Source organism: Electrona antarctica (genome assembly GCF_951216825.1).
Source record: "Electrona antarctica genome assembly, chromosome: 6".
Taxonomy (NCBI): Eukaryota; Metazoa; Chordata; class Actinopteri; order Myctophiformes; family Myctophidae; genus Electrona; species Electrona antarctica.
In genome coordinates, this window is record NC_136811.1 from 1,172,300 (window position 1) to 1,244,388 (window position 72,089).

At 43.5% G+C, this 72,089-nt stretch overlaps 3 protein-coding genes and 1 long non-coding RNA gene across 6 annotated transcripts in view; 2 read left to right on the forward strand and 2 right to left on the reverse strand.

Annotated features, from left to right (window-relative positions):
- rnf115a (ring finger protein 115a) overlaps positions 1–238 on the forward strand; it is a 20,431-nt gene extending 20,193 nt beyond the window's left edge. The window contains exon 9 of the mRNA XM_079503262.1: positions 1–238. This exon is cut by the window's left edge and continues 1,583 nt beyond it. The gene's annotated coding sequence lies outside the window, so the exon portion shown is untranslated.
- Positions 239–11,786: 11,548 nt separating this feature from the next.
- Positions 11,787–43,249, forward strand: gba1 (glucosylceramidase beta 1). 2 transcript variants are annotated; one of them, XM_079503259.1, is made up of 13 exons: positions 11,787–11,928; positions 12,687–12,749; positions 15,326–15,517; positions 17,691–17,837; positions 19,131–19,264; positions 22,362–22,534; positions 25,557–25,646; positions 25,944–26,091; positions 34,502–34,726; positions 38,016–38,179; positions 40,800–40,916; positions 41,227–42,547; positions 43,142–43,249. In XM_079503259.1, exons 2-12 carry the CDS (start codon positions 12,695–12,697, stop codon positions 41,330–41,332), a joined length of 1,551 nt encoding a protein of 516 aa, XP_079359385.1. In that variant the 5' UTR covers positions 11,787–11,928; positions 12,687–12,694; the 3' UTR covers positions 41,333–42,547; positions 43,142–43,249. The 2 variants fall into 2 exon arrangements, with proteins under 2 accessions (XP_079359385.1, XP_079359386.1); XM_079503260.1 differs by having other exon boundaries at positions 11,802–11,933.
- Positions 43,250–50,507: 7,258 nt separating this feature from the next.
- LOC306924395 (protein NLRC3-like) lies at positions 50,508–56,523 on the reverse strand (the record flags this gene model as incomplete). Its single annotated transcript, XM_079502889.1, has 5 exons — positions 50,508–50,667; positions 50,747–50,920; positions 52,004–52,177; positions 52,984–54,766; positions 56,511–56,523. 5 exons carry the CDS (start codon positions 56,521–56,523, stop codon positions 50,508–50,510), a joined length of 2,304 nt encoding a protein of 767 aa, XP_079359015.1.
- A 324-nt stretch (positions 56,524–56,847) lies between these two features.
- LOC306924245 lies at positions 56,848–59,609 on the reverse strand. Of its 2 annotated transcripts, none has more exons than XR_013790143.1 (3): positions 59,465–59,609; positions 57,984–58,097; positions 56,848–56,955 (listed from the first exon to the last, which is right to left on the reverse strand). It is a non-coding gene; the product is annotated as an uncharacterized lncRNA (long non-coding RNA). The 2 variants fall into 2 exon arrangements; XR_013790144.1 differs by lacking the exon at positions 59,465–59,609 and adding an exon at positions 59,006–59,047.
- Between the last annotated feature and the right edge of the window lie 12,480 nt (positions 59,610–72,089).

Genomic DNA, 72,089 nt, shown 5'->3' on the forward strand with positions numbered 1-72,089 from the left:
TGAGCTTGTTGATCTGCTATTTATCAATAGCTAAATTATAACGATGTTTAAAAAACCAAAAGGGGTTCCCGCCCAAACTGGGCTAAGAGTAGCAGCGCACATGAACCACTGAAACACTCTGTCCTTTAGTGAAAAGGACCTGAAAACATTTGTTTATTGTTGTCATGAGTTGTCACCATGCGAGTTGGCTTTGTTCCGAGGCTTACAAGGTCTTTAAATAAATACTTTCTGAAACGTCTATGGGGAAAAAAATTAATTCTCTTCCGGGCCGCTTGTCGGGGGTAGGACTGCAAAGCTCTATACTTCATGGACCCCCAAATTGACACTAATTAGCCCGCAGACCCGCAAACCTATTTTATTTTTTGCGGTGTAAATTCATGCCTTACTTTGGTGTAGCCTGGCCCAGCCAGCGTGCTTTCTGGTCTAGAGGGGCGGGTAGCTTGGCCCAGCCAGCGTGCTTTCTGGTCTAGAGGGGCGGGTAGCCTGGCCTAGCCAGCGTGCTTTCTGGTCTAGAGGGGCGGGTAGCCTGGCCCAGCCAGCGTGCTTTCTGGTCTAGAGGGGCGGGTAGCCTGGCCCAGCCAGCGTGCTTTCTGGTCTAGAGGGGCGGGTAGCCTGGCCCAGCCAGCCAGCGTGCTTTCTGGTCTAGAGGGGCGGGTAGCCTGGTCCAGCCAGCGTGCTTTCTGGTCTAGAGGGGCGGGTAGCCTGGCCCAGCCAGCCAGCGTGCTTTCTGGTCTAGAGGGGCAGGTAGCCTGGCCCAGCCAGCGTGCAAATTTTCACTCCCACTCCTAGACCAAGGTTAATTAAAAGAGGTTAGGAAGCGAAGACTCCATGTTGCTCCCTGGAAGGAAAGAAACATGCACAATGGGCTATATGCAGCCAACACTTCCGCGTTCAGCTTCCTTGGTCTCAACTGCGCATGTTTCTTTCCTTCCAGGGAGCAACATGGAGTCCACCGTACAGTCTTTGCTTCCTGTCCTCTTTTAATAGTCCTTGTCCTAGACCAGGAAATGTGTCGTTCCCCCCAGGCGTTCATTTTTGAGCCAAAATGCGAACGAAAATAAAAGCCTGGGTACCGAGGCGAACGTTGACGTAAGACAGTGTCGTGCAAAGGTTCAGCTATGAGCTTGTAGATCTGCTATGTTTCAACAGCTAAAGTATAACGATGCCTAAAACACCAAAAGGGGTTCCCGCCCAAAATGGGTTAAGACCTGAGACCAGATTCTACAAGTTTTCAGGAAAAAAAAGGTTTCTGTGTCAGTGGTTTCAAAAGTAGCTAGATCTACAAGCTCATAGCGCGGCACAACGGCTGAAGTTTAAAATAGCGGTTGTAAGTGGTTAAAAGCTCTTAAGGGGACACAGACGGGTCTAAATTTAACAAGAGCTTGTGATTTAGGTAAAGACATAGGATCCATCGGAAACACAGGTCCTCGTTTACATTTTCTGAAAAGTTAACGTTTTCTTTTGGACACAAGAGCCAGGGTTCCGCGATAACGGAACCCATTCACATCACCGACACACGCTTTCCCTTCCCGTCGTTTTTTTACGTCCCTAGAACGTAGGAAGCGACACAAACACAGGCGCGTCCTTTTCTTTCAGTCATTTTGCAGTGTTTTCGTCGACTAAAACTAAGACGAAAAATGTTCGTCGACTCTACCTTTTTTCACTGACGCAAACTAAATGGAAACTAAATGAAAACTAAGCTATGATGACTAAAACTAAATGTATTGACAATTTCGTCAACAGCTAAAAACTAGACTAAAATGCTAGGAAGGGGACTAGTGGACAAGAGATCCAGTATTTAAGCAATAAGCCACGAGAGGTCTCAGGTTACCGGGTATTTTACAATGGCTGGGGGCGTAGGCAGACCCGACGCGGAGCGGAGGGTCTTCTACCCCCCCAGCCATTGTAAAATACCCGGTAAGCTGGGGCCTCGAGTGGCTTATTGCTTTTCTAAAACGGTTACAAACATATAGGAATATTAACCTAATACAACTATTAAATTCACAAAAGTAGCTACGCTTTGCGCCACCAGAGCGAGCCACATCACTTCCTTGTTTTGCTCGACAAGTAGGCTATGTGACGGGAGAATAGCGCTTGATGTCTTTACGGGGCTGCCTGGAGCCACACAATGAGCCGGGCGGTGGTTAGACGCCCGCACGGCATGGGTTTTTAAGGTAATCAAGCGCTCCCCTTCCCCAGTACAGCTACAGAGATGCGGAATCAGGTGCGAATGATATAATGTGATTGAAGGTGTGGGTTATCGGTGAAATTTACACCGGTCACGTGACGGTAACCAGCCAATCAGAATCAAGTATTGGGACTAACCGTTTTAGAAAAGTCATTTTACACTTGGTTGCATGCTGGAAATAGCAGATCTACAAGCTCACAACGCGTCACGCTGCTACGCGTTGTGCGCTTGTAGATCGGCTATTTTCAGCAAGTGTAAAATCAGTCATTACGACCACGTCAAGGCACGCCAAAATACATTTGTCGACTAGTCGACTAAAACTAGACTAACACTAAAACATTCCAGGTGACTAAAACGTGACTGAAACTAAATTAAAACTATTCAAGAGACTAATGACTGAAACTAAAATCAAAATGTGCTGCCAAAAACCACACTGTTTTGCATCGATCAAAAGTAGGACGCGACTCGCACGGCTGGGGTGTGCGCGCTTTATCCGACACACCAAAGGTCTGACGTACCGTACGCAAATCACCCGTTGCTCCCGACATGCGTTGGTCCGACACAGGGGTGGGCAACTGGCGGCCCGGGGGCCAGATGCGGCCCCCCACCTTCACTTAATGCGGCCCGCATGTTAAATATCAGAATACTGATATAGTATTGATTTCAGTGTCCAATGTAGTTATGTTAACTGTTCATAAAGTTCACTATAACTATAACTAAATGCATTTGAAATTCAATAAAGGTTACTTTTCAGGATTCCAATTAAATTATGGCAAAAAATAGCCGATCTACAAGCTCAAAACACGTCCCAGGGCGACGCGTTTTGAGCTTGTAGATCGGCTATATTTGCTACGACAGTAATATGCACTGTGGTGTGGCCCCTCTGGAGTGAGTGTGGAAATATAGTGGCCATCGTCAAAGTTGCCCACCCCTGGTCTGACATGTGTTGGTCTGACATCCCACAACTTCCCCCCCAAACCTGGGGTTAGGGTGTTTGTCTAATGACTGTCAGACTGTTAGTAATGTCAGAACTTATGCCTGTACCCCCCCCCCCCACACACACACACACACACACACCCACGCGCACACACACACACGCCGGCACACGCTTTTCTTTCCGTTGTTTTGCATCCCTATGAAACGCACGGATGTCGGGATGCAGATGAAAGCCAAGTATTTACCAAAGGAGGACGCAAATAACATAAAAGTGACGTAGGAGGACATTCTTGTAATGTAAAAAATGACGTAAGGAACATGTGAACTGAGCCCTCGAATCACGTTTTAATAAGGATGATTTGGTTTTTTTCTGATTTAAAAGGAGGATAATGCAGAGGATGTAATGAAGGGAGCGAGGCCTCAAAATGGAACCCAGCCAATTGTTTTTTTTTGTCTTATTGCTTTCTGTCTCTCTCTCTCTGATGTATATATTGTTCTGAACAGAAGGCATCCCTCTGTCATTCTATTTCTCTGATAAGGACTGTCTTTTTTTTTTTTTTTTTTTTTTTGCATTTTTAATCACTTTTTTATGTAAATACGTTACGTTCAACAAACTTCTGGTTTGGGAATTCAAAAAAACATGGAACGAATTGAGAATGGAGAAATGTGAAATCCCTTGTTATCAAACTGTATATTATATATATATAAGCAAATCTGTATGATGTATTAATAAATTGGGGAAAAAAGGAACGCCTTGTGGTTCATTGATCAGTGTTGCTTGCTCCCAACTCATTTTAAAGGTGTAGATCAGGGGTTCTCAACCCGTGGGTCGCGACCCCTCGGGGGGTCGCCAAATTATTTTAGGGGGTCCCAAAATTATTAAAAAAAAAAAAAAAAATCTACAAGCTATGAGCTTGTAGATCTGCTATTTTTAAATAGCTAAATTATAACAATGCTTAAAACACCAAAAGGGGTTCCCGCCCAAAATGGTTTAAGGTTATTGTTTATGGTTATAGCAGTCAATTTATATTGGGGGTCGGGAGGGGGCGTGGCGGGGGTCCCGAGACGTTGCCAAAGCATTTTCGGGGGTCCCCGGCCAAAAACGTTGAGAACCCCTGGTGTAGATCAGTGGTTCTCAACCTGTTTCATGTCAAGCACCCTCGATTTGACACCTGATAGCCCACGGACCCCCATTAGAAAATATATGCCAAGGACCCCCGCATAAGAGAAGTCTTTTACGTCTCTTAACAGTGATTCTCAACCACTTTATTTTCAAGTACCCCTGGGTTTGACCTGACTTAGGCTACGGTCCCCCCCATTGAATGGCATTTCTATCTCTGGGACCCCCAATGTATATTGTAAAATCAAAGTCAATTTAACTCTTGAAAGTGTACCCTAACGGGTCCATTTGGTTCCATGTGTACACTTGTCAGAGTTACAGACCCATAAGGTTCCATTTGGTTCCATGTGTACACTTGTCAGTTACAGACCCATAAGGTTCCATTTGGTTCCATGTGTACACTTGTCAGAGTTACAGACCCATAAGGTTCCATTTGGTTCCATGTGTACACTTGTCAGAGTTACAGACCCGTAAGGGTCCATTTGGTTCCATGTGTACACTTGTCAGAGTTACAGACCCATAAGGTTCCATTTGGTTCCATGTGTACACTTGTCAGTTACAGACCCATAAGGTTCCATTTGGTTCCATGTGTACACTTGTCAGAGTTACAGACCCATAAGGGTCCATTTGGTTCCATGTGTACACTTGTCAGAGTTACAGACCCATAAGGGTCCATTTGGTTCCATGTGTACACTTGTCAGAGTTACAGACCCATAAGGTTCCATTTGGTTCCTAATTATCATTTAGCCTGGGGACCCCCACTTCATTGGGGGTAAAATAACTTTATTCCAGTAATAGCAATAACTTTATTCCAGTCATTGCTGTAGTGTTTGTTCATGAAATGGTCTCTGTAGTAAAACAATAAAATTAAAAAGCTCAAGTCAGGATACCAATTTGAAACCAATCAATCAGGAGAGAGAACCCCCGCAGAGAACATTCACCAACTTCTGTGTTTTATAGTGTTCCAGCTCCAATTTGATCTTCTCAATGTTTCTTGTCTTAGAAACACTTGTTTATCCTGTATCCTTCAAGGATTGATTGATATATTGTATTAACAGATTGCAGAATTACAGTACATTTCAAGCAATGCAAACGCAATACAAAACTTAACTGTGGATGACAGCATAAAGTATATTACACTTGCTTACAACAGGGTCCACCATGTTCAATTCATAACAATTAGAGATGTACAAATATATTCTTCTATATAGTCAAAGACAGGAAATCATCATAGAGGAGGTAAAAAGGGGAAGGATATTATGACAAAAACATACAGTGAGGGGGAAAAGGGGTGGGTGGGGGATTCAGGTTTTACGGGGGCCAGTTTCGAATTGCAGCTGTCCGTAGGTGCCCTTGAGAGCGCTTTTGAAGGAGTCAAGGGATTTGCATGTCTTAATGGTAGGGCGTTCCACATTTTGGTGGCATAGGGAGCGAAATTAATTTAGTCCCTTGTTTGTGCCGAATCTGGGTTGCACATGATTTGTTGAACTCCCTCTGGTGTTGTGGGTGTGGACTTCTTTGACATTAAGGAAGTATTTAGACAGGTACATGGGTATCTTAGTGAAGTATTTAGACAGGTACATGGGTATCTTAGTGAAGTATTTAGACAGGTACATGGGTATCTTAGTGAAGTATTTAGACAGGTACATGGGTATCTTAGTGAAGTATTTAGACAGGTACATGGGTATCTTAGTGAAGTATTTAGACAGGTACATTACATTACATTACATTACAGTCATTTAGCAGACGCTTTTATCCAAAGCGACTTACAATAAGTGTATTCAACATAGGTAGGGAACAAAAACTACTAATCACCAGAAGTCTTTAGTGCATTTTCTGCAAAAACAAGCAACCAAGAGTATACCTAGCGCTAAGGTAAAAGTGCAATATATCAGCTACCTATTTCCTTAAACAGATGAGACAAAATAGCTAAATCAAATGAGCATGAGCTAAAACAATTAAGTGTATCGACTAAACAAGATCCAATAAACAATACAACAATAGAAAACAAGCGTTCGTACAACTAGTTAACAACAAGTAGGTCAGGCAGAGAGGAAGGGTAGTGTTTCCTGAAGAGGTGGGTTTTCAACCTGCGGCGAAATATGGGCAGTGACTCTGCTGTCCTAACATCAGTGGGAAGTTCATTCCACCACTGTGGGGCCAGAACAGAAAAGAGTCGTGACCGTGTGGATCGGCCAGAAGGACCCTTGAGTGACGAGGCAATCAGTCGCCCCGAGGTGGCAGACCGAAGTGGTCGGGCAGGGGTGTAGGCATCGACCATAGCCCGGAGGTAGGAAGGAGCTGTTCCTTTCACTGCCCTATAGGCTAACACCAGGGTTTTGAACTGGATGCGAGCCGCTACGGGGAGCCAGTGTAGAGAACGGAGAAGGATGGTTGTGTGGGAGAACTTGGGGCGGTTGAACACCAGACGAGCCGCAGCTTTCTGAACAAGCTCCAGAGGTCTGATGGCAGATGCCGGAGCACCAGCAAGGAGGGAGTTGCAGTAGTCCAGGCGGGAGATGACGAGAGCCTGGATGAGCACCTGGGCTGCCTTCTCCGTGAGGAAGGGGCGAATCCTCCTGATGTTGTAGAGGAGGAATCTGCAGGACCTTGTCACTGATGCGATGTTTGCCGAGAACGTCAGTTGATCGTCCAGGGTCACACCCAGATTCTTCGCAGTCCGAGTTGAGGTCACCACAGCATTATCAATGGTGATGGCCATGTCTCGGTGCGGACAGCCCTTCCCCGGGAGGAACATCAGCTCGGTCTTGTCCAGGTTGAGCTTCAGGTGGTTTGTCGACATCCACGCCGAGATGTCAGCCAGACAAGCAGCAATGCGTGCCTCCACTTGGGTATCAGAGGGGGGGAATGAGAGGATCAGCTGGGTGTCATCAGCATAGCAGTGGTAGGAAAAGCCATGGGAGTGGATGACAGCACCCAGAGATGTAGTGTAGAGAGAGAAAAGAAGAGGACCCAGAACCGAGCCTTGGGGAACCCCAGTTGTGAGCCTGTGTGGTTCTGACACAGACCCTCTCAGCATCACCTGGTAGGAGCGACCCGTCAGGTAGGATGCAAACAGGGAGAGTGCAGAGCCTGAGACACCTATCCCCTCGAGGGTGGAGAGGAGGATCAGATGGTTCACCGTGTCGAACGCTGCAGACAGGTCCAGGAGTATCAGGACGGAGGAGAGAGAGTTCGCTCTAGCGGCATGGAGCGACTCCGTCACTGCCAGCAGGGCAGTCTCTGTCGAGTGACCCACTTTGAACCCAGACTGGTTGGAGTCCAGGAGGTTGTTCTGGTGGAGATAGGAGGACAGTTGTTTAAAGACAGCACGTTCGAGAGTTTTAGATAGGAAGGATAGAAGGGAAACCGGTCTGTAGTTCTTGATCTCAGAGGGGTCAAGTGTCGGTTTCTTCAGGAGGGGGGTGACTCTGGCAGTCTTGAAAGTAGAGGGAAAGTAGCCAGATGTCAGAGAGGTGTTAATAAGGTGGGTTAAGAAGGGAAGAAGTTCAGGTGCAATAGACTGCAACAGAGTGGATGGGACCGGGTCCAGAGAGCATGAGGTGGGGCGACTAGAGGTAACAAGGAGAAGGACCTCGTTAGGGGAGAGGGGAGAGAAGTGGGATAGAGAGGGGATGGGGGGGGGGAAGAGGAGTAGATGAAGGTAGAGAGGGGGGGGGTGGCAGGCAGACGGGTGTGGGTAGTGCGCAGGGCACCAGCCGGGGGAGGAGGGAAGGAGGATCAGATATCGTTCACCTTCTTGTCAAAGAAGTTGGCGAAATCGTCAGGGAGGAGGGACGAGGAGGGAGGAGGGGGTGGTGGTTGTAGGAGAGAGGAGAACGTTTCAAAGAGTTTTTTAGGGTTGGAAGCAGAAGCCTGAATTTTAGTGCAGAAAAAAGCAGCTTTAGCAGCTGATAGAGAGGAGGAAAAAGTAGAAATGAGAGATTGGAAGGTGAGAAGGTCCTCCAGGAGGTTGCCATTTCTCCATTTGCGCTCAGCCGCTCTCAGGCTCCGTCTCTCAGTCCGCACTGAGTCCGACAACCAGGGGGCAGGTGGAGTTTGGCGTGCAGGCCTGGTGGTGAGGGGACAGAGATGGTCGAGAGAAGAGGATAGAGTAGAGAAAAGAAGATCTGTGGCGGTATCAGGGGATAGAAGAGCAAAGGATTCAGGGGCAGGGAGAGCAGGGAGAGCAGGTACATGGGTATCTTAGTGAAGTATTTAGACAGGTACATGGGTATCTTAGTGAAGTATTTAGACAGGTACATGGGTATCTTAGTGAAGTATTTAGACAGGTACATGGGTATCTTAGTGAAGTATTTAGACAGGTACATGGGTATCTTAGTGAAGTATTTAGACAGGTACATGGTACATTACACAGTAAGGTAGGCTATGTGTGCAAGGTTTTGACTCCTTCGGTTATAAGCCAGGGCTCTTCAACGCTTCTCAGGCCAAAGCAGAGGCTGCTACACCATATTGTATGACATATTGGGCTCTGTACTTGTCTGCTGTTTTTTCCCCCTCTAGAGTCTACACTACAGTCTACACACCAAAGCTCTTCGTCACTCTACAAGCTGAAATGAAATGAAATGAAATGATTACTATATTTACCCAGGGTATCTGGGCTAAGCTCAAGAACTTGTTTCCAGCCAGGCCCTGCTCATAGAACATTTCATCGTAGTGGTTCAATGCCTTGTTCAAGGGCACTTCAGCGGTGGTAATTTTAACGTGTCGGACCGCTGATTCGAACTGGCGACCTTCCGGTATCAAGACCGCTCCGCAATCCGTTCGGCTGCCGCTGCCACGCTGCTCACAGCGTATCGTCGCGCTGCAATGGGAATAGGGTTCAAGTTTAATGTGGGGGAAATAACAAATACCGTATAGGTCCTATGGACCTATGATGATTTAAAGATTTTCCGGCCTTTATAGTAACTGAGGACCCCCTAGGGGCCAGCCGGGGACCCTGTTGGAAGTCCTGTTTGGTAAACAATTTTGTAAAAACTGTAAAGTGACCTGTAACCTTGGCGTTCAACAGAGGCCTGTAACGTTATTATTCTAGTGTTGACTTGACTGTACTTATATTCATTTTAGCCTTATGTATAATTCATTGATAGACTTTATTGTATGGCAACAACAAGCTGTGTTGCACTAGGCAGTGTTGATTTTGTCGGCTAAAACTAAGACGAAAAATGTTCGTCGACTACCTTTTTTCACTGACGAAGACTAAACGGAAACTAAATGAAAACTAAGCTATGATGACTAAAACTAAGACTAAATATAGCCTACTGACAATTTCGTCAACAAATAAAAACTAGACTAAAATTTTAGGAATTAAGGGACTAGTGGACAAGAGATCCAGTAGAAGTCATTTTACACTTGGTTGCATGCTGAAAATAGCTGATCTACAAGCTCACAACGCGGTGTGAGCTTGTAGATCGGCTATTTTCAGCAAGTGTAAAAACACTCATTACGACGGCATCAAGGCCCGCCAAAATACATTTTAGTCGACCAAATCAACTGTAGATTTAGTCGACTAAAATCTTATGACATTAGTCAACTAAAACTAGACTAACACTAAAGACATTCCGGGTGACTAAAATGTGACTGAAACTAAATTAAAACTATTCAAGAAGAGACTATGACTAAAACTAAAATCAAAACTTGCTGCGAAAAACAACACTGCTTGACTGTATTAATTTTATATATAATTAATTGATAGACACGCTGTGTACGTGGCACTAGTCATTGGTTAGAACTTAGACCAGTCATTAGTCCTACAACTACAACCTATCTCAAACCCTCACCCTGGCCTAAACCTAACCAATGACTAGTCTAAACTAAGTAGCCTATGCACCCCACGCCTGTTACTTTGGGGAACTTTGCAGTACACCTATTGACACAGGCTGCCATGTACTGACATAACAAAGTGATCTATGTCTGGAATTGTGTTTTGTTTAGGTTCATTTTTGTGTTCTCTTATTTTCCACAACAACGAAATGCGTAATTTATGCTCCGTCCATTTTGGAACCCCTCAAAGGAATTGCAAACCAGGGTGGCTCAGGGGTAGAGTGTCTGGATGGTAACCGTAAGGTTGCCAGTTCGAACCCGGGCTCCCCCAGGGTTACTGTCGAAGTGTCCTTGAGAAAGACACTGAACCCCTAATTGCTCCCGATGTGCTAGTTGGTGCCTTGCATGGTTTCCGCTGCAAACAGTGTATGAATGTGTGTGTGAATGGGTGAATGTAATGCACAATCTCCGTAAAGCGCCTTGGATAAAGGCGCTATATAAATGCACCATTTACCATTTACTAATGTATTATTTGAACATCTTCAATAAAGTTGTTCATATTAAAAAAAAGGTTGCATTATGCTCTCAAAGTGGTGTGCCCCTGAGAGGTCCTTGAGGCGGGAGTTCCCGGGGGCCCCCAGCTAAATGATAGTTTGGAACCCAATGGACCCTTATGGGTGTGATGTGTGTAACTCCGAGAGTGTACACATTTAATTGGGTCCATTTGTACACTCTCAGAGTTAAATTGACATTGATTTTCCAATGTAAATTGGGGTCCCAACCCAGGCAGAGATAGAAATGCCATTGCATGGAGGTTATGTAGCCTAATGCAGGTCAAACTGGGGGTCCTTGATATTAAAATGGTTGAGAATCACTGCTAGAGCCATAATAATCTTATGGTGGGGGTCTCTGGCATATCTTTCCTGATATATTTGTCAGTTTGGGGGTCCTTCCTTGACATCATGACAAAAGTTTGAGAACCATATACTCTAAGGCAGTGGTTCCCAAAGTGGGGTCCGGGGACCCCCAGGGGTCCTTGAGGGAGTTCCAGGGGGTCCCCGGCTGAATGATAATTTTACAGTAGGAACCAAATGGACCCTTATGGGTCTGTAACTCAGAGAGTGTACACTCCCATAGTTAAAATAACATTGATTTTACAATATAAATTGGGGGTCCCAGCGATTAGAAATGCCATTAAATGGGGGGTCCGTAGACTAATGCATGTCAAACTGGTGGTTCTTGAAATTAAACGGGTTGAGCCTAGAGCCATACAAATCTTCTCTTATGGGGGTCCCTGGCATAACTTTTCAAATGGGGGTCCGCGGGGCTAATTAGTGTCAATTTCTAAAAGGAACCAGTGCATTATGTCCACAGAGCTGCTGTTCCCTTCCTTCCACCCTGGCGCCATCTGGTGGCTAACGCCGGGGCTCCACCGGGCGCGTCAGCATCGCGTCTCCGTCACCGTCAGGGAATGTTCCCTTTTTAATCAATGAAGGGTGGCTCCATGGTGGCTCCACTGCCCGCGTTGACGGAGACGCGACGCGTGCATTCAAATTGAACCGGTGCGTTTTTTGACGCGACGCGACGGAGACGCAACGCGTCCGGTGGAGCCCTGGCGTTATGACACACACACTGCGTGTTCACGTGATCTCCACCCCCCCCCCCCCCCCACGTGACCGTCATGTCCATCCAGGTCACGTGACTACAACAACAACACAGCCGGTCTCTCTTCCTCTAAAACTCAAACTCAGAGAGAACTTTACACCTCCTAAAATATGATCATATAACATTAAACTCTGCTGTTGCTGTAAAACCTGGACACAGTCATGGACAAACACACGGGCTATTGACAATGTAAAGATTTGAATCAACCTCACATGACACAACAAGCTCTAAAAAGGTAATGTTCTTCTCACCTTTATATTGTATTTTTGTGAATGCTTTGTGTCGGTCAGCGCAACAGTGATGGACCTGTGTGTGTGTGTGTGTGTGTGTGTGTGTGTACACGCGCGTGTGCGCGTGCGTGCGTGTGTCATTATAGGCTATATTAATGTGCATAATGTATTATTAATTTGCATGTGAATTCAATTCAAATGAGCTTTGTTGGCAGGAGAAAGCATACGCGGTTTACACTTATAGTTTCAAAGTGTCAAAATATAATAAAAAAAACAGTTGAAAATGGGATATACAGTAGGAGGGAGGTACAGCATAAATATGAATTATTATTAAGTTTTTAAATTGTGTACCATGTGCTTTTATTTTTTATTGTATTTTTTTTTGTTGCAAACTGTTTATAGGCAAAGTATTCATTGATTCATTCAGTCATTGTGTGTGTGTGTGTGTGTGTGTGTGTGTGTGTGTGTGTGTGTGTGTGTGTGTGTGTGTGTGTGTGTGTGTGTGTGTGGGGGGGGGGGGGGGGTAATCAATTTAAGATCAAATATCTACATATTGAATCTAGCAGCTGGGGTGCGCACCAAAGCCAGCGTAGATGTTAAAATGTCCCCAGAAGTAAATACCGCTTTAAGACCAGGAAATAAGACCAAATAGTATTAATTAATGAAAAAGATGACTATAATGTTATACATTATTACTATTAGACTTCAGAGGTAGGCTACTTTATACTACACTGTACTGATGAGTTCTTACTGCCCCCTGCAGACGAAACGATGTCATTACAAGCAGCACTTCTTTTGGTCGCTTTCACAACTGGACTGACCACAGGTAACACACTAACTCGCATGCACACACACACACACACACACACACACACACACACACACACACACACACACACACACACACACACACACACACACACACACACACACACACACACGCATTATACAATGGCATTTCTGTCTGCCCATTCAGGCTGTGGACAGTTCAGAAACCTGCCTACCAGTGACATCATCGATATGGATTCAAAGCAGATAGAAACTACAGCCTTTCTCTTTCTGGAAGCCATAGTTTAATTATTGCATTTAGAAAAGAAAAGTAATTGTGTGTGTGTGTGTGTGTGTGTGTGTGTGTGTGTGTGTGTGTGTGTGTGTGTGTGTGTGTGTGTGTGTGTGTGTGTGTGTGTGTGTGTGTGTGTGTGTGTGTATATATGAGATGAGATGGGATGAGATGAGATGAGGGGGAGAGCCGCCACGGTTGTAACACTTTGCACGTTTCACTCTTTTACTCAGAGATCCGTTCATCTACATATGTAATATTTTCAGGCAACGGACCTACACATGTCTGCTACCATAAACCACTTCAAGTTTCTCAATTGATAAAACAGGTCGGAAGTTATTAAACCGAACGTGGGCGCTCTTCCAGTGTTACATTTGCTGCGCATATCGGATTAATTGTAACGGCATGCGTGATAAATGTAACAACACAAACAAACACCATTAAACATATCGTTTTCAGCTTAAAGCAAATATTTCATTGAAGCAACTCCTTAACATTGTTTTCATACCATGGATGTTTATTGTCTCACGAGGGACAAAGTGTCTTGGGCAAAGTGCAGTAGTACATCAACGTTTTTAAAAACACACACACAGACAATACACACATTGTACAGACATTGCAGAGAGACAGACAAACCAGGCTTAAGCCACTAAAAAATACGGGGAAGCAGCTTTCTGCTTCTAGGGGCCGACGGCGTGGAACAAACTCCCACTGTACCTTCGACAGGCAGCCTCTGTAGACATTTCTTTAAAGCACAGCTCAAGACCCACTTCTACACTCTTGCTTTTAATTGATCTTTGAATTTGTTTTGTTATTCATGTCCATTACTGCTATTATTTTTTAATGTTATGCCTTGCTTTTCTTTTCTTTCTTTCTCCATTGCTCTGTAAAGCACTTTGGGCTGCATTTCATGTCACGAAAGGTGCTATACAAATAAAGTTTTATCAATATTTATTATTATCTCAATAATAGGTACAGTATACTGCAATACATGAGTAGAATGCAATTTAGCAATCAAGAGAAGTGTATGAATATAAAAATACCACAGAGAGTATTCACAAGGAATAAATATTCACAGGGTATAGTATCACAAGTGTGTCACATAATAAGAAACTGTGCAAATTAGCAATCAGAAGCATGTATGAGTATAACACAAGAATAAGAACAATAAGTAATCCACTACGAGCTATGAACTATGTGTTGGTTGTTCAGTAGAACAATTGAAGTGGGAAGGAACGAAAGTTTGAAGCGGTTGCTCTTGCAACGGCGCGCTCTGTAACGTCTACCAGAGGGTAGCGGCTCATACTCTGAAGATAGAATATGTGAAGGATCAGACAACACTCTATTTGACAGACTGATCTGATTTGGGGCAGCGGTGGCCTAAGGGTTAGAGGAGCACCCTTGTTGCCGAAAGGTTGCCGGTTCGATTCCCCGGACGGGCAGGAACAATCTGGGTGGGGAAGTGATTGTCATCACTCACCCAACACCGCTGTGTGTGTGTGTGTGTGTGTGTGTGTGTGTGTGTGTGTGTGTGTGTGTGTGTGTGTGTGTGTGTGTGTGTGTGTGTGTGTGTGTGTGTGTGTGTGTGTGTTTCTATGTGCAGGGCATTGCTGAAAATGAGAACCTGTGCTCAGCTACTTCCCTGGGTAAAAAGAAAAAAAAAAAAATCAGCACCGTTTTCTCAAAGATTGTCTGGAGAGATGGAGAAGTGTCCCAAACCAAGCAGCCATGCCATATCTAATAATGCCACCTAGCACTGCGTCATAGAACGTTGACATGACTCCCTTGCTCACACCAAAGAGCCTGAGCCTGCGGAGAAAGTCATTCCGATTCCATTTGAGCTGGTTGTTCCATTTGGATCCCCAGGTACTTGTAGGGTACAACCTGCTCAATTTGCGTGTCCCCCTCATGACCACTGGGTCATGGATGCGGACACCTTTTTGGATCGAAGATCATCTCTTTTGTTTCTGTGGTGTTTAACACAAGATGGCTATATTCACAGCACTCTTTGAAGTTATTGATCTCACTGATATAACCCACAGGGCGTTCAACACCCCGCAACAGACTGACAATTACGGTGTCATCAGAAAATGTAAAGATGTAGTTGTTTGGCTGACTACTCAAATGCAATCATTTGTGTAGGCAAGTGAAAAGAAATGGTGAACTCACCCCCCCTTGTGGCACACCTGTGCTACACAATTTAGAGCTAGAGAGTACTGAATTTACCATGACCTGTTGAGATCTGTTTGTTGACATGGAGTAGAACCATCTAATGATGAACGGATTTACTTTCGTGTGTGTGTGTGTGTGTGTATGTGCCTGCGTGCGTGCGCGTCCCTCAGGTGCCCAGCGGTGCGTGCCCGTGGACTTCGGCCATGGCTCGGTGGTGTGTGCGTGCAACGGGACGTACTGTGACAGCGTGGGCCCGGTGCGCCTGCCGCCTGCCGGCCACTTCCTGTCCTTCCTGACCAGTAAGGCTGGCCGCCGCTTGGAGGCGGAGCAACGGCCCGTCCGCAACGACACCACGGGAGACAGTGAGTCCTAAACAACAACAACAACGACTAAAATGTATTTTGGCAGGCCTCGGTGTCGTTATAATGACTGATTTTACACTTGCTGAAAATAGCCGGCTATTTTTCAAATGTAAAATGACTTATACTGGATCTTTTGTCCACTAGTCCCTTCCTAACATTTTAGTCTAGTTTTTATTTGTTGACAAAATCGACAGTATATTTAGTCATGGTTTTAGTCATCATGGCTTAGTTTTTATTTAGTTTTTATGTTTTTGTCAGTTAAAAATAGGTAGTCGACGAACATTTTGTGTCATAGTTTTAGTCGACGAAAACAACACTAGATCCTACAAATGTCTTCTAAATCCTGATCCGTTTCCTGACCGTTTCTATGTCGGCGGTGCTCAACCTTTTTCATGCCAAAGGAGCTCTAGAATAATTTATCTGTAATCGGCCGCCGACCCCCTTAAAACTTCAAACAGTTTCCGTGCTGCAGGCGTAAAGACGAGCTTTACCGTTACTCTGTCCAGCATGCCAGAGCCGTAAAGGCGAGTTTAGTTTAATCCGCGTTAATCGGGCGATTGATTCGCATCGAAGTTAGCATGTTGTAGCATTTTTAGCTAGCGCCAGGCCGCGATAACGTAAAAACGGGCAAAAATCCTGCACGCGCACAAGCCGTCTTTTTATGAATTATTATAGATTGATTTAGTTATGACAAAAAAAAACGGATGGCTCGGATAGACAGGCCCAATTCCACCACTGTGACCTGGCCGAGCTGAAAGTCGGCCAAACTCACTGTTTTGGACAGTGAGTCCAAAACAACATTATGTTTCGGTTAACCCAGAGGGTATTCAATTAGATTAGGCCCCCGGGGGGCCCACAACTACTGCACAGTGTGCGCGCGAAGCGCAGACATTTGTGGCTTCTCAAATGCATTTTGTGCTCAAACACGAAGATTTATGGCTTAAAAATAAACACAGATTCCCACGTTTCCAAATTTACCTAATGACTCTATTATAGACACTCTTCTGACTCCGTTGCCAACCTTGAAGGGTGCAATCTCATGCATCTATGATGAGATTTGTTGTTTGCGCCCGGAGTCTTTGGATTCCTTAAAAGCTCGTTGGGAGGGGGACATAGGAGAGGAGATAACTGAGGAGGTTTGGGATACAATTCTACATCGGGTACATGGGTCCTCTATTTGTGCGAGGCATGCTCTTATTCAATGTAAATTACTACACCGTGTCTACTACACCAAGGCCAGGTTTTCTAGAATTTATAATGATGTGTCTCCTGAGCGTGATAGATGTCGGCAGACCTCATCCATACGTTCTGGCTCTGCCCTTCTCTACACAAATATTGGACAGATATCTTTAATTCCTTATCAACGATAGTCGGGCAGAGAGTGGAGCCCACACCTTTGGGGGCTCTGTTTGGTGTTTTCCCCTCAGTACCGTCACTCTCTAAACCAGAGAGGGATGTTTTGGCTTTTGTCACTCTGTTAGCTAGGAGACTAATCTTGATCAACTGGAAATCGCCCCACTTCCCCTTCTCACACTCACTGGATTAGGGACACCTTGTACTGTGTAAAACTAAAACTGGAGAAGATTAGACACTCCTTAAATGGTCTTCCGGAGGATATGGGGTCCATTCCTTCAATTCATTCAGAATTTGAATCCGTCTCTGCTTGAGGATGTGTGAGGTCTGCTCGACTTTTGATATAAAAGTATCGTGTACTTATGATTGTTTATAGGATGTTGTGTACTGTTTTGTCTGTTTTTGTATGCCTTTTATTTTTCAACTTTTATTGATCCTGTTTTTTGTCTTGTTTTCTGTTGTCCTTTTTCTTTGGGGTGAAAATTCAATGTCTTTATTCTTGTACGGTATACTTGTGGGGTTTATTAAGAGAAGCTGTTAATGCCACCATTTATTATTTTTCAACTCCAGTGTTTCAATAATGCTTCTGTGAAAAAACCAATAAACAAAGTTTAAAAAAATTAAAAAATAAACACAGATAATATACACACTAGTATTGTGTGTGTGTGTGTGTGTGTGTGTGTGTGTGTGTGTGTGTGTGTGTGTGTGTGTGTGTGTGTGTGTGTGTGTGTGTGTGTGTGTGTGTGTGTGTGTGTGTGTGTGTGTGTGTGTGTGCGTGTGTGTGCGTGTGCGTGCGTGTGCGTGTGTTTGTGTGTTCCAGCGCTGAGGTTGACGATAGTGGGCTACCAGAAGTACCAGAGGGTCATGGGGTTCGGAGGGGCCATGACGGACGCGGCAGCCATCAACATCCTGTCTCTGTCCCCCGCTACGCAGACCCAGCTGCTCAAACAGTACTTCTCCTCTGAAGGTGCGTGCGTGCGTGCGTGCGTGCGTGCGTATGTGTGCGTGCGTGCGCCTGCGCATGGTGTGCGTGGTTCTAACACTGACCCCTATCATAGGATATTTTGCACTTCTGTCGTAATTGACCCATCTCTTTTTTAGGAAACTTTGCGAATAGTAGAGGTTCATGCCAAACAGGTGAGAGAGAGAAATGTATTATATCCTAATATAAGGCCAGTCCACACCAATGAGTCGCAACGCAAACCAGTTGCACTGCAACTCCTTGTGACCATTATCCCCACATCATTGCTCAGATGTGGATCTCGATTTTCCTCCACAAGAATCATTGAAATCACGATTCTCACGCGACGTTTGGCTCTGCCAGTGGGCCTAATGAGGCCAACTCCTTTCACCTGGGCCAGGCTCTGCCAGTGGGCCTAATGAGGCCAACTCCTTTCACCTGGGCCAGGCTCTGCCAGTGGGCCTAATGAGGCCAACTCCTTTCACCTGGACCAGGCTCTGCCAGTGGGCCTAATGAGGCCAACTCCTTTCACCTGGGCCAGGCTCTGCCAGTGGGCCTAATGAGGCCAACTCCTTTCACCTGGGCCAGGCTCTGCCAGTGGGCCTAATGAGGCCAACTCCTTTCACCTGGGCCAGGCTCTGCCAGTGGGCCTAATGAGGCCAGCTCCTTTCACCTGTGCAATTGCCAGCCTCTGCCTCAGCCAATTGAGGCTCAACCAATCAGGCTCTGCCAGTGGGCCGAATTGATTGCCAAGTACACTTTTCAGTTTGCAGTCTTCACACACACAGGCACATACACAGATCTCCATGTGGGACACCGGCTGACAGTTAAAACGGGTGCTATGACAACATTTATCACTAGGTTCCCAAGTTGCATCGTTCCCAAGTAGGTCGGTGGCCGACTGCGACGGGCACGTACAGGTCTAGTTTATTAAAAAAACATAAACAAAAACATAAGAGTTTCTAAAATTAATTGGACAGCCAACTAAGTGCTGCACGATTCTTCACAATATTAGATTGCATACTAGGTGTCTGAATCTAGAATTCTAGATCTCGATTTTCTTCTTCGATTAATTGTGCGGCACTAGTCTGCAACTAGTTGCAAGTTGCGACCAGTGGCATGTGGACTGGCCTTTTATTAGCTATACAGAGGGCTGCTATAGCAAATTAGAACGCACATTTGGAACACGTTTGGCCCGACAGTCATGAACACTTCATTACGCATAATGTGTCTCCTCATGACTAACAACGTTTGTGTGTGTGTGCGTGTGTGTGTGCATGCGCGTGTGCGTGTTTCCAGGTATAGGCTACAGTGTGGTTCGCGTGCCCATGGCGAGCTGTGACTTCTCCACCCGTCTCTACACCTACGCAGACACACCAGAGGACTACGACCTCCACAACTTCACACTGGCCCCCGAGGACACACACATGAAGGTTGCACACACACACGCACACACACACGCACACACACACACACACACACACACACACACACACACACACACACACACACACACACACACACACACACACACACACACACACACACACACACGGTTCCCAGTTCGAACCCTGTGGGCTCCCCCCAGAGTTACAGTAGTGTCGAAGTGTCCTTGAGCAAGACGCTGAACCCCTAATTGCTCCTGATGTGCAGGTTGGTGCCTTGCATGGTTTCCGCCGCCGTCGGTGTATGAATGTGTGTGTGAATGGGTGAATGTAATGCACAATGCACCATTCAGCATTTACCGTTCAAGGCGCTGAACTCAGGGAAATGAATTGGACACTGTGCTGTTTATCAATTATTAGACTGTTAACTGACTGCTGGTATGTGTTTTTTCCTCAAACTGCTGCAATAACATGGCCTGCGCACACTGTTCGTTTAATTTATTGTGTCGTAATCTCTTCACCAAAAAAATAGACGATCTACATTACAAGCTCACAAACGTGCCGTCCGAGCTATGTTTCACCAAATATTATTCACCCCAGACAGCATAGAGCTACAGTAGAGGGTTCATGTGGTGAATGAATACAATGAACAAAGAGGTTGGAGCGCACACCGGTAGTGGGGAGGTGTCGACTAATCCAGAGGTTCCCAACCACCGGTACGTCCGCGGGACATGTGCCACTGGTACGCGAGGAGGGAATCCCAAAAATCCATTTGAAAACGAGAGGAGAAACACTAGACCTGAGAACTATAGTGGCAGCGGATTTTGCCGTTGCGCGTAGAGCACGAGTCTGCGCGACCCTTAATCACCCATTCGAATGCAAATGCAGCGTTTCAGGCATTCTTTGACACATCTTACTTTCCAAAAGTTTACTCTGTCCGTTCGAATGAAAATACCAAGGACGGACGAGTCAGTGACTGATTTATAAACGGCGTCGAGTCCGTGTTACTTCAGTGTTGCGTAGCATAATAGTGACATCACTGACCGATCCTTGGTATCTATCTTTACCGTTCATGTGTGCTGAGCGAGCAGCAGCAGCAGCAGCAACAACAGCTGCAGCCTATATTATCACGGTCGCTCGCGCTAATGAGACAAAACACTACACGCGGTGACGGTACAGGATTATGATTTCATGTCAAAACATTCAAGTATCAGAAGATGATGTAGGTAAAGTACCCAGGTAAAGTAATGTGTGCGTCACTCTGGACATATGTGGAAAACTTTAGTTAAATAATCAAAGTAATCTTCTTCTTCTGAAAAAGACATAGCCTAAGCCTAACCTTTAAAAAAAAATCATACTTTGCTGATATAACGCCATTTAATCAATGACGTTATGATGTGATATTATAATAATAATAATAATATAGCAGCGGGTAGCCTATTTAAGGTCCAGTCAACTGTCTTCCTTGAGAACGTTACTCCCCCCCCCCCCCCCCCCCCCCCTCTTGCCGGTCCGCGAACATTTTATGAACTGTCAGCCCGGTCCGTGACAATAAAAAGGTTGGGAACCCCTGGACTAATCGACTAATACTAAGACAAAAAATGTTCGTCGACTACCTTTTTTCACTGATGAAAACTAAATGGAAACTAAGCTACGATGACTAAAACTATAAGACTAAATATATTGACAATTTCGTCGACAAATAAAAACTAGACTAAAACTGTTAGGAAGGGACTAGTGGACAAGAGATCCAGTATAAGTCATTTTACAATGAGTTGCATGCTGTGAGCTTGTAGATCGGCTATTTTCAGAAAGTGTGAAATCAGCCATTACGGCGGCATCAAGGCCCGCCAAAACACATCGATTTAGACGATTTAGTCGACTAAAATCTTATAATATTTAGTCGTTTTACACTAAAACATTCCAGGGGACTAAAATATTACTAAAACTAAGTGAAAACTACTCAAGAGACTATGGGCTCCATTTTCGTCACTACTAAACCCCTTATCCCTAAACCTCTTTGCCTTTTTTTACTATTTTGAAAAACATTTTTGATTAGTTCAACTAGCCAATCTACATTGACACGTTGTGATGTTTAGCAAAATAGTAAAAAAAGGCAAAGACGTTTAGGGATAAGGGGTTTAGCGGTGACGAAAATGGAGTCCTATGACTAAAATAGACATTTGCAGCCAAAAGCAACACACCGGTAGTGGGGAGTCTGACCACGGGAGACACACTTGAGCAGAAAGGAGGAGAGGTCGCACAACTCCTATTGAGACATTTAGATTGATGTCAAAGGTCATGTCTCTCTCTCACCTACACACAGGATCTGACACGAATCATGACCCCGAAGGTCAAGATTAGAAGTACAATTAGTAAGCAGAGATGGAGTACTTGTAGAGAGGCTGGGGAATTGGGAATTGGCTATACTAAATTGGGACTTGAAGGGGAGAAAATGTTTTTCTTTTGTCTTGAAGGGGCATGTTTTGCACAATAACAGTCTTTTCATTATGTCTGCCCACGATCTCTGTGATTCATACAGTAGGCTACGTTTGTTTAACTCAGTCACTGATACTAAAATCTGATATTTTATTTTTTCTATGAACCTGTGACTTGACACCCATACTGTTATAAAACGGAAATAAAAAGATTTTGAAAAGAAAGAAGTACAATTAGTAGAGAAACTCTAAATTAGTGATGCACCGAATATTCGGCCGCAGAAAATATTCGGCAGAAAATGGCTAAAAATGCATTTTCGGCCTATTCGGTTTCGGCCCGAATAGGCAGAAAATATATCACAGAATAGTGTATGCAATTAATGTATTCAAAAGAGCTGAATATATGTTTTATGGGCCCATAATAGTGATTATTATTTAAGTTAAGTTTTGCCATAACCATTATTTTGCCATAAATCAGGTAGATTTAAGGTACGGCCATGGTAGGAAAAAAGATATATAATATTAATCATATTCGGATATTCGTTTTTTGGCCAATTGTTTCCTATATTCGGTATTTGGTTTCGGCCAAGAATTTCCCTTTCGGTGCATCCCTATTCTAAATGGTTGATTCTCTGCTCTCTCTCTCTCTCTCTCTCTCTCTCTCTCTCTCTCTCTCTCTCTCTCTCTCTCTCTCTCTCTCTCTACAGATTCCTCTCCTGCAGCGTATCCAGGCTCTGTCTCCTGGCCACGTGTCCCTGCTGGCCAGTGCGTGGAGCGCCCCCGCCTGGCTGAAGACCAACGGTGCGCTGACCGGGAAGGGCTCCCTGAAGGGGCGACCGGGGGGCAAGGAACACAAGACCTGGGCCCACTACTACGTCAGGTCACCCTTTAATCCATTGAGACCTGGAACGCATCCATGTCACGTTAGCGTTTAACCACATTAACCATTAACCCATTTTGGGCGGGAACCCCTTTTGGTGTTTTAAACATTATGTTATAATTTAGCTATTGAAAAATAGCAGATCTACAAGCTCATAGCGCGCCACCGAGTGGCGCGCTATGAACTTGTAGGTCTGCTATTTTTGAAAAATCGTTAAAATGTGCCTCAAATCTTTCCGAAAATTTTCATGATTTAGAAAACATTTTTTTTTTCTTTTTTGACGTCAGGCCTGAATGGGTTAAACCCATTCTGAACGGGAAACCCCCTCTGGTGTTTTAAAGCATTATGTTATGCTTTAGCTAGCTCTAGGGGCGGCAGTGGGTGGCCCAGGGGTAGAGTGGCTGGATGGTAACCGCAAGGTCGCCAGTTCGAACCCGGGCTCCCCCAGAGTCGAAGTGTCCTTGAGCAAGACTCTGAACCCCTAATTGCTCCTGATGTGCTGGTTGGTGCCTTGCATGGTTTCCGCTGCCATCAGTGTATGAATGTGTGTGTGAATGGGTGAATGTAATGCACAATCTCTGTAAAGCGCCTTGGATAAAGGCGCTATATAAATGCACCATTTACCATTTAGCATTTAGCTCTGGTCCATAGCTCTACTGCGTTGCATTTAGAGATACAGTATGTTACTCTCAACTTCCGGAGCTCGCATGAATGCAGACCAGCCTCTCGTCTTTAGCATAAATAAAAAGAACGTTTTTGCTACTCACCAAAACAAAGGCGGGTTGTGTCATTAGAAAGCCTACTTTCCTTAGTGGGAGCACTCTGAGCCCCCCCACCACACGTATAAACGGTACTTTTTGTCACCGGAGGAAAAATATTCTCTATGAGGCAATTCTCTGGGCAATATCGGTAGAAGGCGCAGTGGAAACAAAATCCCTTTTTGGCCAAAAAGTACCGTTTATACGTGTGGTGGGGGGCTCAGAGTGCTCCCACTAAGGAAAATAGGCTTTCTAATGACACCTTTGTTTTGGTGAGTAGCAAAAACGTTCTTTTTTATTTACGCTAAAGACGAGAGGCTGGTCTGCATTCATGCGAGCGGCGGAAGTCGAGAGTAACATAGCTCTAAATGCAACGCATTAGAGCTATGGACCAGAGCTATGCTTTAGCTATTGAAAAATAGCAGATCTACAGATCTATAGTTCGGTGCCGCGCTACGAGCTTGTAGGTCTGCTATTTTTGAAAAATCGTGAAAATGTGGCGCAAATCTTTATATATATTCTTTCACAGCGAACGTTTTTAGCTCAAATCTTTGCTTCTGGGGGGGTCCCTGGAACGACATATTCTCAGATGGGGGGTCGGCGGCCAATTTCATATATTTTTGGGGGTCCTTGTACATGAAAATGTTTGAAAACCACTGACATAGAAACATGAGATTTCTCAGAAAACTGTCATGATTTAGAAGACATTTTGTAGAATCGTCCTCAGGTCTAAATGGGTTAACCTGGGTCCATTACTACGTCAGTTCACCCTTTAATCACTACACACTCAAAGATCTCCACAACAGCAAAATAGCTTTTGTCCTCACTCGCAACAAAGGCTGTCCATTGTACTTGTTTGATTAAATCATGGCTGTCTAGATACTTCCTTAATGTTAACGAAGTCCACACCCACAACACCAGAGGGAGTGCAACGAACCATGTACAACCCAGATTCGGCACAAACAAGGGACTAAATTCTTTTCGCTCCTATGCCACCAAAATGTGGAACACCCTACCAACTGTCATTAAGACATGCGAATCCCTTGACTCCTTCAAAACCGCTCTCAAAGGGCACCTACGGATGGCTGCAATTCGAAACTGGCCCCCGTAAAATCTGAATCCCCCCCCTTTTTTCCCTCACTGTATATATTTCTTTTCCCTTTTTACCTCCTTTATGATGAATTCCTGTTCTGTCTATAGAAGTGTCTATTTGTACGTCTCTAAATGTTTTGATGATTTGAACATGGTGGACCCTATTGGAAACAAGTGTAATGCTTAATTGGGTCGTCCACTCACAGTTAACAGCCTTTGTATTGAGTTTGTGCTTGAAATGTACTGTAATTCTGCAAACTGTTAATAAATTCTTCAATCAATCAATCAATCAAGGCTGAGGGACTGACCAGATCCTTGTGGTGTTTGTGTGTGTGTGTCAGTTACAGTGTGGCTCCCAAAATGTAGGACCATATTTCACTCATCCTTGCATTGGCTCGCAGTCTCGTTTAGAATAGATTTCATTCAAATGTTATTAATTACATGTTAAGGGCCATCTCTGGGTCTGGCCCCGTCTTAGTATATCTCCAACCTACTCGTACTAAAACGTAGTCATCACAAATTCCCAGACTAACAAAACAAAAGGAGATCAGGGCGTTTGCATTCAGAGCTCTGTCCCCCGCTTTAAATCCCTCCTGAAAAACTAAACTTCCTTTATTCCCTGAAATGTTTTAACCCATTGTGTCCTACTGCATTCGCTGGAAGTCACTATAATGTTGCTCTGGAGAGGGAAGTCTGGAGCTCTCTGGTGGAGCCGTTGCCCCCGCGACCCGACTACGGATAAGCAGTTGAAGATGGATGGATGTTTTCTTTTGTCATGTGACGTGTTTTTGATTCACTTTTGCAACTCCGTTTTGAAAGGAGCTGCTATATAAATAAAGCTTTATTATTATTGGATGTTTTCTTTTGTCATGTGACGTGTTTTTGATTCACTTTTGCAACTGTTTTGAAAGGAGATACTATATAAATAAAGCTTTATTATTATTATTATTCTTTATGCTAACACACAGTATTGGAAAAAGTACTCACTTTCTTTACTTAAGTAAAAGTATCATTACTTTTTACTTGAGTAAAAGTACAGAAGTATTGGTGTCAAAATGCACTCAAAGTTCAAAAGTACAATGTGATCAAAACCGGTACCCGGAAAACGGTTCCACATGCATGTGGTTCCGGTTCCGCATGCCAACTCCAGTGTTTCATGTGATCTTTTTCAGGTTTTTAGACGAATACGCCAAACACAACCTGACCTTCTGGGCGCTGACCACAGGAAATGAGCCCTCTGCTGGACGCATGACGAACTACAGGTCAGAACTCCAGAACAGTAAAAGGGCGTAATTGAGTAAAAAGGTCCTATCTTAGCCGATCTACAAGCTCACAGATGCGCGGTTGCAACCTTGTAGATGTGCTATTTTATGAAACTACTGAAAATAAATCATTGCATTTTTCTTTTAATTAATGTTTTTTTGGGAATGTTTTTAGTTTTTTTTTGTAATATTTGTGTGTGTGTGTGTGTGTGTGTGTGTGTGTGTGTGTGTGTGTGTGTGTGTGTGTGTGTGTGTTTGTGTGTGTGTGTGCGCGTGCGTGCATTGCATTGCATGTAGTTTCCAGGCCCTGGGCTTCACCCCAGAGGAGCAGAGGGACTGGGTGTCTCTAGATTTGGGGCCGGCCCTCCACGCCTCCTCTCACCCCCGCACGCACGTCCTGATCCTGGACGACAACCGCCTGCTGCTCCCGCACTGGGCCAAAGTGGTGAGAGTACCACCCACACAACAATGCTCCCGCACTGCTCCTCTGAAACAGGTTGATGACTACAAGTTTTTTGGTTCATATACCGTAAATCCTCAAATACATTCCTTCCTTCAATAAAAAGCCGTCCCCCTATTAATTACCGGGGGTGGCGTTGAATTAAGTATATAAAAACAGCCAGGTTTTTTTGTGTTTTGTTTTTTTCAAGTGCCGTATCTGTTACCTTCGCTGCCCTGGCTGGCTGGCTGTCACTAGTGTCCAAATGCCGGTGGTCGCATTGCTCGCGCTCGTGCACAACGCAACAAACTAACAAACAAACTTTGGGAGAGAACGCCAGCACTTTTCATGGCCACGGACAATAAAACTAACGAGAGCACTCAGCACAGAGCAGCAAATTACATAAAACCAAGCAAGTGAGAGCTGTTTCTGTTTGTGACATGACGTGCTGCGAGCTCGCAGATCTACGCTTCATGCAACGAATGTACCGTACGTTCGTTCTATTAAAGGGTAGACCCGCTACCGTTTGTGGGGCTGCTCAAACTAAAAACATTAAAAATAGAAATAAACAGCGAACAGAGAAAGAGAAAATTAAAGAAGAAAAGGGGGGGGGGGGGTTGTGTTAACAGAAATACATTTGTTTTGTTTATGTTTTTGCACCGTTCAAAATACAGATAACAGTTACCATCCAGTAGCGTAGTGGGGCATATAACAGTTACCATCCAGTAGCGTAGTGGGGCATATAACAGTTACCATCCAGTAGCGTAGTGGGGCATATAACAGTTACCATCCAGTAGCGTAGTGGGGCATATAACAGTTACCATCCAGTAGCGTAGTGGGGCATATAACAGTTACCATCCAGTAGCGTAGTGGGGCATAATACAGATAACAGTTACCATCCAGTAGCGTAGTGGGGCATATAACAGTTACCATCCAGTAGCGTAGTGGGGCATATAACAGTTACCATCCAGTAGCGTAGTGGGGCATATAACAGTTACCATCCAGTAGCGTAGTGGGGCATATAACAGTTACCATCCAGTAGCGTAGTGGGGCATAAATACAGATAACAGTTACCATCCAGTAGCGTAGTGGGGCATATAACAGTTACCATCCAGTAGCGTAGTGGGGCATATAACAGTTACCATCCAGTAGCGTAGTGGGGCATATAACAGTTACCATCCAGTAGCGTTACAGCGTAGTGGGGCATTCTCATTACAGATAACAGTTACCATCAAGTAGCGTAGTGGGGCATAAATACAGATAACAGTTACCATCAAGTAGCGTAGTGGGGCATAAATACAGATAACAGTTACCATCCAGTAGCGTAGTGGGGCATAAATACAGATAACAGTTACCATCCAGTAGCGTAGTGGGGCATAATACAGATAACAGTTACCATCAAGTAGCGTAGTGGGGCATAAATACAGATAACAGTTACCATCAAGTAGCGTAGTGGGGCATAAATACAGATAACAGTTACCATCCAGTAGCGTAGTGGGGCATAATACAGATAACAGTTACCATCCAGTAGCGTAGTGGGGCATAAATACAGATAACAGTTACCATCCAGTAGCGTAGTGGGGCATAATACAGATAACAGTTACCATCCAGTAGCGTAGTGGGGCATATAACAGTTACCATCCAGTAGCGTAGTGGGGCATAAATACAGATAACAGTTACCATCCAGTAGCGTAGTGGGGCATAAATACAGATAACAGTTACCATCCAGTAGCGTAGTGGGGCATAAATACAGATAACAGTTACCATCCAGTAGCGTAGTGGGGCATAATACAGATAACAGTTACCATCCAGTAGCGTAGTGGGGCATTATCATTACAGTTACCATCCAGTAGCGTAGTGGGGCATTCTCATTACAGTTACCATCCAGTAGCGTAGTGGGGCATTCCCATTTACAGTTACCATCCAGTAGCGTAGTGGGGCATAAATACAGATAACAGTTACCATCCAGTAGCGTAGTGGGGCATAATACAGATAACAGTTACCATCCAGTAGCGTAGTGGGGCATAATACAGATAACAGTTACCATCCAGTAGCGTAGTGGGGCATAAATACAGATAACAGTTACCATCCAGTAGCGTAGTGGGGCATAATACAGATAACAGTTACATTCCAGTAGCGTAGTGGGGCATATAACAGTTACCATCCAGTAGCGTAGTGGGGCATAATACAGATAACAGTTACCATCCAGTAGCGTAGTGGGGCATAATACAGATAACAGTTACCATCCAGTAGCGTAGTGGGGCATAAATACAGATAACAGTTACCATCCAGTAGCGTAGTGGGGCATAATACAGATAACAGTTACCATCCAGTAGCGTAGTGGGGCATAATACAGATAACAGTTACCATCCAGTAGCGTAGTGGGGCATAATACAGATAACAGTTACCATCCAGTAGCGTAGTGGGGCATAATACAGATAACAGTTACCATCCAGTAGCGTAGTGGGGCATAAATACAGATAACAGTTACCATCCAGTAGCGTAGTGGGGCAAAAATACAGATAACAGTTACCATCCAGTAGCGTAGTGGGGCATAAATACAGATAACAGTTACCATCCAGTAGCGTAGTGGGGCATAAATACAGATAACAGTTACCATCCAGTAGCGTAGTGGGGCATATAACAGTTACCATCCAGTAGCGTAGTGGGGCATATAACAGTTACCATCCAGTAGCGTAGTGGGGCATATAACAGTTACCATCCAGTAGCGTAGTGGGGCATATAACAGTTACCATCCAGTAGCGTAGTGGGGAATAAATACAGATAACAGTTACCATCCAGTAGCGTAGTGGGGCATATAACAGTTACCATCCAGTAGCGTAGTGGGGCATATAACAGTTACCATCCAGTAGCGTAGTGGGGCATATAACAGTTACCATCCAGTAGCGTTACAGCGTAGTGGGGCATTCTCATTACAGATAACAGTTACCATCAAGTAGCGTAGTGGGGCATAAATACAGATAACAGTTACCATCCAGTAGCGTAGTGGGGCATAAATACAGATAACAGTTACCATCCAGTAGCGTAGTGGGGCATAAATACAGATAACAGTTACCATCAAGTAGCGTAGTGGGGCATAAATACAGATAACAGTTACCATCAAGTAGCGTAGTGGGGCATAAATACAGATAACAGTTACCATCCAGTAGCGTAGTGGGGCATAATACAGATAACAGTTACCATCCAGTAGCGTAGTGGGGCATATAACAGTTACCATCCAGTAGCGTAGTGGGGCATAAATACAGATAACAGTTACCATCCAGTAGCGTAGTGGGGCATATAACAGTTACCATCCAGTAGCGTAGTGGGGCATATAACAGTTACCATCCAGTAGCGTAGTGGGGCATATAACAGTTACCATCCAGTAGCGTTACAGCGTAGTGGGGCATTCTCATTACAGATAACAGTTACCATCAAGTAGCGTAGTGGGGCATAAATACAGATAACAGTTACCATCCAGTAGCGTAGTGGGGCATAAATACAGATAACAGTTACCATCCAGTAGCGTAGTGGGGCATAAATACAGATAACAGTTACCATCCAGTAGCGTAGTGGGGCATAATACAGATAACAGTTACCATCAAGTAGCGTAGTGGGGCATAAATACAGATAACAGTTACCATCAAGTAGCGTAGTGGGGCATAAATACAGATAACAGTTACCATCCAGTAGCGTAGTGGGGCATAATACAGATAACAGTTACCATCCAGTAGCGTAGTGGGGCATAAATACAGATAACAGTTACCATCCAGTAGCGTAGTGGGGCATAATACAGATAACAGTTACCATCCAGTAGCGTAGTGGGGCATATAACAGTTACCATCCAGTAGCGTAGTGGGGCATAAATACAGATAACAGTTACCATCCAGTAGCGTAGTGGGGCATAAATACAGATAACAGTTACCATCCAGTAGCGTAGTGGGGCATAAATACAGATAACAGTTACCATCCAGTAGCGTAGTGGGGCATAATACAGATAACAGTTACCATCCAGTAGCGTAGTGGGGCATTATCATTACAGTTACCATCCAGTAGCGTAGTGGGGCATTCTCATTACAGTTACCATCCAGTAGCGTAGTGGGGCATTCCCATTTACAGTTACCATCCAGTAGCGTAGTGGGGCATAAATACAGATAACAGTTACCATCCAGTAGCGTAGTGGGGCATAATACAGATAACAGTTACCATCCAGTAGCGTAGTGGGGCATAATACAGATAACAGTTACCATCCAGTAGCGTAGTGGGGCATAAATACAGATAACAGTTACCATCCAGTAGCGTAGTGGGGCATAATACAGATAACAGTTACCATCCAGTAGCGTAGTGGGGCATATAACAGTTACCATCCAGTAGCGTAGTGGGGCATAATACAGATAACAGTTACCATCCAGTAGCGTAGTGGGGCATAATACAGATAACAGTTACCATCCAGTAGCGTAGTGGGGCATAAATACAGATAACAGTTACCATCCAGTAGCGTAGTGGGGCATAATACAGATAACAGTTACCATCCAGTAGCGTAGTGGGGCATAATACAGATAACAGTTACCATCCAGTAGCGTAGTGGGGCATAATACAGATAACAGTTACCATCCAGTAGCGTAGTGGGGCATAATACAGATAACAGTTACCATCCAGTAGCGTAGTGGGGCATAAATACAGATAACAGTTACCATCCAGTAGCGTAGTGGGGCAAAAATACAGATAACAGTTACCATCCAGTAGCGTAGTGGGGCATAAATACAGATAACAGTTACCATCCAGTAGCGTAGTGGGGCATAAATACAGATAACAGTTACCATCCAGTAGCGTAGTGGGGCATATAACAGTTACCATCCAGTAGCGTAGTGGGGCATATAACAGTTACCATCCAGTAGCGTAGTGGGGCATATAACAGTTACCATCCAGTAGCGTAGTGGGGCATATAACAGTTACCATCCAGTAGCGTAGTGGGGCATATAACAGTTACCATCCAGTAGCGTAGTGGGGCATATAACAGTTACCATCCAGTAGCGTTACAGCGTAGTGGGGCATTCTCATTACAGATAACAGTTACCATCAAGTAGCGTAGTGGGGCATAAATACAGATAACAGTTACCATCCAGTAGCGTAGTGGGGCATAATACAGATAACAGTTACCATCCAGTAGCGTAGTGGGGCATAAATACAGATAACAGTTACCATCCAGTAGCGTAGTGGGGCATAAATACAGATAACAGTTACCATCAAGTAGCGTAGTGGGGCATAAATACAGATAACAGTTACCATCAAGTAGCGTAGTGGGGCATAAATACAGATAACAGTTACCATCCAGTAGCGTAGTGGGGCATAATACAGATAACAGTTACCATCCAGTAGCGTAGTGGGGCATATAACAGTTACCATCCAGTAGCGTAGTGGGGCATAAATACAGATAACAGTTACCATCCAGTAGCGTAGTGGGGCATATAACAGTTACCATCCAGTAGCGTAGTGGGGCATATAACAGTTACCATCCAGTAGCGTAGTGGGGCATATAACAGTTACCATCCAGTAGCGTTACAGCGTAGTGGGGCATTCTCATTACAGATAACAGTTACCATCAAGTAGCGTAGTGGGGCATAAATACAGATAACAGTTACCATCCAGTAGCGTAGTGGGGCATAAATACAGATAACAGTTACCATCCAGTAGCGTAGTGGGGCATAAATACAGATAACAGTTACCATCCAGTAGCGTAGTGGGGCATAAATACAGATAACAGTTACCATCCAGTAGCGTAGTGGGGCATAATACAGATAACAGTTACCATCAAGTAGCGTAGTGGGGCATAAATACAGATAACAGTTACCATCAAGTAGCGTAGTGGGGCATAAATACAGATAACAGTTACCATCCAGTAGCGTAGTGGGGCATAATACAGATAACAGTTACCATCCAGTAGCGTAGTGGGGCATAAATACAGATAACAGTTACCATCCAGTAGCGTAGTGGGGCATAATACAGATAACAGTTACCATCCAGTAGCGTAGTGGGGCATAATACAGATAACAGTTACCATCAAGTAGCGTAGTGGGGCATAAATACAGATAACAGTTACCATCAAGTAGCGTAGTGGGGCATAAATACAGATAACAGTTACCATCCAGTAGCGTATTGGGGCATAATACAGATAACAGTTACCATCCAGTAGCGTAGTGGGGCATAAATACAGATAACAGTTACCATCCAGTAGCGTAGTGGGGCATAATACAGATAACAGTTACCATCCAGTAGCGTAGTGGGGCATTATCATTACAGTTACCATCCAGTAGCGTAGTGGGGCATTCTCATTACAGTTACCATCCAGTAGCGTAGTGGGGCATTCCCATTTACAGTTACCATCCAGTAGCGTAGTGGGGCATAAATACAGATAACAGTTACCATCCAGTAGCGTAGTGGGGCATAATACAGATAACAGTTACCATCCAGTAGCGTAGTGGGGCATAATACAGATAACAGTTACCATCCAGTAGCGTAGTAGGGCATAATACAGATAACAGTTACCATCCAGTAGCGTAGTGGGGCATAAATACAGATAACAGTTACCATCCAGTAGCGTAGTGGGGCATAATACAGATAACAGTTACCATCCAGTAGCGTAGTGGGGCATATAACAGTTACCATCCAGTAGCGTAGTGGGGCATAATACAGATAACAGTTACCATCCAGTAGCGTAGTGGGGCATAATACAGATAACAGTTACCATCCAGTAGCGTAGTGGGGCATAAATACAGATAACAGTTACCATCCAGTAGCGTAGTGGGGCATAATACAGATAACAGTTACCATCCAGTAGCGTAGTGGGGCATAATACAGATAACAGTTACCATCCAGTAGCGTAGTGGGGCATAATACAGATAACAGTTACCATCCAGTAGCGTAGTGGGGCATAATACAGATAACAGTTACCATCCAGTAGCGTAGTGGGGCATAATACAGATAACAGTTACCATCCAGTAGCGTAGTGGGGCATAAATACAGATAACAGTTACCATCCAGTAGCGTAGTGGGGCATTCTCATTACAGATAACAGTTACCATCCAGTAGCGTAGTGGGGCATTCTCATTCGTTCTCTTCCAAAAGGACTTTCAAACTAGGAAGGGTATGGCCTGGTCAGCCTGCAATGACATGCATAAGATCTGGTCATCCCAGCTTAGTAAGATGTTAAAAGTAAAAATATTTAGGACGACCGTCGAGCCGATTCTAGGCTACTCTATGGACACTTTCGAAGAAATTGGGGTAAACGGCTGGATGCCAATTACACCCGCCTTCTAATGAGAGCGCAAAATCTGTCTTGGAAGAGCCACCCATCGACTAATCTAATATACGGCAACCTTCCCCGTGTTTCTTCACTAGTCCGATCCAGGAGAACACAGTTTGCCGGCCACTGCTACAGAGCTGACAATGAGATATGTCCCCTTCTACTCTGGAATCCTGCCTCAAAGCAGACCAGAGGTCTCTTTTTTTTTTGTATCAACTAGTCAACTAGTACTAGTACCAACCAAGGTTGACTAGTAGATTTACTAGCAGACTAGTTGAATAGTCGACTAGTTGCTTAATCCATTCTGGGCGGGAACCCCTTTTGGTGTTTTAAGCATTATGTTATGCTTTAGTTATTGAAACATAGCAGATCTACAAGCTCGTAGCAGGTCTGCTATTTTAGGAAAATCGTACAAAAAACCCCCACATATTTTCAGGTGGGGGTCTGCACTCTGCAGCCAAATACAGACAATTCTGGGGCTCCTTGACATGAAAAGGTTGAGAACCACTGACATAGAAACATGAGGTTTATCAGAAAACTGTCATGATTTTAAAATTTCAACGTCAGGCCTAAATGGGTTAATGCCCTACGCCAGTATATGTCCACACTCACTCCAGAGGGGCCACAGTGCATATTACTGGCATAGCAAAAATAGCCGATCTACAAGCTCAAAACGCGTCGCAATGCGACGCGTTTTGAGCTTGTAGATCGGCTATTTTTTGCTATATTTGAATTGAAAACCTGAATAATTGTTTGCTATTTTTTAACTGGAATCCTGAAAAGTAACCCTTTTATTGAATTTCAAATGCATTCAGTTATAGTTATGTTAACTTTATGAACTGATAACACAACTACATTGGACACAATGGCACGCTACGAGCTTGTAGGTCTGCTATTTTTGAAAAATCGAAGAACCACTGACATAGAAACGTAGCTTTTTCAGAAAACTGGATGTAGAAGACATTTTTAGAATCTGATCTCAGGTCAAAATGGGTTAAAAATGAGTGGAATGCGCCTTTAAGTGAAGGTGGCCCCCCCCCCCGGGCCGCCAGTTGCCCACCCCTGCCCTACTGTATGAAATTATCTCTCTCTCTCTCTCTCTCTCTCCACCAGGTCCTGAGTGACGTGGAGGCGGGCCGCTACATCCACGGCGTGGCGGTCCACTGGTACCTGGATGGCGTGGTGCCAGCGGAGCTCAGCCTGGCCACCACCCACCGCCTCTACCCAGAGTACTACCTGTTTGGGACGGAGGCGTGCGCCGGCTGGCTGCCCGGAGACCGAGGGGTGAAGCTGGGCAGCTGGGAGAGAGCGGAGCAGTACGCCCACGACATCCTAACGGTATACCGTATCCACATTTTTTATATGGCCCTTAAGTCTTTGCATTTGTGTGTGTGTAAGTTCCTCTTTCTCTTGCTGTGTTGCCAGTTTTGCAAGAGAGTCTATGAAAACAAGCACAAATTAAAATAGCTGATCTACAAGCTCACAGTGACACATTGTGAGGTTGTACATCCGTTATTTAAAAACACATTGAGAATAAATGGAAATATTTTTGAATATTTTTTTAAAAAAAGGCACAAAATATGTTCAGATGGATGTCCGTGGACAATTACATAGTATTCATCTGGGTTTCCTTGATGTGAAGAAATGTGGAAGCAAGCCCAAATAAGCAACTACTATACACTTTAGAATCAAGCCCTAAAAAACATCAACCAGCAACTACCAATAATTTATTTGCAAGTGACTTTACAGAAAAAACAAGTCAAATGTAGCCCCAGTACGTTGGCGGGGAAAAACGTGGATACAGTACAGTGTACAAGATTGTCCCATGTCCCATGCCCGACAAGATTGTCCCATGCCCGATGTTCCTAGAAGCCTGATGTTCCTAGAAGCTTTGTCATTGGTCGAAAAAAAAAACCCCGGTCGCAATGACTAACCAATCAGGACATAGACAGGCAAATCAACCAATGACAAAGCTTCTAGGAAAATCTTTGAATGCAGATGTGTCACAGACTAAAGTTTTTTGGGAGCGTTCTACCCATTGCTGGCTGTCTGAATGTGTTGCACACGTGCTCGTTACGTGCACACGCCCCTCTTCAACAGACCTGGAGGAGACCTGTGTTGATCCAGACCCTCTTCAACAGACCTGGAGGAGACCTGTGTTGATCCAGACCCTCTTCAACAGACCTGGAGGAGACCTGTTGTTGATCCAGACCCTCTTCAACAGACCTGGAGGAGACCTGTGTTGATCCAGACCCTCTTCAACAGACCTGGAGGAGACCTGTGTTGATCCAGGCCCTCTTCAACAGACCTGGAGGAGACCTGTGTTGATCCAGACCCTCTTCAACAGACCTGGAGGAGACCTGTGTTGATCCAGACCCTCTTCAACAGACCTGGAGGAGACCTGTTGTTGATCCAGACCCTCTTCAACAGACCTGGAGGAGACCTGTGTTGATCCAGACCCTCTTCAACAGACCTGGAGGAGACCTGTGTTGATCCAGACCCTCTTCAACAGACCTGGAGGAGACCTGTGTTGATCCAGACCCTCTTCAACAGACCTGGAGGAGACCTGTGTTGATCCAGACCCTCTTCAACAGACCTGGAGGAGACCTGTGTTGATCCAGACCCTCTTCAACAGACCTGGAGGAGACCTGTTGTTGATCCAGACCCTCTTCAACAGACCTGGAGGAGACCTGTGTTGATCCAGACCCTCTTCAACAGACCTGGAGGAGACCTGTGTTGATCCAGACCCTCTTCAACAGACCTGGAGGAGACCTGTGTTGATCCAGACCCTCTTCAACAGACCTGGAGGAGACCTGTGTTGATCCAGACCCTCTTCAACAGACCTGGAGGAGACCTGTGTTGATCCAGACCCTCTTCAACAGACCTGGAGGAGACCTGTGTTGATCCAGACCCTCTTCAACAGACCTGGAGGAGACCTGTGTTGATCCAGGCCCTCTTCAACAGACCTGGAGGAGACCTGTGTTGATCCAGACCCTCTTCAACAGACCTGGAGGAGACCTGTTGTTGATCCAGACCCTCTTCAACAGACCTGGAGGAGACCTGTGTTGATCCAGACCCTCTTCAACAGACCTGGAGGAGACCTGTGTTGATCCAGACCCTCTTCAACAGACCTGGAGGAGACCTGTGTTGATCCAGACCCTCTTCAACAGACCTGGAGGAGACCTGTGTTGATCCAGACCCTCTTCAACAGACCTGGAGGAGACCTGTGTTGATCCAGACCCTCTTCAACAGACCTGGAGGAGACCTGTGTTGATCCAGACCCTCTTCAACAGACCTGGAGGAGACCTGTGTTGATCCAGGCCCTCTTCAACAGACCTGGAGGAGACCTGTGTTGATCCAGACCCTCTTCAACAGACCTGGAGGAGACCTGTTGTTGATCCAGACCCTCTTCAACAGACCTGGAGGAGACCTGTGTTGATCCAGACCCTCTTCAACAGACCTGGAGGAGACCTGTGTTGATCCAGACCCTCTTCAACAGACCTGGAGGAGACCTGTGTTGATCCAGACCCTCTTCAACAGACCTGGAGGAGACCTGTGTTGATCCAGGCAACAACGCCTGCGTTCCTCGCTTCACGTTTGCAAGGCCCTTTAAGGTATATTTATTGCATTGTGCAGCACGGACAGACAGACAAAACCCGGACGCGTTTTGGCATCAAGCCTCCCTCAGCGTGTAATATATATATACACGCTGATACTAGGGCATTAAGCAACTAGTCGACTAGTTTACTAGTCGACTAGTAAATCCACTAGTCGACCTTGCTGGTACTAGTCGACTAGTTGATAAGAAAAAAAAAGTTCATTTTTTTTATTTTTATTTTTTTTCCCGATTTTGTAGGGCTCAATATCAGGTAGATTATAGTTATAGTCACCAATGTACACAGTTTTTAAATGTACAAATATTTATTTCCAAAAAAGAAAGAAAAAAAAGAAAAACGTTTTTTTTTTTTTTTTTTTTTTTTAACATAAAAGGTGGTTTAACAACTAGTCGACTAGTCGACTAGTAAACTAGGCAACTAGTCAACTAGTAAAAATGAATAGCCAGCACTTCGGAGTGCTGGCTATCTCTCTATTACAGTGATTCTTCGTGAGCCGTGCACCCGGTAAATCTTGCATTTTCTCTCTTCTTCTATCCACAAGTCCACTCAGCTTATCTAGGAGCATTTAACCCATTTAGACCTGACGCCGATTCTACAAATGTCTTCTAAATCATGACAGTTTTATGAAAAACCCTATGTTTCGATTGTCAGTGGTTCTCAAACATTTTCATGTCAAGGACCCCCGAGATTATATGTAATTGGCTGCTGACCCCCATCTGAAAATATGTTGTCGCCCACCCCCCCCCCCCCCCCCCCCTGTTCACTCTGAAGGAATATATATTCAAAGCTTTGCACCACATTTTCACGATTTTTCAAAAATAGCAGACCTACTGTACAAGCTCGTAGCGCGGCACTCAATGCCGCGCTACGAACTTGTAGATCTGCTATTTTTCAACAGCTAAAGCATAACATAATGCTTTAAAAACACCAGAAGGGGTTCCCTCCCCAAAATGGGTTTTAAATGTGATTTTCCTTTCTGTAAACCGCGGTCGGTCGTCCCTTCCTTCCAGGACCTGAACCACTACGTGGTGGGCTGGACGGACTGGAACCTGGCCCTGGACCAGGGAGGGGGTCCCAACTGGGTGCACAACTTTGTGGACAGTCCCGTCATCGTGGACGCCACGAGAGACGTCTTCTACAAGCAGCCCACCTTCTACAGCATGGCACACTTCAGGTACACAAAGCAGCCAGTGTTGTTTTCGTCGACTAAAGCTAAGACGAAAAATGTTCGTCGACTACCTTTTTTTTCACTGGCGAAAACTAAGTGGTAACTAAATGAAAACTAAGCTATGATGACTAAAGCTAAGACTAAATACTGACAATTTCATCAACAAATAAAAACTAGACTCAAATGTTAGGAAGAGACTAGTGGACAAGAGTATAAGACACACATTTTACACTTGGTTTGTGAACTTGTAGATCTGCTATTTTCAGCAAGTGTGAAATATGTCATTACGACGGCCCCACCTTGTACCGCATGGCACACTTCAGGTATACAAGCAGACAGTGTTGTTTTTGGCAGCAATTGTTTTATTTTAGTTTTAGTCATAGTCTCTTGAATCGTTTTCATTTATTTTTTGTCGCATTTTAGTCACCCGGAATGTTTTAGTGCTAGTCTAGTTTTAGTCGACTAAATGTCATAAGATTTTAGTCGACTAAATCTACAGTTGATTTAGTCGACTGAAATGTATATTGGCGGGCCTTGATGCCGTCATAATGACTGTTTTTACACGCGTTGTGAGCTTGTAGATCGGCTATTTTCAGCATGCAACTAAGTGTAAAATGACTTATACTGGATCTCTTGTCCACTAGTCCCTTCCTAACATTTCAGTCTAGTTTTTATTTGTTGACGAAATCGTCAGTATATTTAGTCTTAGTTTTAGTCATCATAGCTTAGTTTTCATTTAGTTTCCATTTAGTCTTCGTCAGTGAAAAAAGGTAGTCGGCGAACATTTTTCGTCTTAGTTTTAGTCGACGAAAACAACACTGACAAGCAGCCCCACCTTCTACAGCATGGCACACTTCAGGTATACAGCACTGCTCTAAAGCAGTGGTTCTCAAACTGTTTTCATGTCAAGGACCCCCAAATTGATCCTCATTAGCCAATATATGCCAAGGACCCCCATCACGGCTCTAGCAGTGATTTTCAACCATTTTCATTTCAAGGGCCCCCGTGGTTTGACCTGAATTTGGCTACGGTCCACCATTTAATGGCATTTGTATCTCTGGGACCCCCGATTTATATTGTAAAATCAAAGTTAATTTAACTCTGAGAGTGTACATTTATTTGGAAGATCCCTGGTTCCAGGGAAGACCTCATTCCTCGTTTTCGTAACAGTTTAATGGCCCCAGACGGAGGTCTCCGTCTTGTTAATTAGTACGGTCTGATGCCCTAGACGGAGATTGATTAATAGGACGGAGATTATTGATATCAAAACCGATCTTCATCGCTCCACAGGCTGGGAGCACCGCTCCACAGGCTGGGAGCGCCTGTTGCGCAACACTCGATGTTGCGCAACAGTGGGACGTCATGTTTAGCCGACGAGACCGAAAATCTTAAAACGTTAATAACTCTTGATCTAAATCATCCCGTCCAATTCTAAGCAAAGATCCTGTGTTAAGACGGCCCACCGTGGTCCATGCAGTCGCTAGTCGCGGTAGAATTAATCATACCTCCCGTGGTTGTCGATCGCCTCTAGAGTGTTTTGGCTACATTTAGCTGCTACCATCCACATCCGGGATAACATCCGGTCCGTCGGTAAAGGTGCTCCGCTGCTATAAATCGCTGGGCGCTATGATTTAATGGATTAAATAACCCTGGGCAATCAAGGTGTTTTAATATGGCAGGGTGACAAAAAAACGAACGTAGGCACCAAACAAACAAACTGCAGCGTTGGCATTGAGTGTCTGCCGTCTGCATCTAGTGTTTGCTTCCACGTGCGCGGGCGCCATAGAGTATATACAAGGATAGAGACTGAACTGGCGCGAAGCTCCGCCCCCCCAGCTATTCATGTCAGTGGAAGTTGCTCAGTGGCGTTTTGAAGCACCCGGAAGACTGACGGAAGTCCCTCCTCCGGACCTCAAATTTGAGGTCCGGGGTGACGTTGGAGTGATGGTCCTACGTCACGACACAATGTTAAAGCCCAGCTGCACGGGGTTTCCCGGTCATGAATACACGGGTCCGCCTGTAGTCCCTCCTCCTACCACTAGGGCCCAGAGCTTCAACGTTGAATAGCCTCACTGGCCCCTTGGCGGGCGCCCACTGAAGAACAACAGAAGACAGGGGGTCTGCTCTATGGCAGCACAATATCAGTGTTGTTTTCGTCGACTAAAACTGTGACGAAAAATGTTTGTCGACTACCTTTTTCCACTGATGAAAACTAAATAGAAACTAAATGAAAACTGATCTATGGTGACTACAATTAAGACTAAATATATTGACAATTTCGTCAACAAATAAAAACTAGACTAAAATGTCATTTTACAATTAGTTGCATGCTGAAAATAACTGATCTACAAGCTCACGTGTTGTGGGCTTGTAGATCAGTTATTTTCAGCAAGTGTAAAAACAGTCATTACGACGCCATCAAGGCCCGCCAAAATACATTTTGTTCGACTAAATCAATCAACTGTAGATTTAGTCGACTAAAATCTTATGATATTTAGTCGACTAAAACTAGACACTAAAACATTCCGGGTGACTAAAATGTGACTAAAATAAAAATGTGCTGCCAAAAAACAACGCTGCACAACATGATGAACGGTGCGTGACACAGACATACATTTCTTTCCAGTAAGTTCCTGTGGGAGGGGTCCCGGCGAGTGGGCGTGTCCATGAGTCAGGAAACATCCTTGGAAGTCTCCGCCTTCGTCAGACCGGATGACTCGGTGGTGCTGATCATACTCAACAGGTAGTGTGTGTGTGTGTGTGCGTGCGTGTGTGCGTGCGTGTGTCCGTGAGTGCGTTTGTGTGTCCGTGTGTGCGTTTGTGTGTCATTTCAAGTCAATGAGAGCCGGAAGGACAAGCCTATAAGTAAATTATACTGTAATATTACTGTATTCAATCAATGTGTGTGTGTGTGTGTGTGTGTGTGTGTGTGTGTGTGTGTGTGTGTGTGTGTGTGTGTGTGTGTGTGTGTGTGTGTGTGTGTGTGTGTGTGTGTGTGTGTGTGTGTGTGTGTGTGTGTGTGTGTGTGTGTGTGTGTGCGCGCGCGCGCGCAGGTCATCGTCAGAGGTGCAGTTTGAGGTGTGGGATCCCGCTGTGGGCTACATCCCCTCCACAGCCCCCCCCCACTCCCTGATCACACTGGCATGGAACACACGCTGACACGCACACACGCACACACACACACACGCTGACACACCTATTTCAGCAGGACTTCGATCTGAAGGGACCACATCTGAAGGGGAAACTATGACATCACTGTGTGATGTCATCAGTGTGTGACGATTCATCGATTCATTCATTCATTCATTCATTCGAGTTCAGTTGTAACCAAGCAGCCCACAATGTTTCACTACTCCGTGACACTCTAGTCAGCCTTCAAAGATGAGGAACAATGCATTGAATTTGACTTTCCACTTCCCGATTGGTTAGTCATTTGCCGGCAGAAAACGTTGGACCAATGGCTAAGCTTCTATAGGAGAATCTTTGAATGCAGACTGCGGCCCCTAGAGGTTAGCCTGGCCCCAGCCCTGAATCGCTAGCCACGCCCATTAAGAAAATATGTTCTGGCGATTCAGGTCTGGTGACTCTCCCCACGACCGCGTCAGTCTCGGTCGAAAATCTGTTCACAGCAGCTGATTGGCCATCAGCCCCCTCACTCGACAGCGTCAAGACAACAAACATGGCTGCCCCCCATTGCTGTGACTGAGTGACTCACGACCGTATCAATCTGGCTATTGAATCGACATACGATAAACAGTTTCTTTACAGAAACGACATCCGACATATTTTACCGCTTTTGTTTACATGCTAGTTGCGCTCGTTGGCTGTGTTTGTTCGGTTAGCAACCGGGTTAGCCTCATGATTGACAACAACGTCATCTGCTTTCCTACTATTCTGATTGGTTGGTATGAACCAATCGCCGAAGACTGCCGCTTTGACAACGCCCATCCCATAAACTGCTGCCGTGGGGAGGGCTTTCAGTCTGAATAATGAGTGTCAGGCTACCTAGAGGTGTCACAGAGACTACATTTTTTAGGGAGTGTTTAACCCATATTGTTGGCTCTCTGAATACAAAAAATATATTTTTTAACTCTTAAAAATGTGATATATTATTACTTCTAGCTACTTTCAGACCTGAGGCCTCTACAAATGCCTTCTAAATCCCCAGTTTTCACTTACAAGATTTTAAAAACATGTTCAAAAACAGCGGATTCGATCGTGCCGCGCTGTGAGCTTGTAGATCTGCTGTTTTTGAATAGCCAACGCCAAAAAAGAAATCTAAAATGACAACAGATGCTTTCCCAGATTGAATGGGTTAAAACAAGAATGTGCTGCTCGTTAAAGTGACCTCATCAACACGTCGTTAAAGGGATAGTTCAGATTTTTTGAACTTAAGTTGTATGAAATACTTGCCATTAATATAGTGGTTGCAACTGTATTAATTGATTGCCCGAGTCCTGTGGTGGGAGTTCTGCTCTGGTTTTGGTGAAATATCAAGTAGTTCCGGTCATTTTGTGGGGGGCACTGGGGGCCACGCAGTAAAAGTAAATTAATCCACAAAACTAACGTCATTTGTATTGTTGACATATTTCTAAAATATTAGTGCAACTTCCGTTCTTTTATTACCCCTCTATCACACAGAACTATGTTTTTTGTGTCCATATCACTACGCCCAAAAAATAGTTCCATGTGATAGAGGGGTCAAAGTTGAACGAAAGTCGCGCTAATATTTTAGAAATAGGTCAACAATACAAATTACGTTCGTTTTGTGGATTAATTTACTTTTACTGCGTGGCCCCAGTGCCCCCCACAAAATGACCGGAACTACTTAATATTGACCAAAACCAGAGCAGAACTCCCACCATGGGACTCGGGCAATCAATTAATACAGTTGCAACCACTATATTAATGGCAAGTATTTCATACAACTTAAGTTCAAAAAATCTGAACTATCCCTTTAATTTAAAGACATGTGAATCTTGTAAACTAATGATACAAATAATAATAATAATGTACAGAATGATTTGTAAATGGTTTGCTTTTTTTTGTCGAATAAAACACAATGGTGCACTGTGATCGCTCCTTCATTGCTATAGTCCTTGAATACTTAATAGTTTGCAGGAAAAAAAGCACAGATCACTACAGTTCAATAGAACCCAATGCTCTACCAAAGTCAACATCATTTAGACCCGAGGACGATACTACAAATGTCTTCTAAATCCTGACATCCATCCATCTTCAACCGATTATCCGTAGTCGGGTCGCAGGGGCTACAGCTCCAACCAGAGAGCTCCAGACTTCCCTCTCCAGAGCAACATTAGTGACTTCCTCCTGGGGGATCCTGAGACGTTCCAAGGCCAGTGAGTCGATGTGTTTCCTCCAACTGCGCGTTGGTCTGCCCCTGGGGTCTCCTCCCAGTGTGACGTGCCTCGAGGACCTCCCTAGGGAGACGCCTGAGAGGCATCCTAACCAGATGGCCGAACCACCTAAGCTGGCTCCTTTCCAGGCGAAGAAGCAGCGACTCTACTCCGAGTCTCTCTCGCGTGACTGAACTTCTCTCTAAGGGAGATGCCAGCCACCCGTCGAAGAAAACTCATTTCGGCCGCTTGTTGTTCTCAAACAATTTCATGTCAAGGACTCCCAAAAATACATGTATTTGGCCGCCGACCCCAATCTGAAAATGTAGTTCCAGGGACCTCCCAGAAGCAAAGCTTTGAGTTAAAAACGTTCGCTCTGAAAGAATATATATAAAATAGCAGATCTACAAGCTCGTAGCGCGGCACTCTGTGCCGTGCTATGAGCTTGTAGATCTGCTATTTTGTCAATAGCTAAAGTATAACATAATGCTTAAAACACCAAAAGGGGTTCCCGTCCAGAACGGGTCAAGACCTACAGTACGCTCTCCTACAGCTGAACAGAAACGGATGGCTTTCTTCCCCGTATCGTTCCTAACTATGGAACACCCTACCAACAGCTGTTGAGGAAGGAGAATCCCTAGCCTCCTTCAAAACCACTCTCAAATAGCACATACGTGCAGCTCTCTCTCTCGTACATGTTTTCCCTTATTTTCTAACCGTGTATATGATGTCTTTTTTTTTTTTTTGCCATAGTAGTGTATTATATAATTGTATGTCTTTACATGTTCTTTCTGATGAATTGAAAATGGAGGACCCTTATGTAAACACTTAGTGTCTTCTCCATAGTTATTCTATACTGTATGCCGTTGTCTCATGGGATGCTACTTGTGGGGGGGTCTGAGTGGGTCGAAATCATGATATAACTTTATGCTGTGATAATAACATGGCAGCAGTATAGCCTACTGTACTATGACACTAGTTTAATGTGATAACATATAGCAGCAGTATAGCCAAAGCAAAGTTCTTTGTTTACCCAGGGTGAATGGACTAAGCTTGACGAACTTGTTTACAGCCAGACCCTGCTCATAAAACATTTCATGGTAGGGGTTCAATGCCTTGCTCAAGGGCACTTCAGTGGTGGTAATTTTAACGTGCCGGTCCGGGGATACGAACTGGCGACCTTCCGATAACAAGACCGCTCCGCAAACCGTTCGGCCACCGCTGCCCAGCCTACTGCTGCTATGGGCGTTTAAGTTAAACTAGAAAGTGTGGTTGCTGCAGTCGCTTATATAGGCCCCTCCCACTAATATTGCCAGCCAATTACAATGTCGCGTCACCCCTGTGATCATGCGTAAGTAATTCGGAGGGGATTTATCCCCCAAAAATCATGTTTTTGCGACAAACGGTTAAATTTTTCGCATTTGCGGTGCCCCCTATGGATGAAAATGGAATTGCTTTTGGCTCTGGGTTGAGTAACCCACCCGTGACAAGTGATTCAAATTTGGGATGGATTGGACATTCCGTTCCTGATTTGTGGCATTTTTTGTAAAATAGGCCCCTCCTGCTAACTTCGGACGACGATTACGGCCGAACAATACGCACGAACGATACGCATCAAAATTCCGCCGTTCGAGTTTTCATCGGAAAGGTCCAGAGATCATGTGTACAGATTTTTGTGAGATTTGGACAAAATCTGTAGGAGGAAAAGCAAAAAGTGTGTTTTGGAGAAAATTCAAAATGGCGGAAAATCTATCATGACGGAAATGGGCGTGGCCTATATTGGGAGATGCGTCATGACCCAAGGAATCCGGTTCAAGAGTTATAAGCCACAACGTAAAGTGGGCTGTTATAGCGCCACCATGAGGCCGACCGATAACATTATAAGTTAATTAATTTTAGTAATTATTATGAACATACCCTCCAAGTTTTGTAACTATAGTGCTTACAGTCTCCGAGGAAAAAAATACTTGAATGTGATTTTTCGCATTTTCCATTCAATTACAATAGTCTGGTTGCAACCACACTAATTATTGTAACTTTGGCACAATGTAAACAACAGCATTGGTTACATTTTATTAAAGATATGAGTAAATATACATGAAAGGTTCAACATTTAAAAGTGAAATTACATTTTATAAAACAGATACAATACAATGATTTTCAAAAGCCTTCATTGGAGTAAATGTTAATTTAGTCCATTATGAATAAAACTACAATGTTTAAATGCTCTAATCATTCATTATGAATAAAACTACAATATTCATGTATAAATGAATTGAGTGGAGTTACATTTACTTTGACTCGGTTATGGCATTGTGAGCTTGTAGATCTGCATTTCACACTACAAACAGTGGAAAAGAGAAGGGAACCCGCACACTATGCTCCAAAAGATAAATGTATTGACGACGTTTCGAGCCAAGGCTCTTCATCTGGTCAAACTCAAGATGTCAGTGATCCACCCACTTAAATAGACACCCACGGGTCACGTTACTAGTCAGTGGGTGGAACCAACACAACATGGTCATTAGATCAATTAATGAAATATCATTAAATACAGTGTTACACATTTCTCAAATCCACAACAGTGGAATGAGCAAAAGGACATCATGATTATTATAGAATCTAAGACAGTGATTCACATAATCAGGTATTATTACTTAGGTAACAATTCAAATATATACAGCATACAATAAAGAAATTATAAAAAATGGCTGATGGGGAAGTCCTCTTCATTCCCTGGCTTTGGGGACAATGAGCTCTATTAAGCAGGTCAAATCATATTACTAAACCCATGCAGTAATACAGAATTTGGCCTCGCTCTGCGCCCTTTCGTATTATGGAAGCTGTGTTGAACGCACACACATATGGCATACCACGTTCCTGAATATTTTAGCATCGCATAACGATTCCACCTTGGTCTGACCACCTCTTAAATGCAAAAAGCATTGTTTGACAGCGGCTCTGTGCCTGCTCTGGAGTGTTGCCATGTCTGTTTATTATGGGCTTATTTTCTGTAAAGTTGCTTGTAAATATTGGTAGTTGTGGTTGCTTTTCTTGTTTCTAAAGTGCTTATTTGGGCGTTTCTCCTAATGTTGTTTAAACCAGTGATCCTCACACAGCGACATTCCCATGTCAAGGACCCCCAGATGAATGCATTTGCCCAACTAAGGACGGCTAATCCAAAAATATTTTGGGCCAGTGACCCCCATGACAGATTTGTGTTTCAATAAAATGTTTCAAAAATATTCCACAATTGTCACTTTTTTCCAAGATTCCTTTTGAAAATAGCATAACAATGAGCAAGAAAATATTTAAAAAGAAGGAAGAACTTTATATTTGTGGACAATCAAAATATGTTGGAAATGTGAATGTGGTGTCATTAAAATTAATCTTGATATGGCAGACTCACTATCTAGAAAATAAAAACATGGCACTTCATTTAAAATAGGTTGCAGACCCCTGTTATATGCGCTTCTTTTGGGATTATTTTTATAGACCTATTTACTTGTTTCTATGAGACATGACAACAGCGGTCTCTGATGTCTCAGAGCTCTTTGGTAAAACGTTGAGATTGGAAAGGGTAATATTTCGCTCATTTCTCAACCTTTTTGAAAAATTAAAACATCTCCATAATCCTTACTTTTACATTTACTTTGACTCGGTTATGGCATTGTGAGCTTGTAGATCTGCATTTCACACTACAAACAGTGGGACATGAGTTGAAGTGCCGGTGGCATTTCAACTCATTCCTTCGTCGTGACTCGAATGAAATAAAATACAATAAACGTTATTTTACTGGTGTTTTTCAATAGAAACAAATAAAGAGGGTGTGTGCAACAGTGCATGGCATTGCGTGCAGCAATATCTGTCCTGAGTGTCGGGATGTAGTGGTATGGTCTCACATAAAACTGTTGAGATTTAGGATGTCCATAATTCTCTCGTTTCTCAACCGTTTTTTAAAATGTAAAAATCTCCATATTCCTTAGGAATCTTTCATTCGCTGTTTGGTACATGGTTCTATTGTTATCGAATTAAACAATATCAAACAAACTTGTATGTTCGGGGGTTAGACGATTCTGGGAACATTACGCATGGATTGCCAATTTGCCAGCCATATGCTGCGTATCTACTCGCAGTTCCATTCCGATCTGAAAGGTATAGGTAGGTGCCATTTCAAAGGCTTAGTTATTCATTTATGAATCAAATGAACTAGAATAAAGATTTTTACAGCTGTTTTTCATGCTTAGAACAGAAACAAATGAAGTGATGTGCGTATATCTCCCTCCCTTGTATAATAATGGCTGCGCCGCTGTAATGACTTTCCAATTAACACTGCAAGTTACTTAACAAAATAGAGACATAGGCCTACAAGCTATGCACAGCATGGCTGTGACAGCTTGTGGATCTGTTCTTTTGAGGCATAAAGGTGACAGCATGCAGTGCAATAGGAATAATTAACCCAAATGTGAAAGTCATGTCATGTCTATGGTGCCCATGCCTGCAAAAATGTAATACCACTCAACTGGTAAAGAGAATAGTACGTATGTAGTACGTATGTTGATTGGGTACGCCTTAAACACTCCCATGACTAATTCAAGGCCGTTTTGCGCACGCCACGGGGTGTCGAAAGCGCTTCTTACCGTGCCTATAATTACAATATGACATTGACCCATGCCTCCACCTCTTAAAACTGTAATATTATATGTAATATGATTTGACCTGCTTAATAGAGCCCATTGTATTTAAAGTGTAAATCCAAAAGGATTCACGTTGTAGCAATAATCTATTCAGATCCCCTCCTCGCCTGGGACATTTTACATGTTCAATCCCCTGATATCTAAGAGTGGCCACAGTGTGTTTAGCGGACAGAAAGTGCATTGCAACCAACGGGGCTTTTAGGATCTTATTTACGGATGCTGCTTCTATGCTCGGACATGCGTGTCTTTAACACCCTGTTGGTCTTGCCAACATATCCTAGACCACATGGGCATTTGAGCAAGTATATCACATTTTTGGTTGTGCGGCCTGGCCAATCAGCAGCAGCTAGAAGCTAGAAGCTGCTGCTAGAAGCTGCTAGAAGCTGCTGCTGATTGGCCAGGCCGTTTTGTGGCCGGGCATCAAGTCTGCCTGAGAGTTCCCAGATGGGAGCAGGAGGGGGGAACCCAGTGTACTCTCTGCTGCCCCATCTGGCGGAGTCAGGTTATGTTATAGTGCCCTTGATGTCAAAGTTTTTACCCGTGAGTGGGTGCGTAAAAGTGTAGCGGATTGACCTCATGCCTCCTTCTATGCATGAGGAGTCCAAGCTGCTTCTTTTCACCTGACAGGGGAAGTTTCCCCGGCTGGACGGACGTAGCGCGTGGAAGGAACACGTTTTTCCGACCAGTTCCTTTTCCCTCCATCAGGCACCCCGGCTGACCAGGGGGAGGCAGTATAGAGACCAGGATTACTGCATGTTTTTTTGTGAGGGTACCTACTCTAGGGGACACGGGGAGAACGTGTGGGGGTACCTACCCTAGGGGACACGGGGAGAACATGTGAGGGTACCTACCCTAGGGGACACGGGGAGAACGTGTGGGGGTACCTACCCTGGGGGACAAGGGGAGAACATGTGAGGGTACCTACCCTAGGGGACACGGGGAGAACATGTGAGGGTACCTACCCTAGGGGACACGGGGGGAGCATGTGAGGGTGCCTACCCTAGGGGACACGGGGAGAGCATGTGAGGGTGCCTACCCTAGGGGACACGGGAGAACATGTGAGGGTAGCTACCCTAGGGGACACGGGGAGAACATGTGAGGCTGCCTACCCTAGGGGACACGGGGAGAACATGTGAGGGTGTCTACCCTAGGGGACACAGGGAGAACATGTGAGGGTGCCTACCCTAGGGGACACGGGGAGAACATGTGAGGGTGCCTACCCTAGGGGACACGGGGAGAACATGTGAGGGTGCCTACCCTAGCGGACACGGGGAGAACATGTGAGGGTACCTACCCTAGGGGACACGGGGAGAACATGTGAGGGTAGCTACCCTAGGGGACACGGGGAGAACATGTGAGGGTACCTACCCTAGGGGACACGGGGAGAGCATGTGAGGGTACCTACCCTAGGGGACACGGGGAGAACATGTGTGGGTACCTACCATATAGGGACACGGGGAGAACATGTGAGGGTGCCTACCCTAGGGGACACGGGGAGAACATGATGACGCAGAGGAGGGACACGCCCCCAGCGGGAATCGAACCCAGGACCTTCTAGCTGTGAGGCGACAGCACTACCGACTGTTCCACCGTGCCCCCCCCTTTGGTGTTATATACTTGAAAATGTGGTGCAAATCTTTGAATATATTTTCTTTCAGAGCGAACGTTTTTAACTAAAATCTTTGCTTCTGGGGGGGGCCCCTGGAACAACATATTTCCAGATGGGGGTCGGCGGCCAAATACATATATTTTTGGGGGTCCTTGACATGAAAATGTTTGAGAACCACTGACACATAGATACATGAGGTTTTTCAAGAAAACTGTCAGGATTTAGAAGACATTTGTAGAATCGTCCTCAGGTCTAAATGGGTTAAGATGTATCTCTCAAATTTGGATAAGATTGGCTTCCATAGTTTGCAGGAGTATATATCTTGTTTTGAACAAATTGCCTCAAATCATGAAAGCAGCGTCCGATAGCCTGTGAAACATTGCTGGCCCACAATAAGCTACCCGTCCTGGCAGAGGAGCACATGTTTTTAGTTTAAACAGTCTCTCTGTGTGTTAAATTATAGATTATGATGTAATTTATAAGAACACTGATACTTCTATCTGGACTTTATGGGTCCGCCTGGCCAGTTAAACATTCTACACTGCACTGACCAACATGGACACAGTCCTATAGTCTACTGACCAACATGGACACAGTCCTATAGTCTACTGACCAACATGGACACAGTCCTATAGTCTACTGACCAACATGGACACAGTCCTATAGTCGACTCACTTGACAGTCTCCAGAGCAGCAGACAGCTTCTTCAGACCAGAGTCTCCTAAGTGGCTGAAGTTCAAGTCCAGCTGTTTCAGCTGGGAGGAGGGTTTGGAGGTCACAGCTGAAGCCAGAGAAGAACAGCCTTCCTCTGTGACTCCACAGCCTGACAACCTGCAGAGAAATACACATTTAACAAAGTGCTGTTGATGTTCAAGTAGAGATCCACACAGAGAGAACACACATTCTTTACCTCAGGATTTGCAGTCTACACTGTGGACTCTTCAGTACAGCAGAGAGCTGGAGCAGTTGTGATTCCTGCAGGCCGATGAAACTGAGGTCCAATTCTCTCAGATGGAGAAGATTAGAGCTGAGAGCTGAGAGCAGCAATTCAAGTCCTGTCTGTGTGATGGTACAGCCAGCAAGTCTGTAATTACACATGAAATATCTGGACTGAATATCAGAGGTTTGGAGTAAAGACCCCAAGAGATGGAAAGAGAAGGCAGGAATAATGTGAAGTAAATCATCATAATATTATTCTTCCAACAGGAAGCTAACTGACAGGAAACAGGAAGCTAACTGACAGGAAAGCTAACTGTACCGTAGCATTGATAATGATAATCCCCTAGCAGCCATGATGGATCACATATTGTAGTTACTGTACCGTAGCATTGATAATGATAATCCCCTAGCAGCCATGATGGATCACTTATTGTAGTTACTGTACCGTAGCATTGATAAATAATGATAATCCCCTAGCAACCATGATGGATCACTTATTGTAGTTACTGTACCGTAGCATTGATAAATAATGATAATCCCCTAGCAACCATGATGGATCACTTATTGTAGGCTAGTTACTGTACCGTAGCATTGATAAATAATGATAATCCCCTAGCAACCATGATGGATCACTTATTGTAGTTACTGTACCGTAGCATTGATAATGATAATCCCCTAGCAGCCATGATGGATCACATATTGTAGTTACTGTACCGTAGCATTGATAAATAATGATAATCCCCTAGCAACCATGATGGATCACTTATTGTATAGTTACTGTACCGTAGCATTGATAATTATAATTCCCTAGCAGCCATGATGGATCACATATTGTAGTTACTGTACCGTAGCATTGATAATGATAATCCCCTATGATGGATCACATATTGTAGTTACTGTACCGTAGCATTGATAATTATAATTCCCTAGCAGCCATGATGGATCACTTATTGTAGTTACTGTACCGTAGCATTGATAATGATAATCCCCTATGATGGATCACTTATTGTAGTTACTGTACCGTAGCATTGATAATTATAATTCCCTAGCAGACATGATGGATCACATATTGTAGTTACTGTACCGTAGCATTGTTGTGATGAGTGCAAACTAGACAACACAAACTCTGATCATATTATTATTCTAATCAGTGTTGGGATACCATGATGTCAACTTTATAATCAAACAATACATAATAAAACAGAACTAATCTAAATAATAATCTGACCTCAGTATCTCCAGTTGACAGTTTGGACTCTTCAATGCAGCAGTGAGCAGGTCCATGGATGGATCCGTTATGGGATTATAACTGATGTCCAATTCTCTCAGATGTGAAGGATTAGAGCTGAGAGCTGAAGCCACAACCTCATATAATGGCTCTGTGAGTTGATGGCCAACAAGTCTGTAAATGTAGATTATGTAAAATCAGTGATTAGGGACACAGATTAGAATTAGATCAAGTTAATGTTAATGAAAAAGTGTAATTTAAATGTACAAAATCCACAAATCTCACAAAAAATAGGTATGGTTGGTGTTTATCCTGTCTATGGTTCATCCACACTAGTGAGAGCGCTAAGGGGACTAAATTAAAGTGTCTATGGTTCTTCCACACTAGTGAGAGAGCTAATTGGGGACCAAATTAAAGTGTCTATGGTTCTTCCACACTAGTGAGAGAGCTAATTGGGGACCAAATTAAAGTGTCTATGGTTCTTCCACACTAGTGAGAGAGCTAATTGGGGACCAAATTAAAGTGTCTATGGTTCTTCCACACTATAGTGAGAGTGCTAACTGCTAAGGGGACTAAATTAAAGTGTGGCTAAAGTACTTTGGTCCAGTTGGTGTACCTATGGTCATTTAGACTCTATTTTACCTGGCTTTAATAGAGCTATATGCACTATAGACAAGACATGTAACGGTATGCAGTATTACGGTATTATCACGGTATTGATACCGTAACATTTCCGATCTCACAGTATTACCTTAATTTAAATATGCATATATTATGCACAGCTAAGCGCAGCACCACTCGCACAAGCCCCTGAGCTAATAAAACATTATCCGACTGAATTAGAGATAGCTATCTGAACATTACTTCTTTGACTTAAGCAGCAGTCAATAAAGTAATTCATCATCATTTCTACTGATAGTGTTGGGTGTGATGGTAGATTGGTTGATTCTAATGGGTTCTCTATTCACATGACTACTAACCGAGCCTTTCTGCTGTTCCTCACAGCTGGGATTATTCTGGATGGCCCCCATCCTGGTGGTGTGTTGTATTGGTGCAGGTCAAACTCCTCCAGAACCTCCCCCGACGTCAGCAGCATGAAGCCCAGAGCTGAACACTGGATCTCAGACAGTTCTGTCTTTGATCTGTCCGCTGACTTCAGGTACTGTTGGATCTCCTGATGTACTGAGTGGTCGTTCATCTCCATCAGACAGTGGAAGATGTTGATGAATCTGTCAGGAGAGAGAGAAGCATCCGTATTTTTCATCTCCTTCAGGTTGTTGATGACTCTCTGGATCTGCTCTGGACTGTTCTCTGTCTGACCCAGCAGGCCTCCTAGACTCTGGTTGGACTGCAGTGAGAGGCCATGAAGGAAGCGGACAAAGAGGTCCAGGTGGCCATTCTTACTCTTCACGGCTTTTTCCATGACTCTCTTCAGGAAGTCCTCCAAGGAACCGACATCAACTCCCACGAATGTCTTCAGGACCTTCATGTTCTTCTGTGTGAAACAGTGGAACAGGTAGACTGCAGCCAGGAACTCCTGGATGCTCAGATGAACAAAGCTGTAGACCGTTTTCTGGAACAGCACACCCTCTCTCTTGAAGATCTCTGTGCACACTCCCGAGTACAGCGCGGCAGCGTTCACATCAAGACCACACTCTTCCAGGTCTTCTTGGTAGAACATGACGCTGCCTTTCTCCAGATGTTCAAACGCCACCTTGCACAGCTTCAGAAGAACATCCCCGTCAGTCTCCTTATCATACTTTGTCTTCATCCTCTTTATCTGGAGCGAGATGAAGTGTCTGTACATCCCAGTCAGGTTCTTGGGCAGCTGTCCTGTCTCGTCTGTCTTCACCAGGTCCTCCACAACGGTAGCGGTCATCCAACAGAAGACTGGGATGTGACACATGATGTGGATGCTCTTTGATGTCTTCACGTGTGAGATGATGGTGCTGGCCAGCTCTGCATCATCACTGAACATCTTCCTGAACAACTCCTCCTTCTGGGGGTCTGTGAACCCTCGTACTTCTGTCACCATGTCAACGCATGCGGGAGGGATCTGATTGGCTGCTGCAGGTCTGGTGGTTATCCAGAGTAGAGCCGAGGGGAGCAGATTCCCCTTGATGAGGTTCGTCAGCAGCACGCCCACCGATGATGTCACCGTGACATCAGAGACGACGTCGTTGTTGTCGAAGACGTCAGAATCAACGTCAATGTTCTGGAATTTCAGCGGAAACCTGCTTTCATCGAGACCATCGAAGATGAAGCCAACTTTCCAGGCAGCGAGCTGCTCTGCTGTGACCTTCTTTAACGTTGGATGGAAAACATGGATCAGTGAGAGAAGACTGTGCTGCTCATCTCGGACCAAGTTCAGCTCCCGGAATGAGAAGGGAACCAGGAGAATGATGTCTTGGTTCTCCAAACCTCTTGCCCAGTCCAGAGCGAACTTACGCACAGAGAATGTCTTTCCGATGCCAGCGATGCCCTTGGTCAGAACTCTGCTGCTGGGTTTGTCTCTGCCAGGGAGGAGGGTCTTGAAGACGGCACGACACTTGATTAGGACGTCATGGAGGGTCTTCATGTTGGAGGTGGTCTCAAGCTGCCACACCTCATGTTGCTGATTAACCCCTTCACTCCCTCCCGCTGATAGGTGGAGGTCTGTGTAGATGCTGGAGATGCTGGAGGGCACTTCAGTGACGTATGTCACACCATCAAGACTGTCCAAAGTGACCTTATAAACCTTTAAATCCTCCTGCAGACTGACATCTGATATGAGAAGACAATTAATACATGTTAAACATTCTGCTTCATTTACAACTATACATTGAACATATCATTAAAACTATGTATTAAATATCCTCCAAATCTATACTCCGGAAGAATAATAATAAAGTGAGACAATAACTATAGTGTGGTTGCCCTTTGGTCAAGCACACTAATTATTGTAATTATTGAGGGGCGCTAGCCCCTTCTATATACAGGTTTAATGTTTGTTTTTAGTTTAATGTTTGTTTTAAAAACGCCATTGACAATGAAGGGAAAATTTACGTCATCTTGTCCCTAACACAAACATTAAATTCCATTAACAATAAAGATATTTTAATGTTTGTTTTGTCACCGTTTGTTTTACATCATTATTACATCACCTAATCATAGCAACATGAGTTAGAATTTAATATATTAGCGCCCCTCACTTCACACGGGTGTGATTTTTAATGAAAAGGTTACTTTATTAAACAGCAATCATTATGTTATACAAGTAGAAGAGAACACAACATCTTGGGTTTCGACTGTAGATCACATGGTTATAGAGATCATGTGTACCGATTTGCGTGAAATTTAGATACAATCTGTAGGAGTAACATAAAAAATGTTTTTGCAAGTACAAGTGTACGGCAACCTTGGTGTCAGACAGAAAGATGCCCTTAACGGGGTTATAAATGACTCAGCTGCCTGAGTCATTTATATGATGAGCAGGTGGTAAAAAAAGCATCAGAGCTGACAGCTCTCACCCCCTATACCGGGAATATGAATTCCCGCCACCCGGCCAATGGTTAAAGACCCCTGTTACTAAAACCAACAGGTACAAATTCTCATATATAGGCTACCTACCTCCATCCGGCCAATGGTTAAAGACCCTGTTACTAAACCAACCTGTACAAATTCTCATTTATACCGACCTCCATCCGGCCAATGGTTAAAGTTCCTGTTACTAAAACCAACAGGTACAACTTATCATTTATACCTACCTCCATCCGGCCAATGGTTAAAGACCCTGTTACTAAAACCAACCTGTACAAATTCTCATTTATACCTACCTCCATCCGGGCAATGGTTAAAGTTCCTGTTACTAAAACCAACAGGTATACAACTTATCATTTATAGGCTACCTACCTCCATCCGGCCAATGGTTAAAGACCCTGTTACTAAAACCAACCTGTACAAATTCTCATTTATACCTACCTCCATCCGGGCAATGGTTAAAGACCCTGTTACTAAAACCAACAGGTACAACTTATCATTTATACCTACCTCCATCCGGGCCATCAACAAGGGAAGCAGGAGGAGGTAGATGTAGTACACTCGGTGCACTTTAGCTCTAGTTGGACTTTATATTTAATGTAACATTATGTATACGTATGTCTGTTGTTGTTATGTATGTTCTACTGTTTGTAATGTCTTTAAGAGCTTTTATTATCTGTGTGCCCAGCTTGGGACATATGAATAAACTTGACCTTGACCTTGACCATGAGGCTGATTTGAACATTTCAAGTGGCATTTCTTCCTCTGCCTAGTGGGAATGTCTGTGCAAAATTGCATGTAATTCACACGCTGTGTTCAAAAACGGAGCACTCCTGCAAACTTTGGAAGACAATATTAGCCAATCAGGATGGAGTATGAACAATCTGAAAGTCCCATTTGGTTTAGTAACTATAGAGACAGGCCCTCATTTATCAACGGTTTGTAAACTCCGCCTTAAATTCCAGCGTGGGTTTTGGCGTCCCCTCACGTCGGCACGGCATTTATCAAGTGATCGCAAACAGCTGATCCTTGCTTAATTTCGGTCGTTGCGTTGATAAATGTGACGGCTGAAATCTATCTGGCACGCCCTAGAGAATCAAGCCTGTGCATCAATCAAGTGTGTTTGGATTCCATGAAACCAACGGTGGCAGAGATTAGCCGGTCACAGACGGACTGCTGGACGGACGGACGGACGGACGGACGGACAGGGTGCAAAACATGAACTCAGCCATTCCGCCTGGTGGAGACAACCATAATATGGTTGTCACATGTATATATTATATACATGTATTGTGTAATTGTGTTATAGAAGCACATACTGTGAGTCAGGAGGTCCAGGTTCATTACTGAAGTCAGGAGGTCTATATTTAGACGTGTCACTCTTCACAGACAGAAGGCTGGGAGTTGGAGACTCTGCTCTTTGGTGGAGACTTCTGGAATCACAACAAGATTATATAATTATCGTAATTATGAATGAAAAGGTTACTTTATTAAATATTCTTAATCATTATGTCTCGTTATACAAGTAGAAGAGAACACAACATCTTGGGTTTCGACTAGATCACATGGTTATAGAGATCATGTGTATCGATTTGCGTGAAATTTAGATACAATCTGTAGGAGTAACATATATATTTTTATAAGTCAGCCTCCTGGTGGCGCTATAAAAGGCAGATGTGAAAGACGCTTTGAAAAGATTTTTCCTTGACCTCTAGGGAGTGTGTATACAGTGTGTAAACGTTGTACACAGATCGGTGCAGTTATAGGTAAAAACACCAATCGGCCAGTTATAGCGCCACTATGAGGCTGATTTGAACATTTCAAGTGGCATTTCTTCCTCTGCCTAGTGGGAATGTCTGAGCAAAATTGTATGTAAATCGCACACTGTGTTCATGATTTGATAGCTGGGGGCACACTTGTAAAGATTTGGCTTTTGGTGACTAGTTTTTGAATGTTGGTGTGGTGTTAGGTATGGGTATAATGTTTTCGAAAAGCTGTGCAAACTTAGTGGGAGCGCCCCCTAGTGGTCTGTTTGCACAGACTAAAATATTAGACACTTAGGTATGGTTGAAAACCAAAATAATTGATAAAAGAGATTTTACAATGGATTCTGTTACTATTGGGTGTGCTAAATAACATACAAAAATGTTATGACGATGATGACGGTGGCTAAAATGAGCTAAAATGCCTATAAACTGGGATTTAATATGTAAAAAATCACAACAATTATGCACTAGGTAACTACTTTTTGAATTTTGGCATAGGGTTTTCGAAAACCATCGCAAAAATTCAAGTCACCAAAAGCCAAATCTTGGTGATTTCTTACGAGTTCACTATGAGGCATTTTGTTCGGACGGACGGACGGACAGGGTACAAAACATGAACTCAGCCATTCCGCCTGGTGGAGACAACCATGTATTGTGTTATAGTGTTGTATATATTTATAGAAGCATTCACATACTGTGAGTCAGGAGGTCCAGGTTCATTACTGAAGTCAGGAGGTCTATATTTAGACGTGTCACTCTTCACAGACAGAAGGCTGGGAGTTGGAGACTCTGCTCTGTGGTCAACACTTCTGGAATCACAACAAGATTATACAATTATCATAATTATGAATGAAAAGGTCACTTATTAAACATTGTTAATTATTATGTCTCGTTCTACAAGTAGAGAGAACACAACATCTTGGGTTTCAGCTACTGCACACTGCAGCAACAAGACAATATGTGAACAATAGAAACTAAAAAGTGTTAAAACTATAAAATTATGATAACAGTTAAATAGACACTGATGTATATTTGATAAACGGATCTGTGCAGTTTGCAGTGGTGTCGACAGCGTCAAGGAATCCAGACCGGAGAGTTTTCTTTGTCTTAATGTTGTATCAAAGTTTTATTGATAAAGAGGCACTCAGCAATACAAGGCAGTTTCGGGGACAATGGCCCACGCAATTGGAGTCACCGCCCGCGCAAATTCAAATCAGCTGGTACGAGTGAGCACAGAGTATTTCTCCTGTGTGCCAGGGTTTATAAGTATGTTTAGACCCGCCTCTCTGATCCTGCACACAGAACCCTTCCTCTGGGCTCAGCCAATGTAAACAGCTGAGACAGAGGAAGTTCCGGTGGGGATGACGGGTTCAACCAGACTTACTTGTCAACCCACACAAAAGAGATTACATTTTACTGAATTCTTAATCTTAATCCAAGACAAAACTTTAGTAATTAAGAAATAAGGTACATGTTAACTGAGTCTTGCTTTAAGACTAATTCAAAATAGGATACACATCTACAAAGAAAATGAAAGTAACTATGCAATGTCTGTATTCAAATATCATTATGATTCAAACCTTAATACAAACTAAATATGGAACTAAATGACAGAAAATAAAAGACTAGTTAATGTATTTATAATGAAACTGAAACATGCCCGTCTGAAAGTACCTTAATACGTGTCATAGTTTATTGTACAGGAGGATTAACATACTTAGTGTGTGGAGGTCCAGGTTCATTAGTGAAGTCAGGAGGATTAGCATACTTAGTGTGTGGAGGTCCAGGTTCATTAGTGAAGTCAGGAGGATTAACATACTTAGTGTGTGGAGGTCCTGGTTCATTAGTGAAGTCAGGAGGATTAACATACTTAGTGTGTGGAGGTCCTGGTTCATTAGTGAAGTCAGGAGGATTAGCATACTTAGTGTGTGGAGGTCCTGGTTCATTAGTGAAGTCAGGAGGATTAGCATACTTAGTGTGTGGAGGTCCTGGTTCATTAGTGAAGTCAGGAGGATTAGCATACTTAGTGTGTGGAGGTCCTGGTTCATTAGTGAAGTCAGGAGAATTAACATACTTAGTGTGTGGAGGTCCAGGTGCATTAGTGAAGTCAGGAGGATTAGCATACTTAGTGTGTGGAGGTCCAGGTTCATTAGTGAAGTCAGGAGGATTAGCATACTTAGTGTGTGGAGGTCCTGGTTCATTAGTGAAGTCAGGAGGATGTTGTAAAGACCGCTCACTCTTCACAGACAGAAGGCTGGGAGTTGGACACTCTGCTCTGTGGATGTGATGTTTGTCAGCTCCATCCTCCTCTCTCTCCACAGAATCACTCATCTTTAGTCTCTATGACAGCTGTCAATCAAACACATCATCTTTAGTCTCTATGACACCTGTCAATCAAACACATCATCTTTAGTCTCTATGACACCTGTCAGGGTTACAGCCAATGACATAGATCAGAAAACAGGAAATACTTTATGTGCAGCGCGCACACGCACGCACGCACGCACGCACACACGCACACACGCACACACGCATGCACACAGTGGGACTATAAACGTGTGATAGTTTTCAACCTGATGTGTCAATCATTAACATTCCGTCTGGTTTCAAAATGGAGTCTGTTCTCACCGACTGTAATCTGAGTATATATGACCTTTAACCCCTCACTGACCTCATTAATCAGCACTTCTCTACTGACTGCAAGTACAAAGTACATTTAAGGTGGTTGGACAGACACTGGGCGCGTTTTTAGGAAAACCGACGGAAAAACGGCACTAAAAATCAGAAAAACAGCCAGTGTGCTTTACTCTGAATTACTGTACTGACACCCTTACAGGTCTGTAACTCTGAGAGTGTTCAAATGGAACCAAATGGACCCTTACAGGTCTGTAACTCTGAGAGTGTAACACATGGAACCAAATGGACCCTTACAGGTCTGTAACTCTGAGAGTGTAACACATGGAACCAAATGGACCCTTACAGGTCTGTAACTCTGAGAGTGTTCAAATAGAACCAAATGGACCCTTACAGGTCTGTAACTCTGAGAGTGTTCAAATAGAACCAAATGGCCCCTTACCGTGCCTTACGGGTCTGTAACTCTGAGAGTGTAACACATGGAACCAAATGGACCCTTACAGGTCTGTAACTCTGAGAGTGTTCAAAGGGAACCAAATGGACCCTTACAGGTCTGTAACTCTGAGAGTGTAACACATGGAACCAAATGGACCCTTACAGGTCTGTAACTCTGAGAGTGTTCAAATGGAACCAAATGGACCCTTACCGTGCCTTACGGGTCTGTAACTCTGAGAGTGTAACACATGGAACCAAATGGACCCTTACAGGTCTGTAACTCTGAGAGTGTTCAAAGGGAACCAAATGGACCCTTACAGGTCTGTAACTCTGAGAGTGTAACACATGGAACCAAATGGACCCTTACGGGTCTGTAACTCTGAGAGTGTAACACATGGAACCAAATGGACCCTTACAGGTCTGTAACTCTGAGAGTGTAACACATGGAACCAAATGGACCCTTACAGGTCTGTAACTCTGAGAGTGTTCAAATAGAACCAAATGGACCCTTAACGTGCCTTACGGGTCTGTAACTCTGAGAGTGTAACACATGGAACCAAATGGACCCTTACAGGTCTGTAACTCTGAGAGTGTTCAAAGGGAACCAAATGGACCCTTACAGGTCTGTAACTCTGAGAGTGTAACACATGGAACCAAATGGACCCTTACGGGTCTGTAACTCTGAGAGTGTAACACATGGAACCAAATGGACCCTTACAGGTCTGTAACTCTGAGAGTGTTCAAATGGAACCAAATGGACCCTTACAGGTCTGTAACTCTGAGAGTGTATAACAAATGGAACCAAATGGAACCAAATGGACCCTTACGGAGTGGCCATGAAACTAAAACACACATTATAATGTCTAGTTTCATATTCTTTCATTGAGAACTGAAACAGAAACAGTAAATTCTCCATGAGTTCAAGTCTTCATGTGGTAATTAATTTGATGAGGTGGTTTTGGGGCTGAAATACTCATTTTGGTTTTTGTTTAAATTTAAAATGTTATCCCACGATGTTGTACGCCATGTTTTCACCCAGTGTAAATTATCACATGTAATCCTGGGCGCTACACTCCCTCTGCCAACCTGGGGAGAGCAACGAACCAACCTCAAAATGTGTAATACTCGGAAGACAATATCGTTGTGACGCTATGTGAGCTTGTAGATCTATGTGAGCTTGTAGATCTATCTATGTGAGCTTGTAGATCAGCTGTTTACACTATTTCAGATTCTTAAAATAACATAAGAAAATAATAATTTCACAATGTGAAAACTTGCCGACCCCCCCATGCCCCCCCCCCCCCCTCCATAACAAACAGTAAACACAACATACATAATAACATACATAATAACATACATAATATACATAACTAGAAAGGTCTGAAATTCTTAAAATAACAAAACAAATATTTCATACAAGGTGAAAACTCGCCGACACTCGCTACACTCCCTCTGCCAACCTGGGGAGAGCAATGAACTGACCTCAACATGTGAAATACTCGGAAGACAATATCGTTGTGACACTATGAGCTTGTATCTATGTGAGCTTGTAGATCAGCTGTTTACACTATTTCAGATTCTTAAAATAATATATACATATATACATAATAACACACATAATAACACACATAATAACATACATAATAACACACATAATAACACACATAATAACACACATAATAACATACATAATAACATGCATACATAATTGTATCCATAGGCTAAATGTATAAATCTCTCACCAGACATGAAGTTGTTCTGTTTTCAGCGTCGAGTCAAAATGGAGCCTGAACAATCTGTCACTCTGATGATGAAGCAACCTGACACACCTGCGTGTGTGTGTGTGTGTGTGTGTGTGTGTGTGTGTGTGTGTGTGTGTGTGTGTGTGTGTGTGTGTGTGTGTGTGTGTGTGTGAGATAAGAAATGTGGGTGGATGATTTCCATGAAACCATGTGGTTTCAAGAGAATAACCGTCCGATACAGCAACATGACACACCTGCGTGTGTGTGTGTGTGTGTGTGTGTGTGTGTGTGTGTGTGTGTGTGTGTGTGTGTGTGTGTGTGTGTGTGTGTGTGTGTGTGTGTGTGTGTGTGTGTGTGTGAGATAAGAAATGTGGGTGGATGATTTCCATGAAACCATGTGGTTTCATGGAAAAAACAATTAACTCAACCTCTTCCTGTGTGAGACTTGGTCTCAGCCTATTCTAGTACTTCAGGATACACTATAGGGATAGTTTTCAACCAGTGGTCCGGGGACCACCAGTGGTCCTTGAGGGGGTTCCAGGTGGTCCCCAGTTAAATGATAGAGAGTAATCAAATGGACCCTTATAGATCTTTAACTGAGTCCTGAATGGTCAGTTGGTGCCAAGGCTGCTTTCCCTGCCACCAATGCCAAAAGCATGCAGGGAGATCACATCATGCAATTGCACAAAGGGGTGTCTCAGTCAACACTGCGGCTGCAGGAAAGGACACATGGAGTACATTGAAGCGTGCAGTTGCAAGAAACTTGGCAACACCTGCCAGAACACTGAGGATGACTGGGACTAAGTCCATGTGTCTGCTGCATGCAAATACAAGTCAGAAACACAAATTAAGGCTTGAAGCAATTATTCATCATAACAAATAATAAAAAAACATTATTAATTACTAAAGAGGCCATGCACTTTTCACAATATGAATGATATAAGAGTGGTTCCTTCACAATTGATCTTAAATATGAATATGTCAATGTATTCCCCATATATGAAAACATAAAAAATTACATTTCAGTCTATTTTCTACCTTATTTAGTCAAACATATATAGTTTTATTTATGTTTCAGCACAGTGGTGGCCGCCATCTTTAAATGGTCCATTTTGAGGGCTTAGCATCCATTTTTGAGTTATACATACAGCAGATTTGGATTCAGCAGGCCTTAAATACCCCTAGAAAACATGTATGTAATAAATTAATACAATTTGCCTTCGGGGTTCATATTTTTGGGAAACGGACCCAGTCTATTACTCTGAATTACTGTACTGACACCCTTACGGGTCTGTAACTCTGAGAGTGTTCACATGGAACCAAATGGACCCTTACAGGTCTGTAACTCCGAGTGTTCAAATGGAACCAAATGGACCCTTATGGGTATGTAACTCTGAGAGTGTTCAAATGGAACCAAATGGACCCTTATGGGTCTGTAACTCTGAGAGTGTAACACATGGAACCAAATGGACCCTATGGGTCTGTAACTCTGAGAGTGTATAACAAATGGAACCAAATGGAACCAAATGGACCCTTACGGAGTGGCCATGAAACTAAAACACACATTATAATGTCTAGTTTCATATTCTTTCATTGAGAACTGAAACAGAAACAGTAAATTCTCCATGAGTTCAAGTCTTCATGTGGCAATTCATTTGATGAGGTGGTTTTGGGGCTGAAATACTCATTTTTGGTTTTGTTTAAATTCTATCCCACGATGTTGTACGCCATATTTTCACCCAGTGTAAATTATCACATGCAACCTGGGGAGAGCAACGAACCAACCTCAAAATGTGACATAATCGGAAGACAATATTGTTGCGACGCTATGTGAGCTTGTAGATCTATGTGAGCTTGTAGGTCAGCTGTTTACACTATTTCAGATTCTTAAAATAACATAAGAAAATAATAATTTCACAATGTGAAAACTTGCCGACCCCCCCATGCCCCCCCCTCCATAACAAACAGTAAACACAACATACATAATAACATACATAATAACACACATAATAACATACATAATAACATACATAATATACATAACTAGAAAGGTCGCAATTTTGAAAAATTACAAAGTGTGGTGGCCGCAGTCGCTTACATAGGCCCCTCCCACTAATTTTGCCAGCCAATTACAATGTCACGTCACCCCTGTGATCATGCGTAAGTAATTCGGAAGGGATTTATCCCCCAAAAACAACAACGGTTACATGTCTCACATTTGAGGCGCCCTCTATGGATGAAAATTTAATTGCTTTTGGAACTTGGTTGAGTGAACCACCCCTGACATGTGATTCAAATTTGGGATGGATTGGACATTCCGTTCGTGATTTATGGCATTTTTTGTAAAATAGGCCCCTCCTACTATCTTCGGACAATTACGGCCGAACGATACGCACTACCAAAATTCTGCAGTTGGTGTTTTAATCGGATAGGTCCGGAGATCACGTGTGCCTATTTTTGTGAGATTTGGACAACATCTGTAGGAGGAGGAGCCAAAAGTGTGTTTTGAAGAAAATTCAAATTTGCAGGATTTTTTTTCCTTGGGCGTGGCCTATACGTGGAAATGCGTCATGACCCAAGGAATCCATGGAAAAATACATTTTGATTTTACGACTTACGGTTCAAGAGTTATAGGGAAAAACGCAAAGTGGGCTGTTATAGCGCCACCATGAGGCCGACTGATGTAATAATTATTATGAACCTCCCCCCAAGTCTTGTAAATATGGCGCTTATGGTAAATTGGAGCCTTAATTAGTCTTCGATCTTCCCATTATAAGTCTATGGAGAACTAATTCATATCAATTAAACTATACAACGGATCTCTTAGCAATGAGCAAGCACACGATTCCCGATGAAGCCGGTCGATTTGACATGGCTCAAGTGCGTGCGGCAAAAACTGGGAGGAGTAGTGCGGCAAAGTATCGCTCATTTACAATAACAATAGTCACACTAATAACTCAGAAACTACAAAACATTTCAAAGATTTATTTTCAGGCAAACATGTAAGTAGCAGAATTATAAAAAGTGTGAATGGAGTTTCTAGGTGAAAGTTATTTTTTGACGTGCCACTGTCTGCCATTGAGCCCCATTATAATTTCTCAAATTTGAAAGCACTATATTTATAAAACTATGAAACATTTCAAAGATTCCATTTCAGGCACACCGTAAGATGAACCTAAATAGGTTTGAATGGGGTTTCTAGGTGTAAGTATGTAGGACTAGTAGCATGCCAAAGTTTGTGCTATTACCATTGAGAATGCATTGGGCGTTTAAGTTAAATAACTCAGAAACTACAAAACAATTCAAAGTAAAAAGTTCCAGCATGTGTCTCCACAGTAAGCTGAATTATAAAAAGTGTGAATGGAGTTTCTAGGTGAATGTGTTTTTTTGACGTGCCACTGTCTTCCATTGAGCCCCATTATAAATGTATCAAATTTGAAAGCACTATATTTCTAAAACTATGAAACATTTCAAAGATTCCTTTTAAGGCAAACATGTCCACCATAAGATGAACCTAAATAGGTTTGAATGGGGTTTCTAGGTGTAAGTATGTAGGACTAGTAGCATGTCAAAGTTTGTGCTATTACCATTGAGAATGCATTGGGCGTTTAAGTTAAATAACTCAGAAACTACAAAACATTTCAAAGTAAAAAGTTCCAGCATGTGTCTCCACAGTAAGCTGAATTATAAAAAGCGTGAATGGAGTTTCTAGGTGAAAGTGATTTTTTGACGTGCCACTGTCTTCCATTGAGCCCGATTATACATTTCTCAAATTTGAAAGCACAATATTGCAAACTGTTAATAGCATGTTCAACCTATCAAAGTATCAAGAACACAATATCAACAAAGACAGGTCAACTGGTATTTCTTTTAATATTGTTGCCAAAATTGCAATAGAAATACAAATCTGATCAAAATGCACAGTGTGAAACTATTCCAGTGATGATCACATATACCATTATATAATCTACTCTACATTCTAAAACAATCATTCTAAGCAGTGGTCAACGCGGGTCTCACACTGCAAACAAAACGTGGCATTTTGACCATGATAAGTCTCAGGAACCACAATATGAACTCATACAAATACAATAATGTGCTTTTCAATTAAATTTGTTCTGTTTGGGCCAGAAACACTGACCAAGTTGGAACTCACTGAAGGACGTTGGGTAAGGTTTAGCTTATTTAAAGGACAACTTTAGTTTTTTTTTCAACCAAGGTTCATGTTTTAGGTTGTTGTTAGAGAAAGTAAAAGATGCAAGTGTTATTTTTTTCCATTTGCTGCTTTCTTTCGTTTTAGGGATTTTAGCTGTTTTTGACAGGGGGGTGGGTGATCTTTTGTGGCCAGATGTAATTTCTTGGGGTCTAGTAGGCAAAAAAAAAAGAAAATCACTATAAAGTTTTGTTTAAAAAAAGTACATATTTAGCCCCATGCTCGAAAACGAAAGAAAACAGCAATTGAAAAGAAAATAACACTCATGTTTTACTTTCTCTAATGACAACCTGAAACATGAACCTTGGTTGAAAAAAAACTAAAGTTGTCCTTTAACCCACAAACGAAAGAAGCATAGGACTATATAGGACATGTCATTGTACAAGTCACCGACAAGAAAACAAGTCAAATTCAATTCACCGACAAGAAAACAAGTCAAATTCAATTAACAATCTTAAGGCATCTGGATAAAAGGTGAAATGTCAGGGTTCATTTCACATCAAGCTCGATTCCATTCACACATTGTAAAAACATAAATTACTGTCATTTGAGCATTAAGATCTGGTTTTATTTCCAGTGTCAGTAGTGTACCAGATGTGCAAACCTTTACTCTTCAGTCAATTACAGTATCAAAGTTCCATTATGTTGGTTATTCATTATTATACATATAAGGATACAAAGACCTTTACCACTTAGACCCAATATACAGTCTCATCATACAACAAAATAGTGAAAATAGACAAATCTACAAGTTCACAACTAGATCGGCTATCGTTTTATAAAACGTTGAAATTACGTGACATTGTTTTGAAATATATTGGAAACTCTTTGAAAATGTCCACCTATAATAATGGCATGTTCAACATAGTGCAGGGACAGCAGGTTGAAAAGTGGTTAAGGCTATACGAGTCCTTGGAATTATTCGTGATTATATAAATAAGACGTACAGTTTTGATGAGACCATTTCCCCTCTGAATGTTTTGATTAATGATATGTGACTGTAATACGTCTTAACCACGATTTTGCAACCCATTTTTCACCCATTTCACCCAGTGTCAATGATGTTGCGTTCGGAAATGCGTAGCGGGAGTTAGTTTGCATTGCACAGTGCGCTGTTTCCGAACGCGCCCCTAATGTAATCCTGGGCGCTACACTTCCTCTGCCAACCTGGGGGGGGCGGCAGCGGACTGACCTCATGCTTCCTTTTCTATGCATGAGGAGTCCAAGCTGCTTCTTTTCACCTGACGGGGGAAGAGTTTCCCCGGTTGGACGTAGTGCGTGGAAGGAACACGTTATTCCGACCAGTTCCTTTCCCCTCCATCAGGCGCCCCGGCTGGCCAGGGGGAGGTAGTTTTAGAGACCAGGATTAGGCCTACTGCATGTTTTTTGTGAGGGTACCTACCCTAGGGGACACGGGGAGAACATGTGAGGGTACCTATACCCTAGGGGGACACGGGGAGAACATGTGTGGGTACCTACCCTAGAGGACACGGGGAGAACATGTGAGGGTACCTACCCTAGGGGACACGGGGAGAACATGTGAGGGTACCTACCCTAGGGGACACGGGGAGAACATGTGAGGGTACCTACCCTAGGGGACACGGGGAGAACATGTGAGGGTACCTACCCTAGAGGACACAGGGAGAACATGCAAACTCCACACAGAAAGGCCCTTTCGCCAACAAGGCGCAAAAAAGTCTAAGGAATTCTTACTGTAAGTCCGTGACAATTTAGGACCACGATGGAAACAAGGCCCTATTGTGTTTGTGTTATCCTTGTAAATCGTACCTCAAGTAATCAATCAATGCATAAGTCTTAAGGCAGTGTGTCTCGAACGGTGCACATCGGGGAGCACATGAGAGAAAATAATTCGGCTATCGATCCAATTCCGATCATTTGATATTGAGCATCTATACCAATACTAGGGGTGTAACGATAGTAATCGACAAATCCATTTTAATTCCAAGAATCGAAGTATATCAAAATGAAAACAGCAACATTGACTATGTATCGTATCGTTTTGCAATGCAAATAATCGGTATCGAATCGTTCTGCTATGCAAATAATCGATTGTATCAATACTACATTTTTGTGCGTGGTGTTTAGCACATTTTAGAAGAAAAAAAGAAAAAGAGGGGTTTAATTACTTTGTTTAGAATAATGTCAATGTATTTTAAATAGTTACTGTATCGATTTCAAATCATTGAATCGTATCGTATCGCCATAATGAACCAATATCGTCCATGTATCGTATCGTCAACCATGTATCGTGATACGTATCGCATCACTGTTAAAATGTATCGTTACACCCCTAAACGATACCGATTTGTCCCGATCCGACAATTATATTTTTATAGAACACTTATAAAATTATAAAGTATACAATTTCCACGTTATTTATCAAGTGCAATATCATGATATGGATATAATATTGATGCCCTGCCCTGGCTGCCCATGTGCACTGAAAGGCCTTTTAACCCATTTAGGCCCGACGTAAAAAAAAAAAAAAAAAAACGTTCGCTCCGAAAGAATATATATTCAAGGATTTGTGCCGCATTTTCACGATTTTAAAAAAATAGCAGAGCTACAAGCTCGTAGCGCGCCACTCGGTGGCGCGCTATGAGCTTGTAGATCTGCTATTTTTCAATAGCTAAAGTATTACATAATGCTTAGTTAAAACACCAAAAGGGGTTCCCGCCCAGAATGGGTTTTTTTAAAACAGTTTTTGTACCACTGCTGTCATGTCTGACTGATATAGAGCTGATATAGAGCTGCATGATTACGGCAAAACAATATTATGGGCCCATAATGAGCCCAGTTATTAAAATGATTACCGTTTTTAACAGACACAATCTTATCTTAATGCGAGGTTATTCTTATTTTGACTAGAAGCAAAAATATAAACTGCATGAAAAGAGGAGTTGTATGGCAATTATGGGCACTATATTTGCCCGTAAACCTTAAGTTTAGCAGGCATATAACAGTAATATACGGTACGATACAGGTGTGATGGTACAATTTGGAGTTTACCGGAGTTTGTTGGAAAGTTTAACAGGAGTTTCCTGTAATATACACATCCGTATTCCATGCTTTTTGCGCAGTGATATAAGGGTTAGGGTTTTCCCATTCAGAGACATAATAATAATAATAATAATAATAATAATAACAATAACACATGGCAGCAGAACAGATCTTTGTGTGAACCTGCTCAACTGTTATCGAACAGAAAGCAATATTATTTTCCGTTATGCCGTTCCATTTTCAAAATACGGAGATCAAAAGTGGACTTGGATGGATGCTATAATGGCCACGCAGTCTAAAATCACTCAATATGGTGCATTTTTACAGCACCTTTATCCCAAAGCGCTTTACATAGATTGTGCATTATTACATTCACACATTCACGCAACCGATGGCGGAGGAAACCATGCAAGGCACCAGTGTCTTGCTCAAGGACACTTCGACACTATTAAACTCTGTTTGAATTTGAAATTGCAACTCTTTCACTCCCATTTCTTAGTTATATGTAATGCTATATCGTTCAAAATGTGGGTTATCACTCGTTCATCCGTAGCATCACAGTGCTAGCTATGGGGCTCTCTTGCAGTTTTCTCTTTTTTTTTAAAGATATTTTTTTTGCGGCTTATGCCTTTTATTGGTTTTTGAAGGGACAGACAGTAGGCTGACAGGAAACGGGAGAGAGATGGGGGAAGACATGCAGTAAAGGCCGTGTCGGGCTCGGGAGTCGAACCCGCGGCGGCACACTGCGACTGGATTACCAGTCGGGTGCCCAGACGGTTACGCCACCGCCTGGGCCTCTCTTGCAGTTTTCTGAGCACAACGTAGTAGTAAAAGTTCAAAGTTAAAGTTTGAGAAACACTGAAGGAACGTGTACTGCACGTCTATAGGAAAGGCATCAGTCGAATTAAATGGAATGCATAGAAGTTGTGCAGTCTCTGCAAATCTACTTGTAAACTTTACACAGACAGACAGTGGGGGAAATATTGCATCATCGTCCCCCCCACACATATCAACGAATACGCTCGCCAAATCTACAGGAAAAAAATCATACGAAGCAAGACAACAAATTATAAAGGAGTGATTTTTAAAAAGTCACGAATTAAGTAGTATTTCCCTTCAAAGCAAACGCTTTGAAGGGAACATACAAATAAAATAAAAACGAACAGAATCTATGGGATGGGCCAGTATACTTAACAACCGAATGAAACGTATTGTGGCTGTGGGAATACCGTGCCATTATTTTGAATGGTGCCATGCACTGTCCACCCCCAGAAACACACTGAAAACAATTACAATATATACAAAATCAGTGCGAGGACATTTTATTTCACATCAACGTTTCATGTCACATCTTCTCGACACGTCTTGAGCATTTTCTTTCGCCCTCCCGCAATTCTTTCGAAAATATTTCAAACATTTTGAAATTATTAAAAAGGGCTTATTGATTAAAATCAGGGAAGCAAAGCAAAGTTACTATATTTACCCAGGGTATCTGGGCTAAGCTCAAGAACTTGTTTCCAGCCAGGCCCTGCTCATAGAACATTTCATGGTAGTGGTTCAATGCCTTGCTCAAGGGCACTTCAGCGGTGGTAATTTTAACGTGTCGGACCGCTGATTCGAACTGGCGACCTTCCGGTATCAAGACCGCTCCGCAATCCGTTCGGCCACCGCTGCCACCGCTGGGAGGGGGGGAGACTTGACGACAATGATATAAAACAAAATCTATATCTAGTCTGATATAGAGTTATTATGGATCTATGGATACTTTGTGCAGCGCTGCCCTCAAGGCGAGTCTGGCGGCTTTCTAACCATTAAAGGACAGTTTTGTCCTCACCACCCCATAAAGTGCTCGTGGGGTTAACGTGGGGTCTCTGTGACCCCTTTTCCACCGGTTGGAACCGGTTCAGTTCTTTGTGGTTCTTAGTTCATGAGCTCCAAAATTGGAACGTTAATTATGAATTGAGTGGGAAAAACCATACCTACATATATTGAATCGTTATCACCATGAAACTTCCCCAGTTGATGACTTACACGAAGACGATGATTTTATTGCATTTTAAATATATATTTTATTTAAATATGCCAATGAGGCATTATATAGGAAAATATGCAAAAAAATTTAAAATGTGAAAAAGCTACTATACTTGTGGAAGGGTTATCATATCTTATCAACATGTATCGAGCATAATTGAGCATAGGTTTGCACTGTAGCATAGATTTGCAGTGTAGTTTAGCGCCAGGGCTCTGTCTCCATTCACATCCCGGTAGTATGAACGTACATTTTTTTTAGTCAAAGCTATAAAGCCAAATGGAATTAGGCTACGGGGGAATGAATTAACCCATTTTGACCTGAGATCAGATTCTAAAAATGTCTTCTACATCCTGACAGTTTTCTGAAAAAGCTATGTTTCTATGTCAGTCGTTCTCTTTTTCAAAAATAGCAGACCTACAAGCTCGTAGTGCGCCACTCGGTGGCGCGCTATGAGCTTGTAGATCTGCTATTTTTCAATAGCTAAAGCATAACATAATGCTAACACCAAAAGGGGTTCCCTCCCAAAATGGGTTAAGACCCGCGTGGCATCTAGAAACAGAGGCCTACAGGTGGATGCTGGGGAGGCGGTGAGATTGTAAAAAAAAACGTCATGAGCAGCACAGCAGGTTAAGCAGCGAGGCAGGGAGGCAGCGTCCGCAGGAGAGAGAAGCCAGGATGAGCAGGTAGGAAGGGAAGATTAAATAGCCACTCATGATCAGGTAAA

Excerpts from the sequence above, each read along its gene's own strand:
- gba1 (XM_079503259.1), top strand. The coding sequence starts at position 12,695 with ATGTCATTACAAGCAGCACTTCTTTTGGTCGCTTTCACAACTGGACTG. Across the intron at positions 22,535-25,556 it reads TGGGCCCACTACTACGTCAG|GTTTTTAGACGAATACGCCA; the intron begins GTCACCCTTTAA and ends GATCTTTTTCAG. Across the intron at positions 26,092-34,501 it reads TCCCGCACTGGGCCAAAGTG|GTCCTGAGTGACGTGGAGGC; the intron begins GTGAGAGTACCA and ends TCTCTCCACCAG.